The sequence below is a fragment of the Pseudophryne corroboree genome, chromosome 7 (assembly GCF_028390025.1).
Source record: "Pseudophryne corroboree isolate aPseCor3 chromosome 7, aPseCor3.hap2, whole genome shotgun sequence".
In the NCBI taxonomy this organism is placed as follows: domain Eukaryota; kingdom Metazoa; phylum Chordata; class Amphibia; order Anura; family Myobatrachidae; genus Pseudophryne; species Pseudophryne corroboree.
Window position 1 is genome coordinate 439,468,535 of NC_086450.1, and position 72,089 is coordinate 439,540,623.

A 72,089-nucleotide genomic window follows, 5' to 3' on the forward strand; every position below is an offset into this window, starting at 1 on the left:
TCATATTGTCTGTATGTATGATCCAGCACATGCAGGGACAGGGACTCCGAAAAAAAGCCTGTCCCTGCGATGTGCTGTTGTGGCTGCCAGGGGGGTCTGCACATGCGTGGTCAGCTAAGAACGCACAAGCACAGAGGCCACTTCCAGGGAGGGTTCCAGGGGACCCTCTGCTGACTACAAGTGTGTTGTGTAGCCCATAGGTTACCGGAATCTTTATATGGTGGTAGCTGTGGGGGCCACTATAGGTAAATCGGACAGCATTACATCCTCTATAGAAACCTATAGAGGATGTGTCTGCTACGGAAATTAAGGAATCGCAGCAGGTATCAGAGATATCTGCTGCTGTCCCTCCTTTTTACATTTGGAGGATGCCATATATTTGCAGCTAATCACCAAAAGCAGGTGTTTTGGGGGATATAGTCACAAATATTAGAGATGTGCACCGGACCATTTTTGCTGGATTAGGATTTGGATTTGGCTCTGATTCGTCGTTCATCTTTGTTTTTTTTTTTAATTGACAAAAAAAGCTAAAATTTGGGTCTTTTTTTGTTCCTAGAGTATTATTAACCTCAATAACATTAATTTTCTGTGATTTCCAGTCAATTTGACCACCTCACAATATTGTTTTCTCCAATATTGTGCAAAGGCTGCAGCGAGCTGCAGTGGCACAAACACACAACAGTTTATAGCACATCTATGAAACATTGCCCCAGCATACTGGGGTACAGTGCACAGAACAGTACAATCAATAGATCTATATATTTTTGTCTGTTTTTAAACTCACAGCTCGGTTCATACTTCATGGATCACAGGACTCATACTGTAGATGCACGTGAACAAAGCGCACTAGCGTAAAGCACACTAAATAGTACAATTTACAGCAGTGTAAAGTGCAGCATACAGCAATGTGCAGTGTGCCCCCTATACACAGTCACTTTATACAGCACAGTCAATTGTGAGTCCAAAGTCTCAGCACAGCCAATACAGCAAAGTACAGCACAGCCAATACAGCAGAGTGCAGTGTTCCCCCTATACAAAGTATCTTTATACAGCACAGCTTCATGTGAGTCCAGAGTCTCACCACAGCCAATACAACAGAATACAGTGCAGCATACAGCAGCATGCCCCCTATACACAGTCACTTTATACAGCACAGCCACTTGAGAGTCTGGAGTCTCAGCACAGCCAATACAGCAGAGTACAGCACAGCCAATACAATAGTGTGCAGTGTGCCCCCTATACACAGTCACTTTATACAGCACAGCCCCTTGAGAGTCTGGAGTCTCAACACAGTCAATACAGCAAAGTACAGCACAGCCAATACAGCAATGTGCCCCCTATACACAGTCACTTTATACAACATAGCCACTTGTGAGTCCAGAGTCTCAGCACAGCCAATACAGCAGAGTACAGCACAGCATACAGCAGTGTGCCCCCTATACACAGTCACTTTATACAGCACAGCCATTTGTGAGTCCAGAGTCTCAGCACAGCCAATACAGCAGAGTACAGTGCAGCATACAGCAATGTGCAGCGTGCCCCCTATACACATTGTCTTTATTCAGCACAGCCACTTGTGAGTCCAGAGACTCAGCACAGCCACTACAACAGAGTACAGCACAACCAATACAGCAGTGTGCAGCGTGCCTCCTATACACAGTCACTTTATACAGCACAGCCACTACAACAGAGTATAGCACAGCATTCAGCAGCATGTGTTAGTGTTAAATGGTTCAGAGTTCTGGCCATGCAGTCTTATATAGAATCCATGTCCAGCAAGAATCCAATGCTGGTAGAAGGATGTTTGACCTCGATTTGAGATCTGAGTTTGGCGGGAACACCAAAGCCGCGGCTCAGGAGGGCTCGGATCGCCAATGTTCGGAGCGGTCCAGATACCAAAGAATCCGGACCACTCATCATTAGCAAATATACAATGATAAATTCACCCCTGTGTCTTTTACCCAGGTATCAGCTGAGTTTGATCTCCCTCCAAAGATATTTTTTCAGATTCCTTCAACTCCATCATCTCAGTTCTCTCAGGGCTCTCATAATATTATACACTCCCCACTAAAAACCTTTATTTTACATTTAGGTTGTAGACGGGCTGTATCCTGTTTATACTCCTTCCTTGTATCATTTAAAAAAAAAATATTTTTATTGAAGCAATATGTTATATAATCCACATTGTACAAAACTGAGAGAAAATCGTGTACAAAATTGTCGTAAAACATTAAGGGCCAAATGTAATAGAATGAGTTTCAAAAAGTGAGAGATTTGGTAAGGTTTTGCAGTTTTTTTTAAAGTTGCAATCATTTACACTGCAAGATCAACCTAGTTTTGCAGAGTAAATGATTGCCACTTTCAAAAAAACTGAAAAACCTTACCAAATCTCTCACTTTCTGAAACTCTCACTCTATTACATTTACATAGTTACTGAGGTTGAAAAGAGGCAAAATGCCCATTGGGTTCAACCTGTAATCTGTCTTAAGCCAAGTTCATTATAATGTCCCAATTGAAATAATGTTCTATGTTTAGTTATCAACTGTAAATCATGTTCCTCCCAGATTAACAATGTCAGTATTTTAAATGCTATAACCTTGCATATCTTTTTCAGTCAGAAATTTATCCAATCCGTTTTTAAATGAATATATAGGGTCCTCCATTACCACCTTCTCTGGCAGGGAATTCCAGATCCTTATTGCTCTAACAGTGAAAAACCCTTTCCCACGTTGCTTATGGAATTTTCTCTACTCTTGCCTCAGCGAGTGACCTCGCGTCTTATAAAGAGTTCTTTTAATAACAATTCCTCTGATAACTCTTTGTAATTTCCCTTTATATATTTGAAGATATTGATAATGTCTCCTCTTAGACGCCTCTTTTCTAGTGTATACAGTTTCAACCTAGTGAGCCTTTCCTCACACTCCAGTGCCTCTAGCCCTTTAATCAATTTAGTAGCACGCCTTTGAACCCTTTCGAGTTCAAAGATATCTTTTTTATAATATGGTGCCCAAAATTGAACACAATATTCCAGGTGCGGACGTACCAATGATTTGTACAGAGGCAGGATTACACTCTCGTCCCTTGCCTCAATTCCCCGTTTTATGCACGCTAGCACCTTACTTGCCTTCTTTGCTGCACTTTGACATTGTATACTGTTGTTTAGCTTATTATCAATAAGTAGCCCCAAATCTTTTTCCAATACTGTTACCCCTAGATTTTCCCCATTTAATATGTAGGTTGCAAGTGTATTTTTAGTCCAGAAGTGCATAACTTTGCATTTTTCTATATTGAATCCCATTTTCCATTTAGACGCCCTGATCAAGATTAGCTAAGTCATTCTGTAGAGACTCCACATCTATTTCTGAATAAATTACCTTACACAATTTAGTATCATCTGCAAAGATTGACACTGTGCTTTCCAGGCCTATTTCCAGGTCATTGGTAAATATGTTGAACTGTAGTGACCAGAGTACGGACCCTTGTGGTATTCCACTGACTACTGGTGCCCAGCTGGAGGACATCCCATTGACCACTACTTGCTGTACCCTGTTATCTAGCCAATTACTTATCCATGTACAAATAGTTTTTCCTAGGCCAAGCTCCTTTAATTTGATGATCAGTCTCCTGTGAGGCACTATATCGAAGGCTTTTGCAAAATCTAATTATACCGCATTCACTGATTTTCCTTGGTCAAGATTGTCGCTCACTTCCTCATAGAAGCTAACTAAGTTAGTTTGACATGATCTGTCCCTTACAAACCCATGCTGGGGCTTGCTAATAAACTTAGCGGCATGCAGATACTCCTGTATGCTATCCCTTAAAATTCCCTCCAATAATTTCCCCACTATAGATGTCAAACTAACTGGTCTGTAATTTCCAGGATGATTTTTAGATCCCTTTTAAAATAATGGCACTACCTCAGCTATACACCAGTCCATTGGTACCATGCCTGAACTAACTGAACTATTTAAAATCTAGTATATGGGTCTTGCTAGTTGTGACCTAAGCTCCATAAGAACCCTCGGGTGAAGTCCATTTGGGCCAGGTGATTTAACAATCATAATTTTGCTTACTCTCTCCTGGACTATTTCCTCACTTAAACAAGTATCTAGCCAGGAATCATTGCTTTCACTATCGTTATGCACTACTCCCACCATCACTTCTTCTTTGGTGAACACCGATGAAAAAAATTTGTTCAGTATTTCAGCTTTTGTTTCGCTGTCAGCTGCCTCCTGGAACGATAGCGGTCGCTGATTCCTAAAATCAATTAAGATGCCTATGTTAACAATTCCACCTGCTCTCCATATGTTAAACGGGTGGCAAGCCCATCCGTCTTGAAACTCAGGGTTATTTAGAGAGGTAAGAAATATGGATTTGTGAGTGTTAACATTGCGTTTATGTCTCATTCGCACCCACAATTTTTTAAACATGCCATAAGAGTGGATTTTCCTTAATATGTAAGGGGACCTCTTGATCATGCAAATGCTTACTAAATCACCACCCTGCAAAAATATTCGTTCTAAATCAGTTTTAGCATATATTTCCTGATTATAAATCCAATCTTGGAGGTACCTCAGTTGGGCTGCTTGAGATTACCATTATACATTAGGGAGGTTCAGCCCCCCATTGGTAGTTGTTTGTTGCAATTTGATCAAGCTTATATGTGGCTTTTTCCCTTGCCATATGAACTTACAAAAAAAAAATTAAGATGTTGGGAGTCTTTCTGCGTAATAATATTAGGAAGGGTTTGAATAATGTACATAAGAAGCAGAAATTAAATAATTTGTATTAAACTGACCCTCCCCAGATAAGATAATTGTAATGATTTCAATCTCTTCAGCTCAGCCGCAATTTTGATGATCACAGACATAAAAGTTAAGTTGTAGAGACTCTGTGGATTCCTAGGGATTAGTATACCTAAATAACTCATATAGTCAGATTTCCAGGTTAAAGGTAGATTATCCAATCCTACATTCGGGAAATGATTAGGACCCAAACAAAGCACTACTGATTTTGACCAATTAATACAATAACCGGAAACAGACCCATATGATTGTAAAAGATTAAAGACGTGGGTCAATGAGGTAGATGAGTCTGCAGTATATAGTAAGATATCATCGGCGAATACTGTTAACTTTATCTCTAAAATAGTAATCCCTTTGAATTGGGTATCGTTTTGTAATACATTTCGTGAGTTTGGCATCTGAGCCAAAAACACAGTAGGTGCAACAGCTGCTCGGAACCCTTTGACAGAGTGCTTGTCCTTCACAAAACCTAGTTGGTGGGAAGTTAGGGCATGATGAAGAATCAATTGTAGCCTTTCTGAGAGAATATTAGCTAATCATTTGATGTCAGTATTCAATAGAGTTATGGGTCTATAGGATCCAACCATCTGAGGGTCCTGATTAAGTTTGGGGATCAGAATAGTGTGTGCAGTATTAAAGTGTGGAAAAGGAGTGTGATGTCGTAGTATATCGTTAAATAATTCAAGTAGTGCAGGGGTAATATGTGGGTGTAAGATTTTGTAGAATTCATTCGATAGACCATCAGGTCCCAGAGACTTGTGCAGATGAAGTTTAGAGATTGCATCATCAACCTCTAGTGCAGTGATTGGTTCTATCAATGAGTCTGCCTGAGTAGTAGACAGGGAAGGTAATTTGCCTTTCTCATCAATAGCTCATGTGCCTCTCTGTCAATGGGGAGATCAGAATACAGGTTAGTGAAATACGATTCAAAATGATGCACAATTACGCACATATCAGTGATTAGCTGGCCAGTCAGTCTATGCTTCAGAGCCATTATAAAGCATTTAGATTGCATTGCCTCACCATAGTCGCTAAAATGCATCCTGTCTTGTTTCCCCACTGATAATACTTGTAGCGACAAAACGTCACATATTTTTTAGTTTGAGACAGTAGAAAACCATTTAGTAACTGTTTAGCCTCAGTATATTTATTCAAGGAAGCTTCATTAGAGATCATGAGGTGTTCCGGGAGATCTGTATTCTTAGAGTCACGCAGAGAGCGATAAGTGGCCGTCAATATTTTTTTTATCTGGTGACATACTCAATTATCTGACCCCTTAAAACCGATTTTGCTGCGCCCAAAAAATAGTGGGTCTGTCCCAATATTCCAAGTTATCGTCTAGATAATTTAACCAGTTATTCATCAAAAATAGTCAGAAGTCGTCAGATTGGTATAGATAACTGGGAAATCTCCATAACCAGGTGCCACCCGATCGTATCATTTGTTCTAGAAATTGAATCAATGAGATAGGAGCATGATCAGAAATCAGCACACTGTGAATATCAGTGTGCTTCACCTGTGAAACTAGCAAATCAGCAATTAAGAAGGAATCTATACGAGACCATGAGTGGTGAACAATAGAATAAAAAGTAAATGACCTATCTGTCGGGTTCAACAGTCGCTAAATATCAGTGAGCTGGAGAGATGACTTCATGGATTGTATTAGTTTCCACAAATGTGAGTTTAGGTTATTCGGAGGAGGTTTTTTATCTATACTAGGATCATCCACAGAATTAAAATCCCCTCCCAACACTAACGCAAAGTTCTCACGCTGCACAAGAATATTGGAGAGAGCCTGCAAAAATTCAGACGTCCCTATGTTTGGAGTATATACATTTACCAATGTATATTTAGCTCCCCACACTTCTACATCTAAAATTAGATACCTGCCGTTCTGGTCACTGATGGAATTTAGAATGGTGTAATACAAGTTTTTCTGAAACAGTATCACATAACCTTTTGCTTTCCTTCGATAGTCAGCTGATATAAAGTCATCTATTCAAGGTGCCTTCAAAGCAGATCCGGAACCCTTTAGACAATGAGTTTCTTGTAAAATATAATTTGGGGGTTAAATCATTTTAAATGTGTAACAACTCTTTTGCACTTTACAGGAGAGTTGATACTGCCAACGTTCCAGGAGACTACCTTAAGCTGCGCATCAACAGTTGTAGAGGATGAAGGTAAGGAATCTAAGCTCCGATTAGCCAATACCTAATTGAGGGAGAGTGTAAAAGCTGATAATTTTAAATAGAAAAGCCCACTCCCTGTCCCAGCGAGCAAGGAGCGTGGGGCTGGATTTAAAGAATGGTGGAATAAGTCTGATGCTTGGGGGGTCGAGACGGGACACAGACAACAAAAAGTATGCAAAAAGAGTACAACACATCACTTCAAACAACATTTTCTAACATTTTCCTCAAACATTTCAAACCTTACAAGCGTCATTACTAAGAATAACGCTTGACACGAACTTAAAACAGAAGATGGAGTAATGGACAAAATATGCAAGTAGCTCCAGCATGGACTTATAACCTTATACATTGCAAAGAGTAAAACATGGAAAGGCAAATGTAGTATTGTGTACTAGTGATCAGCTGGGCTTCTAGAACCTAACATATTGTGACATGGGTTTTGGCTGTACTGGGATCTGCGAAAAAGATGGTTCTGCCATTATCTTGAATGCATAATTTTGCTGAGTACATAAGGGCAAAGCGGGCATTATTGTCATAAAGTAGTTTGCAGATATTGGAGAACTCCCTAAGTTTTTGTACCATGGAGGCTGAAAAATCCTGAAAGATGATGATCTTATGGTCCCCCACCTTCAGTTGGGAGCGTCTGCACTATGAACGCAGAATCTGCTCCTTCATGCGGAAGTCCATGAACCTTGCAATCACCTGCCGAGGCCTAGAATCAATATCAGGCCTTGTTGGACCTATCCTATGGGCCCTTTCAATGTGTGGCAGAAAAGTTTCTTCAGGGATCTCCAGTGCTGCAAAGTCTTCAGCGGAGAGTAATTCTGGCAATAGTGAATCTCTAATGGTCTCTGGAATACCCACAAATCTGAGATTACACCTCTGTTACACATGCATTCAGACACTTGCACAGCAGAAATACACTCCCCCTGTAGGCGACGACTATCCATTTGCAGTGCTGCAAAAATCGTTGCCCTATGTTGAAACCCATGTACATGATCTTCTGTGTCAATCACCATCTGTTCTACCTCAGTAAGCCTAGTAGAATGTGCTTCCAACTTGGTCAATGTCGTGTCTAGGGTCGTCTGACTCTGCTCAAGCTTTTTATCAATAAATTTAATATTCTCAAGTTTTTTTTAATCTGACTGAGGCATCAAAAGTTTAGATAATTCTTGAGCCATTTGGGATAGGGAGGAGTGACCTGAGGGAACTTCAGTGTCAGACATCCTATCTGGGGAATCAGTTATGTGAGGGGGTGAAGGCAGATTCGATTTGCCAGTAATTTGTCTATTCTTGTTCAACCTAGTATTAATAGTAGACTGGTTAGACTTGCCTGAAGTATGTTTAGGGATGTACCTGTCCATAACCCACCTCCCAAAAACCTGTCAGCAATAGGGTACCAATCTGTCAGCAATAGGGTACCAATAATACCAAGTATCCAAATTCACACTGTAGCACAATACTGCAAAGGTTATATGACTATTATATCAGGAAAAATTACAGAAATGTGGTGGAGCTATGCAAATAGCAGCAAACACTTACCTCATTACAAAAACATTATCCATAGGGATGCCACTCCTCAACTGTATCATAAATATTGAAGGACATAATGTAAAATCAACAACACAAATAACGAATATTGGGGATAATTCAGACCTGATCACTTCTATGCATTTTCACACAGTGGGCGATCAGGTCTGAACTGTGCATGCATATGCACCGCAAAGTGCAGGGGCAATGGTCCACAGTGATGTTGACCACCGGTCAGCGATGGGATGGTGTAAAAAATCTGATTGCACCGGTGAATGCACAGAGATTGACAGGAAGCGGGTGTTTGTGGGTGGCAACTGACCTTTTCTAGGGAGTGTCCGGAAAAACGCAGGAGGGACCCGGCATTTTGTGGGAGGATTGCTGATGTCAGCTCTGGCCTCAATCATCGCAGCGGGTGAGTAAATCCTGGGCTGTGCAGAGACTGCACAAACTACTGTTTGTGCAGCTCTCCAGCACAAGTGAATGCACACCTGTACACACACAATACCCTCCTCCTGTAGGCGGCGCCTACCTGATCGCAGGGATGCAATAAACGCACCCTAGTGATCAGGTCTGAATTATCCCCATTATCACTAATAATTTGAATTACAGCGAAAAAATTTAACGAATAAACTCAACTCAATCGCCAAGGGTCAAAGTGCACCGATAAGAACACTGTCGGCTAGCAGACAGAACTCACTTAAAACAATTTTTTTCAGCACAGCGATCAATAATATTCACTCCAATGAAAGAGTAAGAATACTGCTGGATTGACCAGCTATCTACTGATTCAACAATAATTAAATATTACTTTGCTTATATTAACAGAAATATATAGGATCATATTAAAACAATGAAATACTGTGGTACCACCAAAAGTTTGCAAGATGGCAATCACAGCTAAGTTATACCCCTTTCACACCGCAGCTGTACCCGGTAATTTGCCGTTTTTACTGGCTTCCTAAACGGTTCGAGCTGCGATGTGAAAGGGTCACCTTCAATTTACCGTTTACAAAATACCGGTATTTTGAAACGGTAAAAAAGCAGGGTCCTACCCGTTTCAGACCCGTTTAATTGTGCAGTGTCAGAAGGATAGGTAAGGTGGACTGTTGCGCACTGAGAGAAAAGAAGCTGCACTTAGAATACCAAATGACATACAAACACCATATGTCGAATAATAAATTTGAAGAAAGATTAATGATATCTATGGTGTGCGCTAATTTTCCCAGGGAGGTAGCAATAATCATAAACCAAAATCTAATTTATGACAAAAAAGACAAATATTTAATTCTTAGACAACCATAGTTATAAAGTGACACAGTGCACATAACATGGCTCAGACAAACAATGACATATATTTAAAAAATGATTTAAAAGATATATTGCACAGACCCTTAGTTTGTAAACATTAACGATGTAAACATTAAAGGACAGTCTTTGTGCAGAATATTTTACGAAGGTGAGACTTCTGACTCATACCGTTTAGGGTATGTGGTGTGTGCCTTGATGTAAAGGGATGGGTTCCAGCCGGGCAGCCCAGCACCACACCACACGCTTAGCCCAAATCGCAGATGGAGACAGCGGAAACGGCAGTAGAAGTCCAAGGAGGCTTAAGAGTCCCACTCCAGGCACAACGCGTTTCGGATATGTTATCCTTTTTCAAGTGCTTTAATTGAAGTGGAGATCAATGCCCTATTTAAAGGGCTTGTCCAGAAATGACTATTTTCGAATTTCCCGCCGTTTTGCGTTCCAGCGTCTATCCGGAACCGGAAGTATGCGTTCCACCGGCATAACCTCTACGGCTTGCGTTCCAACGCTCGCCGTGACCGGAGGTGTGTTCTATATATCTTGCGTTCCACAGCTTATCGCGACCGGAAGTAAGGGTTCCATTCGCTGTGGAGTATCTATCTATGTTCCACGGTCGGAGACGTATATTCCACATATCATAGATGTAATGCGGGACAATATTATTATATTTCCAGACCTTTAATGAACTTTCACCGTTTATCTTCATAAAGAGACATCTAGCTTGCCAACATATATCTACATGGTACTTAGTATTCCCATGAAGTCCATCCCTATTGGCAGTGCTAAATTCTCTTGTAGATAATGATATATGAAAGAGAAAGAAATAAAAACAGTTTAAAACATGTTGAACCATATTTAAAATATCACATCATAAACCATTTCAATTCAAAATCTGCATTAAGGCCGTTTGGGACCAAAGTGTTTAAGACATATATCCATTCCATTTCTTTCTTTGCTAGACGGATATCTATGTCTCTATTTCTATTTGATTCTAATACTTGTTCTATACCAATAAACCTTTTTATTTTAAATTCACAATTTTCATGACACGTTTTAAAATGCAGTGACAAAGGATGATTTAGGTGTCCTTTTCTTATATTATAGACATGTTCTGCCATACGAATTTTTAAATTACGGGAGGTTTTCCCAATGTAAAGGAGTCCACACATGCATTCTATTAAATAAATAACATTCCTAGAATGACAAGTGATAAAATTCTTCAAATTATAAGTTTTGCCATTGGCCTCAAACATGGTGATCTTCCTAGCATTAAATGGATTATTAGTGGAGCGGCACATTAAACGTGAGCCGCATCTATGAAAACCCCTTGTTCTTTCACTAACAGTCTTAGAGTCATATAAAGTGCTCTTTACAAGTTTATCTTTTAGAGACGGTGCTCGTCTATAGATAAATTTGGGTCTTTCGGGTAAATGTTCTTTGAGGATGGGATCCTCTTGTAGGACCCTCCAATTTTTTCGTATACTCTTTTCAACTGCTTTGAAATTAGATCCATATTGACAAATAAAGGCCCATTGTAGTGATGGGTCTTTATTATCAACTTTCTTATTTGGTTTTAAGAGTTCATCCCTATTGATTTTATCGAGAGCAGTTTTTGCTTTTACAATATTATTCTCTGAATATCCTTTATTTTTGAAACGTTCACCGACCAGTTCTATCTCTGTTCTACAGACTGTTTTGTCTGTGCAGTTCCTCTTTATTCTTTTGAACTGACCAAGAGGTATCCCTTCTAACCATGTCTGATGATGTTGACTAGAGGCATCAATGTAAGAATTAGAATTGGTTTCCTTTCTAAATATACTTGTAAGTATAGCATTGTCTTTGATGTAAATATTTAAATCTAAAAAGGAAACTATCTGATCACTGGTGTCAAAAGTTAATATGATATTAAAATCATTGACATTAAGGTCAGTGCAGAATGATGATAAACTGTCACTATCTCCTCTCCAAATAAAAAATACATCATCGATAAAACGGTACCAGCATACCAGGTTTGCCCCTTCTGTTTTTAAATGATTGACAGTATGATTTTCCCAATACGCCATGTATAAATTAGCGTAGCTAGGGGCAAACCTGGTGCCCATAGCTGTACCCTGTATTTGTAAATAAAAGGAGCCATTAAAATAAAAATTGTTGTTATGTAGGATAAAAGAAATTTATTCAATGATAAATGCCTGTAAATCTACAGTGTACTCACTATTCTCTAAAAAGAATCGTATTGCTTCACAATCCTTTTCCCAATTGATAATGGTATAGAGACTACTTACATCACCTGTACCAAGAATGAAATTAGACTCCCACTTAATTTTATCAATATTCAGAACCCAACTATACCCACTATGTATGTATTACCAAAAATACACAAACACTTAACTAAACCCCCGGGAAGACCGATTATTTCTGGGTCAAACAGTATCACTTTGAATCTTTCCGCTATGGTCGATCATTATCTTCAACCATTAGTAATAAAAAATGACTCTTACTTAAGAGACACTACAGACACCCTCAATAAACTTAAAGATATCAAGTGGGAGTCTAATTTCATTCTTGGTACAGGTGATGTAAGTAGTCTCTATACCATTATCAATTGGGAAAAGGGTTGTGAAGCAATACGATTCTTTTTAGAGAAAAGTGAGTACACTGTAGATTTACAGGCATTTATCATTGAATCAATTTCTTTTATCCTACATAACAACTATTTTTATTTTAATGGCTTCTTTTATTTACAAATACAGGGTACAGCTATGGGCACCAGGTTTGCCCCTAGCTACGCTAATTTATACATGGTGTATTGGGAAAATCATACTGTCAATCATTTAAAAACAGAAGGGGCAAACCTGGTATGCTGGTATCGTTTTATCGATGATGTATTTTTTATTTGGAGAGGAGATAGTGACAGTTTATCATCATTCTGCACTGACCTTAATGTCAATGATTTTAATATCATATTAACTTTTGACACCAGTGATCAGATAGTTTCCTTTTTAGATTTAAATATTTACATCAAAGACAATGCTATACTTACAAGTATATTTAGAAAGGAAACCGATTCTAATTCTTACATTGATGCCTCTAGTCAACATCATCAGACATGGTTAGAAGGGATACCTCTTGGTCAGTTCAAAAGAATAAAGAGGAACTGCACAGACGAAACAGTCTGTAGAACAGAGATAGAACTGGTCGGTGAACGTTTCAAAAATAAAGGATATTCAGAGAATATTATTGTAAAAGCAAAAACTGCTCTCGATAAAATCAATAGGGATGAACTCTTAAAACCAAATAAGAAAGTTGATAATAAAGACCCATCACTACAATGGGCCTTTATTTGTCAATATGGATCTCATTTCAAAGCAGTTGAAAAGAGTATACGAAAAAATTGGAGGGTCCTACAAGAGGATCCCATCCTCAAAGAACATTTACCCGAAAGACCCAAATTTATCTATAGACGAGCACCGTCTCTAAAAGATAAACTTGTAAAGAGCACTTTATATGACTCTAAGACTGTTAGTGAAAGAACAAGGGGTTTTCATAGATGCGGCTCATGTTTAATGTGCCGCTCCACTAATAATCCATTTAATGCTAGGAAGATCACCATGTTTGAGGCCAATGGCAAAACTTATAATTTGAAGAATTTTATCACTTGTCATTCTAGGAATGTTATATATTTAATAGAATGCATGTGTGGACTCCTTTACATTGGGAAAACCTCCCGTAATTTAAAAATTCGTATGGCAGAACATGTCTATAATATAAGAAAAGGACACCTAAATCATCCTTTGTCACTGCATTTTAAAACGTGTCATGAAAATTGTGAATTTAAAAAAAAAAGGTTTATTGGTATAGAACAAGTATTAGAATCAAATAGAAATAGAGACATAGATATCCGTCTAGCAAAGAAAGAAATGGAATGGATATATGTCTTAAACACTTTGGTCCCAAACGGCCTTAATGCAGATTTTGAATTGAAATGGTTTATGATGTGATATTTTAAATATGGTTCAACATGTTTTAAACTGTTTTTATTTCTTTCTCTTTCATATATCTACAAGAGAATTTAGCACTGCCAATAGGGATGGACTTCATGGGAATACTAAGTACCATGTAGATATATGTTGGCAAGCTAGATGTCTCTTTATGAAGATAAACGGTGAAAGTTCATTAAAGGTCTGGAAATATAATAATATTGTCCCGCATTACATCTATGATATGTGGAATATACGTCTCCGACCGTGGAACATAGATAGATACTCCACAGCGAATGGAACCCTTACTTCCGGTCGCGATAAGCTGTGGAACGCAAGATATATAGAACACACTTCCGGTCACGGCGAGCGTTGGAACGCAAGCCGTAGAGGTTATGCCGGTGGAACGCATACTTCCGGTTCCGGATAGACGCTGGAACGCAAAACGGCGGGAAATTCGAAAATAGTCATTTCCGGACAAGCCCTTTAAATAGGGCATTGATCTCCACTTCAATTAAAGCACTTGAAAAAGGATAACATATCCGAAACGCGTTGTGCCTGGAGTGGGACTCTTAAGCCTCCTTGGACTTCCTTGGACTTCTACTGCCGTTTCCGCTGTCTCCATCTGTGATTTGGGCTAAGCGTGTGGTGTGGTGCTGGGCTGCCCGGCTGGAACCCATCCCTTTACATCAAGGCACACAACACATACCCTAAACGGTATGAGTCAGAAGTCTCACCTTCGTAAAATATTCTGCACAAAGACTGTCCTTTAATGTTTACATCGTTAATGTTTACAAACTAAGGGTCTGTGCAATATATCTTTTAAATCATTTTTTAAATATATGTCATTGTTTGTCTGAGCCATGTTATGTGCACTGTGTCACTTTATAACTATGGATGTCTAAGAATTAAATATTTGTCTTTTTTGTCATAAATTAGATTTTGGTTTATGATTATTGCTACCTCCCTGGGAAAATTAGCGCACACCATAGATATCATTAATCTTTCTTCAAATTTATTATTCGACATATGGTGTTTGTATTAGAGATGAGCGGATTCGGTTTTACTCGGTTTTACTCGGTTCTCAAAACGACATCTTATTGGCTCACGGATGTCACGTGTTTTGGATAGCCAATAAGATTCGGTTTTGAGAACCGAGTAAAACCGAGTAAAACCGAATCCGCTCATCTCTAGTTTGTATGTCATTTGGTATTCTAAGTGTGCAGCTTCTTTTCTCTCAGTGCGCAACAGTCCACCTTACCTATCCTTCTGAGATTTACTTTCAAACATCTATAGGTGGTCTATGCAGCAGGGATGTTCGCTTACAGAGAAACACGCAATAACCAAATGAGAGACATTTTCATTGATAATATAAATGATGATTCTAGTGTGGGTGATGAGGATTTAACCACGTTATTGAATAAATTAGAGAGGAGCATGTTAAAGGAAAATAGAATTTGGTGGGAAATTGCAACCCTGGAACAGTACCAGTTAAAAAACATAGTACCCAAGGGATTGCAATTAACCAAAACACCTTCATTCCAATCAGCTAGATCTGAGTTCAAGCATGATTGGGACCTAATTCTTAAAACATGCTCCCATTCATTAATTGACCTCATCATAAAAGAAAGGCAACTAGAATTAAGATCTCTCAATAAGGAGATTGACTCCATTAATACACTTTTAAAACCAGTCTTAGAATTAGAAGACGTGAAGTCAAAAGAAAAACAGATTCTACTTAAACTAGAAAAAAACACTAGGGAATTAAAGACAAAAAAGCAAAAGAAACTTCAGAGGGATTTGAAAAGTGTCAATGAAAGTTCAGAAACATTGCCACAACCCTCATCCAATAAACCTTTAAGAACCAATACCTATAATAAGAAGAACTTCGCTAAGGATAAACCATTTCAATCGTATAGAACACCTAGATCATCCAATATACAGAATTATAGGGGATATAATAGATATCAGACAACACATGCCAATTCCAATGAAATGAGTGGAAATTGGAGAAAAACAGAGTATAACCGTCCATATAGGAATCGGTATCATCAAAATGATTTCAAATTGCCAGTAAGAAATCGTTTTGAGACATTAAGGGAACCTTCAAGACATGATCCATCTTTTTTAGAGTGGGGACACAGAACCCCGAGGAGGTTTCCCTAAAAAATACAAAGAAGTAAAAAACAACTAGGGAAAAACGGGGAGGTAAAAAGAAAAAATTCAATAAACCCCCCCAAAAAAAACCTCTAAAAAGCCCTGAGAAGGGCAAAGTGTTCAATTTAAGCTCTCATGTTTTGGAACAGGAAGAACTAGCTGTTCTCCAGAAGGATCTCAAATTTGCCCCAACTTCATCGGCAAATCCATTCGAGGTATATGTAGACCTTCAAAAGTACATACGTAAACTATGCATAAAAAAATTATTTCTAACGAAAGAGGATGAAAGCAATACTAATCAGAATGAGACTCCAAAATCTCAGTTTAAACCTAAGTCCACTTTTTTTCCAAAACAAATGAAAGGAAATTGTATTAACTGTTTTAGCATCTTAGTAGAAAAAGACATTAGGAATATACAACAGAATAAAAATAATAGAATATATAACATTACTAAAAAAGAACATCTGGCCATAAAATCCCTAAGAGACAATAAAGATATAATAATCAAGCCCACCGATAAAGGCGGTGCGGTGGTAGTTCTAGACAAAGATGACTATGTCAATGAGGTGAATCGCCAATTAGGAGATATCAATACTTATAAAAAACTTAGAAGTGACCCCACAAATGGGATTATAAAGAAATTGAAAGTGCTGACTGATGAAGCACATCAGAAAGGTGTTATAACCCAAGAAGAAATTAATTTTATCAATATTCAGAACCCAACTATACCCACTATGTATGTATTACCAAAAATACACAAACACTTAACTAAACCCCTGGGAAGACCGATTATTTCTGGGTCAAACAGTATCACTTCGAATCTTTCCGCTATGGTTGATCATTATCTTCAACCATTAGTAATAAAAAATGACTCTTACTTAAGAGACACTACAGACACCCTCAATAAACTTAAAGATATCAAGTGGGAGTCTAATTTCATTCTTGGTACAGGTGATGTAAGTAGTCTCTATACCATTATCAATTGGGAAAAGGGTTGTGAAGCAATACGATTCTTTTTAGAGAAAAGTGAGTACACTGTAGATTTACAGGCATTTATCATTGAATCAATTTCTTTTATCCTACATAACAACTATTTTTATTTTAATGGCTCCTTTTATTTACAAATACAGGGTACAGCTATGGGCACCAGGTTTGCCCCTAGCTACGCTAATTTATACATGGCGTATTGGGAAAATCATACTGTCAATCATTTAAAAACAGAAGGGGCAAACCTGGTATGCTGGTACCGTTTTATTGATGATGTATTTTTTATTTGGAGAGGAGATAGTGACAGTTTATCATCATTCTGCACTGACCTTAATGTCAATGATTTTAATATCATATTAACTTTTGACACCAGTGATCAGATAGTTTCCTTTTTAGATTTAAATATTTACATCAAAGACAATGCTATACTTACAAGTATATTTAGAAAGGAAACCAATTCTAATTCTTACATTGATGCCTCTAGTCAACATCATCAGACATGGTTAGAAGGGATACCTCTTGGTCAGTTCAAAAGAATAAAGAGGAACTGCACAGACGAAATAGTCTGTAGAACAGAAATAGAACTGGTCGGTGACCGTTTAAAAAATAAAGGATATTCAGAGAATAATATTGTAAAAGCAAAAACTGCTCTCGATAAAATCAATAGGGATGAACTCTTAAAACCAAATAAGAAAGTTGATAATAAAGACCCATCACTACAATGGGCCTTTATTTGTCAATATGGATCTCATTTCAAAGCAGTTGAAAAGAGTATACGAAAAAATTGGAGGGTCCTACAAGAGGATCCCATCCTCAAAGAACATTTACCCGAAAGACCCAAATTTATCTATAGACGAGCACCGTCTCTAAAAGATAAACTTGTAAAGAGCACTTTATATGACTCTAAGACTGTTAGTGAAAGAACAAGGGGTTTTCATAGATGCGGCTCATGTTTAATGTGCCGCTCCACTAATAATCCATTTAATGCTAGGAAGATCACCATGTTTGAGGCCAATGGCAAAACTTATAATTTGAAGAATTTTATCACTTGTCATTCTAGGAATGTTATTTATTTAATAGAATGCATGTGTGGACTCCTTTACATTGGGAAAACCTCCCGTAATTTAAAAATTCGTATGGCAGAACATGTCTATAATATAAGAAAAGGACACCTAAATCATCCTTTGTCACTGCATTTTAAAACGTGTCATGAAAATTGTGAATTTAAAATAAAAAGGTTTATTGGTATAGAACAAGTATTAGAATCAAATAGAAATAGAGACATAGATATCCGTCTAGCAAAGAAAGAAATGGAATGGATATATGTCTTAAACACTTTGGTCCCAAACGGCCTTAATGCAGATTTTGAATTGAAATGGTTTATGATGTGATATTTTAAATATGGTTCAACATGTTTTAAACTGTTTTTATTTCTTTCTCTTTCATATATCTACAAGAGAATTTAGCACTGCCAATAGGGATGGACTTCATGGGAATACTAAGTACCATGTAGATATATGTTGGCAAGCTAGATGTCTCTTTATGAAGATAAACGGTGAAAGTTCATTAAAGGTCTGGAAATATAATAATATTGTCCCGCATTACATCTATGATATGTGGAATATACGTCTCCGACCGTGGAACATAGATAGATACTCCACAGCGAATGGAACCCTTACTTCCGGTCGCGATAAGCTGTGGAACGCAAGATATATAGAACACACTTCCGGTCACGGCGAGCGTTGGAACGCAAGCCGTAGAGGTTATGCCGGTGGAACGCATACTTCCGGTTCCGGATAGACGCTGGAACGCAAAACGGCGGGAAATTCAAAAATAGTCATTTCCGGACAAGCCCTTTAAATAGGGCATTGATCTCCACTTCAATTAAAGTACTTGAAAAAGGATAACATATCCGAAACGCGTTGTGCCTGGAGTGGGACTCTTAAGCCTCCTTGGACTTCCTTGGACTTCTACTGCCGTTTCCGCTGTCTCCATCTGCGATTTGGGCTAAGCGTGTGGTGTGGTGCTGGGCTGCCCGGCTGGAACCCATCCCTTTACATCAAGGCACACACCACATACCCTAAACGGTATGAGTCAGAAGTCTCACCTTCGTAAAATATTCTGCACAAAGACTGTCCTTTAATGTTTACATCATTAATGTTTACAAACTAAGGGTCTGTGCAATATATCTTTTAAATCATTTTTTAAATATAAGTCATTGTTTGTCTGAGCCATGTTATGTGCACTGTGTCACTTTATAACTATGGATGTCTAAGAATTAAATATTTGTCTTTTTTGTCATAAATTAGATTTTGGTTTATGATTATTGCTACCTCCCTGGGAAAATTAGCGCACACCATAGATATCATTAATCTTTCTTCTAATTGTGCAGTGTGAAAGGGTCTGAAACGGTATTTGCAAGCCCCAGAAGGTGATAGGCTGTCTCCATGTGTGATCTCACCAGGCAGAAGCAGGAAATAAACATTTAAAATGACAACCACTGTTTTGTATGGGTGAAACGGGTTCAGTGTGAAAGGTACCAAAACGGTAATGAAATGGTAATATACTGGTTACAACATGCGATGTGAAGGGGGTTTAACTGCTCAGACCCGTTTTAAGAACCGTTTAAAGAACCGTTTCAAAAGCAGGTTTTGCGATGTGAAAGCAGCACAGATCATTAGAAGGTAACTAGTGCCAGGAGAAAGCACTGCAACAAACCACGAGTCTCAAGTTGAGCTAGAAATGAGTCATTCTAACACCTCAGCAGTTATACCCCTTTTCCACTAGCTTTTTTAAACACGGGTAAATGCGCGGGGGGGCGCATTTACCCGTGTTTATCCCTAGTGGGAAAGGGTTCCCCGGCAAATTCCCGGATCAAGTGATCCGGGAATCCTACCCGGGTAGCTAGCCGGGTTGAACACGTGTTCAACCCGGCTAGCTGTCTAGTGTGAATGGGTGCCGTGTTGAGGCGACACGGCTCCTGTTCACAGTGTATAGGGAGGGCGGCGCTGGGAGATCATGTGATCTCCCAGCGCCGCCCCTGCCGCGTCACTAGCATGTCACCAACCCGGCGACACGGCTGCGACCCGTGCTACACTAGTGGAAAAGGGGTATTAGTGAGTTACTGTATTATAGCAATACGTCAGAACTTCAGCAAAGTTAGTCACTGTAGCCAAAAGGAGTCCACAAACAGCCTCTTTTTCCTCCATCTCCAGTCAGCACTGAAGCAGCTCCTATGCTTTGGGGTTTCTGTATTATCCTGCTATTTGCAGGCTTGAGGAGTGTAGTAGGGTATGCCGGTGGCCGGGCTCCCGGCGACCAGCATACTGGTGCCGTAAGCCCGACCGCCGGCATGCCGACAGCGTGGCAAGCGCAAATGAGCCCCTTGCGGGCTCGCTGCGCTCACCACGCTGCGGGCACAGTGGCACGCTACGTACGCCACGCTATTTATTTTCCCTCCAGGGGGGTCGTGGACCCCCATGAGGGAGATAAACTGTCGGTATGCTGGCTGTCGGGATGCCGGCACCGGTATACTGTGCGCCGGGATCCCGACAGTCGGCAACCTGAAGACCACCCAGCTTGAGAGCCACAGTCAGTTTGACTAAGATAAAACAGCAGGGTAGTAAGTTAAGGGGAAGGTTATGGAATAGGGTGGGAGAAGCTGCTATGCGGGGAGGGATAACACAATGGTTGTCATTCCGAGTTGATCGCTAGCTGGCGTTGCTTGCAGCATAGCGATCAGGCTAAAAATCGGCATTTCTGCGCATGCGTACGGGCCGCAGTCGCACGCGTGACGTACTTTCACGAAAAACTATGCAGTTTTACACAAGGGCGAGCGACTTTTCCGTCGCTCTGTTGATCGGTGAGTGATTGACAGGAATGGGGCGTTTCTAGGAGGTACATGACCGTTTTCCGGGAGTGTGCTAAAAAACGCTGGCGTGTCAGGTAAAAACGCAGGCATGCCTGTGGAAATGGGGGAGTGGATGGCCGAACGCAGGGCGTGTTTATGACGTCAAAACAGGAACTAAACAGACTGAAGTGATCGCAAGGAAGGAGTAGGTCTGCAGCTACTCTGAAACTGCTTGAAAAAAAAATAACCCCGTTCTGCGATCCTTTCGTTCGCACTTCTGCTAAGCTAAGATACACTCCCAGAGGGCGGCGGCTTAGCGTTTGTACTGCTGCTAAAAGCAGCTAGTGAACGATCAACTCGGAATGAGGGCCAATGGGTGGGAAAGTGCAAAAGAGTAGGGAAAATAAAGATAAATAAGATTATGTTAGTAGAAGAGAAAGGGGTCAACAAACAGTGTTAGTACCTGGGGAAGACGATTCCTTCACTGCCGACTGCGGCAGTGGCCCTCAATAGGCGAACTGTCCGACTCGCTAGCTCTCCTGTACAGTGGTGACAGCCGTTCACCATAGCATCAAGGATAGCTCTTGGGAGTCAGCAATCATCATGAGCTGGAAGCAGGCATGTTTGTCAGGGGCTATTCGTTTCAAACTCAAATGGATGGCAACAGGTAACTCCAGCAGTTAGCCCGAGAGGAATCCCCACAATCTGTGGAGGGGCTCCGACCGCAGGTCTGCACCAGAGGATTTCCACCCTGCAGTCCATCTAGACCCCGCTATCAACAAGGCAGCATTCACCGGAGTTCATAGCACAGCAATCTACTGGGCACTGATGAGGAGTCTGAGCTCCGCCTGTTCGGGAATCACTAGGACTGTCTTCACCGTGGGTGCCCCCTCACCACTAGCAGCCTGCCTCTCGCCACACTCCTCACTCTGCAGTTATCACCACTCCCAGGGTAAGCAAGTCTGGAGACCACCTACTTCACACCTTAGTCCGGATCAGTAGTGCCACAACAGAAAAGGCAGTTTCACTGTCAGGGACCCCCAGTCATTTCCGAGAACCAGCTGCACCGATAAGGTTCATATGACACTACAACAAAGACAGGGTGACACCCAGGCAGTACCCAGAGAGGTTTCTGGCCGCCAGGGGAGAAAACCATGTATTCACCTTCCAGCACTGTAGCAGTCTTCTCCTTTCCACCTCGGGGCGTAACTCCGAGCAGCAGCTCACCCACTTCAGTTGGTAGGGAACCCGGGGGGTCATAAAATTAGCTACAGTACACTATACAGGGTTTCCCAGCATATACTCAGCAGAGATGAATCGCTTCTCCGCTGAAAAACTGTTTGTGCCACTCCCCACGATAGCATTCATGCAGGCCATCTATATTGATGGCCAGAATCCAGGGAAATCTTCGTGTATCCTCCTCGAGACGGATATCTACAAGCTCACTGGACCCTGGGGAACACAGGTAGTCAGTTTTAATATGGAATAAATCCCCTAAAGTAGTGGATGGAAGGAGATTCACCCCACCAAGCAGAGGAGCAGTATTAAAAAGCAGCCATGCTGGTTGGCCCGCTCTTCAGAAGTCCCATGTATTCTCTCCTTATGTCATGTCATCATGCCTCTGATATGTTTAATTTGCAGCAAAAGCGGGAATTAGAGTTGGGCAGGGTGAGGATGAAAGGAGCAGGGTCTTGCATGTCCGCGTGTGACTACTGCATCTGTTAGTTTTCATCAGATTCAACTGATTCTTACATATAACCTACCTTACTCTGATCACCAGGGCTGGATTAAGGCTAGTGGGGGCGCCAGAGCAACAAATGTGTGGGCCCCAACCAATAAAATTGTCTCTGCACCCCACCACTGTCACTATTTTGCCCCTTAGGAGAGCATGGCAGTGAGACAAAGAGAGAGAGACAAAGAGGCAGGAGAGAGAGAAAAAGGGGGCAAGGGAGGGAGGGGGAAGGAGAGAGAGCAGAACGAGAGAAAATTACTGTATCAGAGAGAAAGAGAGAAGAGAGAGAAAGGGTGAAAGAAAGAGAGGAGCAAGAAAGAGGCAGAAAAAGAGAGAGAGGGTTCCAGGGAGAGAGAAAGGGAGGGTCAGTGAAAGAGAGAGAGAAAGAGGGAGAGAGATAGGGGGGGTGTTTGTGTGAAAGAGAGAGTGTGTCAGGGAAAGAGAGGGGGAAAGAGACAGTGTCAGGAAAAGAGAGGGGAGAAAGAGAGGGTGTCAGGGTGAGAGAGAGTGGGATTGAAAGAGAGGCATTAGGCTCCACCCCCTTCACACTTGCTAATCGTGGCACTGCAGTGCCCTGCTGCCGGGTGTTTCCAGGATGAGGTTGAGTGGGATGGCCAGGATGGGCCAATATTTCCAACAATGTGGGGGCACCTGGATGACTGCCCCGTCCACCCTACATAAAATCTGGCACTGCAGATCAGGTTAGTGAGATTTGGGGGATGGAGGTTGAATACATGTCCTAAATGTGAGCCATCTTCTGGCATCTAAACTGGGAATGTTCTGGGGTGCAATCCTTTTGGAGTCAAGTGATCCGGGTGCTCTCTACTTCAGGTATCCCCCATCTGTTCTCTCACCAAAATTCTAATGCCTAGGGGCTATTGAGGAGAATGTCATTGATAAATATATTATGTAATACGCTATTAATTTATGTACTTTGGCCAAGGATTGCCTGGCCAGGTTATGGATTGCTCCCATGGGTCATGACTTTCAAGCCTTGTTGGTCCAGGTGGTTGTCCTCGATACGCTTCTCCCCGGCACTCTGATTGAGGTAATCCCCTCTGTATGTGCTATTATCACCCCACATCATTATTATCCATACTACGTTGGTATTGGACAATGCTCCTGCATACCTCTGTTTTAACTCTGTTAGATCGGGACCGTCGCCTCAGATGGAACTGGGCATGGCCTCTGCTATCTGGGCGTGGCCTCATTGCACAACATTGCTTTTAACATTTTGGGGCATGCCCAGCACTACCAGAGCACCTGGGCAGCCCCTGGCTCACCTCCCTGCGTTGAATAGATACCGTGTGAATGCCCACGGCATCTATTCAGGGATCACTTGCTGGCTTTGCAGATCAAAGCAGTGGGTGATCACAGGCACCCCCAACTTCCCTCTCACACACACACCTGTTGGACATTGTGGGACACTGCAGTCTGCACGTGGGACAGCAGGATAGTGTCCGAATAGTGGGATTGTTCCCCTGGAATCTGGACAGTTGGAAGGTATGCTCCTGCATTCCATACTGCCTATAGTATTTAATTTTATTGTGTGAGGTGTCTGTTACCTCTCTCCCTTTGGATTATTACATTTATTTATGGCTAGAGATCTGTGATTTTATTTATTTTCTGTATGTGTTTTGTCTCTTTTTATTTTGTGTTACATCATTACATTTGTGGCTCTGACTTCTGCATATTTGAGATTATGTCTATGTATCGGTTGGTGGATTATTTCTCTACAAGTGTTGGATATCTGATCCATTTTACAATATGTCCTGTGATATTGCTCCTTTCTGATGTAACATGGGGGATAATTCATACATGATCGCTGCTGTGAATTTTCGTACAGTGGGTGATCACGTCTGAACTGCGCATGCGCCGCATTGGCATCTCAGCCCAGCGATCGCCTCTGCCTGATTGACAGGCAGAGGCGTACGCTGGGCGGGAGGGGGCAAACTGGCAGCCGCCATTTTGGGTGCACAGTCCGCGCAACGCAGGTGTACTCAGACTGTGTGGGGGGCGGGCCGCGGCAGCTGCGTGATGTCACAAGCAGCCGCTGTGACCCGGGAAATGCAGCTCCCTGACAGAGTGCAGGAGTTGCGCAGGTAGGCAAATACTTGTCAAGTACAAATGCATTGCCTCTGTGCAATGCTTTTGTACTTGTGCAGGGCCTAACATGCGGGGTGGACTAGCCCCGTGCTTGGGGGCCCCCCCTCATGTCAGAGTAAATGAAGGCAGATGTGCTAATCTACGATCAACTCTGATATTGTTGGGTTTTCTTCTCTTGTACGTTTGTTTATGAAAACCAATAAAAAATACTCAAATAAAAATAAAAAGAATAAACATTTACAGAATATTGATTTTGAAGTGGGACAAGTGGTTTTTCTCATGTATCACATGAATCCCTTAGCAGCACGAGTTAGTAGTTGGATAACGACATTCACATAAGTACAGTATACAGAAGGAAGTCTCTATTTGAGGAAGCAGCTGTGAACCAGGATGTAAATTAGCATAATGTATACAAAGAAAGTTTGCAGAAGAGTCTCAAACAAATAACAGGTGATCATTCATATACTATAAAGTACATGAATACTCAGCCTGCATTTAATTTTAAATACAATTATTTTATTCTATCTCATTAATGCCCCCAGAATGAGGGACTAGAGGCTCCCAGGTGCAGAGATTCTCAGACAGCATGTAAGGGGTACCATCATATTATCACCAATTAGGGCAGAGTAATAAGGTAATAAAAGACAATCTGTAGGTGGCACTGAGAACATCTAATCCTACTACTAGGCAGTAGGGGGAGCCCTGGTAACATTGTATGTATGGAGAGAGGGCAGGCTCTGTTCCTGTACTTGAATTTGTACAGCAAGGGAGAAGGATCAGAACACGGAGCTACATCCTATGTGCCGGGAATCAACGTCAGCCCCACATATCCAGTTAGCAAACACTTATTTCTGTCTCTTGTAAATCTTGCGTGCCAGGCCCAGGAAGATCTCCTTTGGCAGCCCATTTGCATGCTGGGAGATGAGAATCTGCAGTCTCTGGTAACTCTCCTCCTCATATTGTCTGTACAAAGCAGGCAGACCTAGATCCTCATACAGCTGCTTTACCTTCTGCACCTTGTCCACATCATCATGGCCATAGTTCTCCTGTGTGTCAAAACAATGCGAGGGTTAATAACGGAGATAGCGTTCACCCCAGCTGAGGCATACCACTAGGATATGTAAAAACCAATGGCGCAGACAGAGCAGGTACCTCTAGGATATGTATAACCAGTGATTCATAAAGAACATGGAACTGCAGGAGGATGTAGAACTTTCAGGGAAGGTGTAACCACAGGTGGACTAGGAGCTGCCAGGGAAGGTTCAAATGTAGGAGGAAGAGCTATCAGGAAAGATGTAACCACAGAAGGAGGAGCAGTTGGGGAAGGTGTAACCACATAAAGAGGAGGAGCCGTCGGGGGAAGGTGTAAACGCAGGAGGAGGAGTTGTCAGGGAAGGTGTATCAGCAGGAGAATGAGCTGTCAGGGAAGGTGTAAGTGTAGGAGAAGGAGCTGTAAGAAAAGGTGTAACCACAGAAAGAGGAGCTGTCAAGGAAGGAATAACATCAAGAGGAGGAGTTGTCGAGGAAAGTGTAAGGAGCTGTTAGGAGGAGGAGTAACTGCAGGGAGGAGCAATTGGGTAAGGTGCAAGTGCAGGAGAAGCTAATGGGGAAAGTTCAACCACAGGAGGAGGAGCTGTCAGGGAAGGTGTAACTGGAGGAGAAGCTGTCAGGAAAAGTGAATGTGCAGGAGGTGAAGAAAATGGGGATGGTGTAAATGCAGGTGGAAAATAAGCTATAGGGGAAGGTGTTAATGCAGGAGGAGTAGCTAATGGGGAAGTTGTTACCACAGGAGGAGAGGCTGTTGGGGGAAGGTGTACGCACAGGATGAGAAGCTAATGGGAAAGATATAACCACAGGAGGAGGAGCTGTCAGGGACGATGTAAGCAGAGGATGAGGAGCTAATGGGGAAGGTATAACTGCAGAAGGAGGAGGAGCCATCAGGGAAGGTGTAACCTCAGGAGGAAGAGGAGCTGGCAGGGAAGGTGAAGCCAAAGAAGAAGAAGGAGCTAATGAGGAAGGTGTAACTGCAGGAGGAGGAACTGTCAAGGAAGGTGAAAGCTCAGTAGCATAGATCTGTTGGAAAAGGTGTAACTGCAGGGGAAGCAACTGTTGGTAATGTGTAAGTGCAAGAGGAGGAGCTAAAAGGAAAGGTGTGACTGTAGGAGGGGGAGATGTCAGGGAAGGTGTAAAAGTAAGAGCTGTTGGGAAGGTGTAAGTACAGAAGGAGGATATGTCAGGGAAGATGTAAGGGGAGCTGTCATGGAAAGTGCATGCAACGGAGGAGTAGCAGTTGGGACAGGTGTAAGCACAGGAGGAGGAACTGTTAGTAAATGTATAAGTGCAGGAAGAGAAGCTGTCAGGGAAGCTGTAAGTGCATGAGGAGGAGGTCCTGTTGGGGAAATGTAAGTATCAGGGGGGAGGAGCTGTCAGGGAAGGTGTATGCAGAGGAGAAAGAGGCCCTGTCAGGAAAAGAGTGAGCACAGGAGCTGTCTGGGACAGTGTAACTACAGGAGGAGCTGTTGAGGAAGGTGTAAGTACAGGAGGAGTAGCATTCAGGGAAGGTGTAAGCGCAGAAGATGGAGGTGTCAGGGAAGGTGTAAATGCAGGAGATGGAGCTGTCAGAGACGGTGTAATTGCAGGAGATGGAGCTGTCGAGGAAGGTGTAAGTACAGTAGGAGGAGGCCCTATCAGGGAATGTGTAGGTGCAGGAGGATAAGGTCTCTGGGAAGGTATAACTGGAGGGTAAACTGTCCCACTATTACACTTACCTCTAGGATTTTCCTTTGCTCAGGGGTCACCCTCTTTAGTGCCTCTAACACCAGCCACGTACACTTCTTTTCCTGGATGTCAGTTCCGATCTTCCCTGTTATGCTGGGGTCTCCGTAACAGTCCAGGTAGTCATTCTAGCAGTAAATTGGGATATGGGGGCACAAAACATAACTTACACTGTATGATAAACTCGGACTTTCCCAATATCCCTTACCTGTATTATCCCCTTTCTCACCTGCACCTGGTATACCTCCCCCATTTCCAGCAGGATTGTTTTGGCATTTCTGTGATCTTCCTCCTGGTCTATTCCAGCCTATGAAGTGGGTACATGGACGAGTTACTCAGGTGGCATGAGAAGGGGTTATTTCGCTTGTTGTGTAGGTTACTGTAACATGCAGTTCCTGTCTCCAGGATTTTAATATGGTGGGGTATACACAGCTGCCAGCTCTACATTCTCTTACAAGGTTGCAAAGAAAATAACTAGATTATCAGCTCTGCTGCACAGAACTCACCATAAACATGGCAGCAGCGATGGGCAGGTGGAAGCAAAAGAAAGTTGTCTTGTATTTTGCAATGGATTTATACCTGCAGACAGAGGGCCAGGCATTAGTTCATACGAAACATACATTATTGTTGAATTCATAGGCAAACGCAGGGGGGGTGTCCAGTTGCCCAAAAACCTCCCTTCTCCACAGCCTGGCCAGAGGCCACTACATGCAGTATAAAGGGTGGAATGGAGCTGCTGCACATGCTCGGTGGCAGCAATTTTCCTACCAGTGTGTGTGTGTCTCTGGATCTGAGTTTTTCTCTTTTTCTTTTTCTCTACTCTGCTCATCCATCGCACCAAAGAGAGAATGGGATCCGGTCTGAAGATCGACAGTACCTAGGTCGACAATGTTTAGGTCGACCACTATAGGTCGACAGTCACTAGGTCGACATGGATGGAAGGTCGACAGGGTTTCTAGGTCGACATGTGCTAGGTCGACAGGTCTAAAGGTCGACATGAGTTTTTCACATTTTTTTTCTTTTTTTTTCTTTTTTCATACTTAACGATCCACGTGGACTACGATTGGAACGGTAAAGTGTGCCGAGCGAAGGCACCATGGCCGAAGCATGGCGAGCGAAGCGAGCCATGCGAGGGGACGCGGTGCACTAATTTGGGATCCCGGTCACTCTACGAAGAAAACGACACAAAAAACCCCCAAAAAACCTCATGTCGACCTTTAGACCTGTCGACCTAGCACATGTCGACCTAGAAACCCTGTCGACCTTCCATCCATGTCGACCTAGTGACTGTCGACCTATAGTGGTCGACCTAAACATTGTCGACCTAGATACTGTCGATTTGATGAACCACACCCAGAGAGAATCTGTTAAGGGGACTGCATATGTCTGAAGTTCTGTATTATATAAACTGCTCTTTGTTTGTGGCAGACTATAGCTTGTTACATGCAACTTATGCAGTTTTCATGGTCTGGCGACAATCTTTCTAAAATCGAACATTTGAAAAACCCCCTCTAGATATCCTGTATTTGCCCCTCAAATTATTATTCTCTAACATGCTCCTTAGTAGCTGGAACTACAGCACATATTATTCGAGGTACCACTCCTTAATACAAAACTAAGGGATCAATGCAATTGTGAGAGATGGTCTCCTCCCACGAGACGTGGCAGCTTGGACTCGCACAAAACTGTTCCATCCCCACATGGCTGAGATAAAATGGCTAGTTTCTCCCTTTGCAAGGAATAGTATTCCTCCCTAAGAGTCAGTAATGAGCAAATGACACCTACGCACACTGTCATGCAGCAGTGATGGCTGGAGAGAAGGACATCTAATGCAAGAATGGACAATGCACCCAAGGTTAATGAGAAAATGTATCTCTTACATAGCCCTTGGGGTAACAAACAGACCCTGGGAGTTGTGGGTACGATAATATGCAAATGCTTCTTTCAGCCCCCCCCCCCACACACACACACACACACACACTTACACACTTGTGTACTACTTATTTATTTATTATTTATTTCCAGTTACTTATATAGTGCACACATATTCTGCAGCGCTTTTACAGACACTAGTCTTCTTTATAGTGTACTAGTCTGCGCCTGAATGTTGAAGCCCTGAGATGCCCATTTTCTGTGTCCTTGCACGCAGTAGCACTGACAGTACTCCACTATCGGTGCACCATCGCTTCCACCATCGACACTTCCACCAACCTATGGCAGATGCAGTGTCTCCATCTGAACATGGGTGGTCATTCCGAGTTGATCGCACGTAGCAACTTTTTGCTGCTCATGCGATCAACTAGACGCCGCCTATGGGGGAGTGTATTTTAGCATAGCATTGCTGCGATCACTTGTGCAGCCCTGCTATGCTAAAAAAGATTCCTGCAAAACAAGACCAGGGTCAGACCTACTTACACTGTGCAACGGATCCAGAGACGAAGGTACCGGGATTGACGTCAGACATCCGCCCTGCAAACGCCTGGATCCGCCTGCATTCGCCTCACCATGCCTGGAAAATGGTCAGTTGATGCCCCGGAACACCTCCCGCCTGTCAGTCTTCCTGCATTCGCCGCTGCGATCAATTTCTGCGCTGGCGGCATCTCTGCTTGCCGGGCAATGATGCTCGTGCGCATTGCGGGCGCCACGCAGCCGCAGTCCCGACTCGTTTGCACCGCAGTGAAGAACCGCTGCGTGCAAATGGGTCGGACTGACCCCCCTGGCCTCTGTGAAAGCATGTATGTGTCTGATAACAAAGCCCACTTGCAGTGACACGCCCACAACACTCCTATAACATGCCATTGAAGACAGATGTTTTGCTCTCCCTTGTGGCCACCTCCGAGGAATGCCCATTGCTTTGCCTAATGAGTTCCGTTACCAGCTCTCCTATTTGTACACTTAGGATAACGCATGTGCCGTAGGGGTTTCCAGAATATTTTGCGCATGTGCCATAGGAAATAATCACTCAGCTGTGTAACATCGGCATTGCATGTGTTTTGTGTGCACCTGTGTATCAGCCCTGCAGTCCCATATTGCTCCAGTACTCACACATAGACACTACAGGCGAAATGTGCCACTGGCCAGAAACGCAGGGAACTCACCTGGTCTCCATGTACAGGGCTGGATCCACTTTCCCTGGCTGAGCGGTGATTAGATCTAGTGCCTGAGATGTAAGGGACTCACCTGGTCTCCATGTACTGGGCTAGATTCATCTTCCCTGGCTGAGCAGTGCTTATATCTAGTGCCTGAGATGCAGGGAACTCACCTGGTCTCTGTGTACTGGGCTAGATCCACCTTCCCTAGCTGAGAGAAGATTAGATCTAGTGTCTGCCCCAGCTCAGTCTGGTAGGAGATCTGTAACACAGAAGAGATGGGTATAAGGAATAACACTATGTATCTGGGTGTACAGGATACCAGTACAGTTCTCACCTCCAGAAACAGTTCCAGCAGGTTCAGGTAATAGGGCTGTCCTCGGCAGTGTTTCCTCAGGAGCCGATATACACATGATTCAAGCAGGAACGAGTCATTGATAGCGTCAAGTCCAATGCCCTCCTATGTCAGGGACAGTCCTCACTTAGCACCTTCACCAACCAGCTCTGACCTGTACCTCCTAATGCTCTACCCCATACCACTCGGTGATCCCAGATAACTGCTGCCTAGGGCCAGGTAGGTGAAATATTACCTTCTTGTACCAGCAAGTCTTCCCACGACGGGTCTCAGACTTATCCATAATGTCATCATACACTAGGAAGAAGAGCGACAGCTAGGGAAGGGAGGAACCAGTTATATGATTGTTATGATACATCTGAATATATGCATAAAACCCCTAGAACCACACTACAGAGGTCACCCACCTATATAAGCCGCCCTTTTCCCATAGAGACACTCTCACCAGAACTGAGATGCTGCCATATCTTAAATTCAAGAAAGTAAGGGCATACAAACATTAGGTGATTGCAAGAGAATTGACTAGAGTAGATGAAGTACAAACACAGAAACATAAACCTAAACTGGAACTGGTACAATCTAGAGATGAGAATTCCAAGGAATTGACATCTGATTTGCAAGAGACCTAATTCAGACCTGATTGCAACAACAACATTTTTCTCTAATGGGCAGTGAAGGTGGGGCAAATATAATATATGCAGAGAGTGTTAGATTTGGGTTGGGTGTGTTCAAACTAAAATCTAAATTGCAGCATAAAAATAAAGCAGCCAGTATTTATCCTGCACAGAAACAAAATAACCCACCTAAAGCTAACTCTCCAGCCCAACTTGCTCTCCATTGAGGGAGTTCGGCTGCCAAATAGTAGCGTTTGAAGTCATGAATACCCAAGACCCCGCCCTGAGAAGGTCTCTGAAGAATCAACATTTGGAATCTAGGGCGCTTCCCAGACCAAATAGTTGGGTACGATGCTTCAAAAACTTAAACTGGTGCACATTTTAGTATAAGCAGGAGTGCAGACAATACAAAGACAGAGATAAAGCACAGGGGTGGAGCTGCATGTGTGAGAGTGGTGTAGCGTGCCCCAGCTGATCGGAACCAACTGACAGTGTCTCTGTTCTCCATATGCTAGCATCCCTGGTCTCCTAGCGACAGCCGGGACCAGCATGCATTGCGGTACTAACACCGCACTCTGGCGGCCCGCGTTCCTAGCAATGGCCAGGACCCGGAAAACAGGTTGTGAGCTGCAGTGACTCATAATAATGATGTGACATAGACAGTCAGATATCACAGGCAAACTTGGGACCTCACCAGCTCCACACACCAGCCCACCACCAGGGCCCTCTCTATGGTCTCCTCATCCTGCAGGGTCAGTGGCAACAGCTCCCGGACAGAGGCCAATACAGTGATACCTCGAATATACTTTCCTCCAGGGGCATTGTACTCCAGGACCTATGAAGCAAACACGCACATTGGTACAGTTTTGGGAAAGGAGTGGAAGATAGCTAAGCAGAGCCTCACAGGTCTCACTTACCTCTCGCAAGCGTGAGATGGCAACCCCAATCTCTGGGTGTCCACATTCCTCCGCTGTCAGGTCCAGCACTACCTTCTCAAAGAAGCTGGAAAACTCCTGGAAATTATCGGAGGCTGTTGATGCCTTCACAGAGGCCATTGTCAGGGGCTAGGAGAAAGCCAACATGACATCTGTCAACTGAGAGCTACTGTATATATATGCACTAGAAATATGCATGCATACACACATTATATATTCAATGACAAACAAGGTAGTCTCTTATGAGTCTCTTATGACTCATGTTTAAGATAAGGTTAATTACTCACAAGTCCCTGCATACACAACTCAGCTTCACAGGTGGACCACGTGGGTATCATTATTAGATCATAAGTGCCTGGGTGGAGGTATAAGTAGATTTTCTTGTGTTGGTGCTGGGCAACTGATGTCAGTTAGTGGTTGATGACTAGCCAGGAGACCACTGTGTCTAGTCAGTGACAGGGTTGCGGGAATACTTTGCTGATATAACACTGGAACCAATGCAGACCCTGTATATCCTATTCTGACATTACTGTAAATAAACTACTGATGATGTAAAAAGAAACCAAAACAAGCCTGAACCAGGTACACTGTTGTGGAAAGTGGTGCCACAAGATGGAACTGAGGACTGTTTCCCAATTCCGAGACTTGTTTCGTTACATGCATGTGCTAGTCATCAACATAATGATGTTACCCTAGATTATACATTTAAACTGTTGAATTAAATGGTGTAGGGAAACCTGCCAGGCTGGCAGAGGGTGACCCATGTATAGAAAAAATATATATATTTAAAATAGAAATATATTGTATAGAGCGGAAGTTGTCGATGGGAAAAGATGTAACTAGGGATGACAGCGCCCTGTCAATGGGCAGAGGTGTAACTAGGAATGACGGCGCCTGGTCAATGGGTAAAGGTGTTACTAGGGATGACAGCGTCCTTTCACTGGGCAATGGTATAACTAGGTGTGAAGGTGCCCTCTCACTGAGCAGAAGTGTAACTAAGGATGTCGGCGCCCTGTCACTGGCCAGAAGTGTAACTAGGGATGATGGCGCCCTGGCACTGGGCAGAGGAGTAACTAGGGATGATGGCACCCTGTCACTGGGCAGAGGTGAAACTAGGGATGACTGCGCCATGCCTATGGGCAGAGGTGTAACTAGGGATGACGGCGCCCGGTCACTGGGCCGAGGTGTAACTAGTGATGATGGCACCCTGTCACTGGGCAGAGGTATAACTAGAAATATGGCGCTATGTCACTGGACAGAGGTGTATCTAGGGATGATGGCACCTTGTCGCTGGGCAGAGATATAACAAGGGATATAGTTCCCTGTCACTGAGCAGAGGTGTAAATAAGGATATAACGACGTATGACTTGGCAGATGAACAACTAGTGATGACGGTGCCCTGTCACTGGGCAGAGGTGTAACTAGGGATGATGGTGCCTTATCACTGGGGAGTGGGGTAACAAGGGATGATGGCACCCTGTCACTGGGCAGAGATATAACAAGGGATATAGTTCCCTGTCACTGAGCAGAGGTGTAAATAAGGATATAACGACGTATGACTTGGCAGATGAACAACTAGTGATGACGGTGCCCTGTCACTGGGCAGAGGTGTAACTAGGGATGATGGTGCCTTATCACTGGGGAGTGGGGTAACTAGGGATGATGGCACCCTGTCACTGGGCAGAGGTGTAATTAGGGATGATGATGCCCTGTCACTGGGAAAAAGGTATAACTAGGAATATGGCGTCCTGTCACTGGGCAGAGGTGTAACTAGGGATGATGGCACCCTGTTACTAGGCATAGGTGTAACTAGAGATGATGGCGCCCTGTCACTGGGCAACAGGTGTAACTATGGATGATGGAGCCTTGCCATTGGGCAGAGGTATAAGTAGCGTTGATGGTGCCCTGTCACCAGGCAGTGGTGGAACTAGAGCTAATTGCACCCTGTCACTGAGCAGAGGTCTAACTAAGGATACTTGCGCCGTGTCACTGGACAGAAGTGTAACTAGGGTTTTGGTGCTCTGTAACTGGGAAGAGGTGTGACTAGGGATATGGCACCCTCTCACTAGAGATATTGATGCATTATTACTGGGGAGAGGTGTAACTAGGGATGATGATGCCCTTTCAATGGGCAGAGGTGTAACTAGGGATGATGGTACCCTGTCACTGGGTAGAGGAGTAACTATGGATGAAGGCGCCCTGTCACTGGGCAGAGGTGTAACTATGGATGAAGGCGACCTGTCACTGGGCAGAGGTATAGCTATGGATTTGGCGCCCTGTCACTGGGCAGAGGTGTAATTAGGGATGATGGTGCCCTCTCTGTAGGCATAGGTGTAACTAGGGATGATGGCGCCCTGTCACTGGGCAGAGGTGTAACTAGGGATATGGCACCCTATCACTAAGCATAGGTAGAGATATTGGTTCCCTATTACTGGGGAGAGGTATAACTAGAGATAATGTTGCCATATTACTGGTGAGAGGTGTAACTAGGTATGACGGCACCCTGTCACTGGGCAGAAATGTGTAGCTAGGCAGAGGTCTAACGAGGGATAATGGTGCCATGTCACTGGGCAGAAATCTAGCTAGGGTCTTGGCGCTCTGTAAACGGTCAGATGGTGCCCTGTCACTGGGAAGAGGTGTAACTAGGGATATGCACCCTCTCACTAGGCAGAGGTGTAACTAGAGATATTGATGCATTATTACTGGGGAGAGGTGTTACTAGGGATGATGGCGCCCTGTCACTGGGCAGAGGTGTAACTAGGGATGATGGCACCCTATCACTGGGCAGAGGTGTAACTGGGGATGATGGCACCATGTCAGTAAGTAGAGGTGTAACTAGGGATGATGGCATCCTATCACTGGGCATAGGTATAACTTGGGTTGATGGCACCCTATTACTGGGCAGTGGTCTATCTAGGAATATAGCGCCCTATAGGGCAAAAGTATAACTAGTGTTTTGGTGCTCTGTAACTGGTCAGAGATGTAAATAGATATGATGGCACCATATCATTGGGCAGAGGTGTAACTAGGGGTTATGGCACCGTGTCAATGGCCAGAATTGTAGCTAGGGTTTTCCACACTCTGTAACTGCTTAGAGGTGTAACTAGGGATGATGGCGCCCTGTCACTGGGCAGAGGTGAAACTAATGATGATGGTGCCCTGTCACTGGGCAGAATATTATTTAGGGATATGGGGGGTCATTCCAAGTTGTTCACTCGTTGCCGATTTTCACAACGGAGCGATTAATGCGAAAATGTGCATGCGCATGGTACGCAGTGCGCATGCGCTAAGTATTTGAGCTCAAAACTTAGTAGATTTACTCACGGCAGAACAAAGAATTTTCATTGTTGAAGTGATCGGAGTGTGATTGACAGGTAGTGGGTGTTTCTGGGCGGAAACTGGCCGTTTTCTGGGAGTGTGCGGAAAAACGCAGGCGTGCCAGGATAAAACGCGGGAGTGTCTGGAGAAACGGGGGAGTGGCTATCCGAACGCAGGGCGTGTTTGTGACGTCAAACCAGGAACGGAACGGGCTGAGCTGATCGCAGTGTAGGAGTAAGTCTCAAGCTACTCAGAAACTGCTAAGAATTTTCTATTCGCAATTCTGCTAATCTTTAGTTCGCAATTCTGCTAAGCGAAGATACAGTCTTAGAGGGCGGCGGCCTAGCGTGTGCAATGCTGCTAAAATCTGCTAGCGAGCGAACAACTCAGAATCACCCCCATGGTGTCCTGTCACTTGGCAGAGGTGTAACTAGGGATGATGGTGCCCTGTCACTGGGCAGAGGTGTTTTTAGGGTTAATGATGCCCTGTCACTAGGCAGAGTTGTGACAAGGGATGTGGTGCACTGTCACTGGACAGAGGTGTAACTTGGATTGATGGTGCCCTATCATTGGGCAGAGGTGTAACTAGGAATGATGGTGCCCTGTCTCTGGGAAGAAGATTATCTAAGGATATGGTGCCCTGTCACTGGGCAGTGGTGTAACTACGGATGATGGCACCCTGTCACTGGGCAGAGGTGTAACTAGGGATGATGGTGCCCTATCATTGGGCAGAGGTGTAACTAGGGATGATGGTGCCCTGTCTCTGGGCAGAGGTGTAACTAGAGATAATAGTGACCTATCACTGGGCAGAAGTGTAACTAGAGATGATGGTACCCTGTGACTGGGACGAGGTGTAACTAGGGATAGGGTGCCCTGTCCAGTCACTGGGCAGAGGTGTAACTAGGAATGATGGCTCCCTGTCACTGGGCAGAGGTGTAACTAGGGATAGTGCCCTTTCACTGGGCAGAGGTGTAACTATGGATGCTGGTGCCCTGTCACAGGGCAGTGGTGGAACTAAAGCTGATGGTACCCTGTCACTGGGCAGAGGTATAAGTAGAGATGATGGCACCCTGTCTGTGGGCAGAGGTATAACTATGGATATGGCACCCTGTCACTGGGCAGAGGTGTAACTAGGAATGATGGTGCTTTGTCACTGGGCAGAGGTGTAACTCGTGATGATGGTGCACTATCACTGGGCAGAGGTGTAACTAGGGATGATGGTACCTTGTCCCTGGGCAGAGGTGTGACTAGGGATATGGCAACCTGTCCTGTCACTGGGCAGAGGTGTAACTAAGGATGATGGCGCCCTGTCACTGGGCAGAGGATTATCTACATGTATGGAACCCTGTCACTGGGCAGAGGTGTAACAATGGATGATGGTGCCCGGTCACTATGCAGAGGTGTAACTAGGGCACCCTGTCACTGGGCAGAGGTGTAACTCGTGATGATGGCACCCTATCACTGGGCAGAGGTGTAACTAGGGATGATGCCACCTTGTCACTGGGCAGAGGGGTGACTAGGGATATGGCACCCTGTCCTGTCACTGGGCAGAGGTGTAACTAAGGATGATGGCACCCTGTCACTGAGCAGAGATGTAACTAGGGATGATGGCGCCCAGTCACTGAGCAGTGATGTAACTAGTGATGTGGTGCCATGTCACTGGGCAGAGGTGTAACTAGGGATAATGGTGCCCTGTCACTGGGCAGTGGTGTAGCTAGGCAGAGGTCTAACTAGGGATGCTGGTGCCGCGTCACTGGGCAGAAGTGTAAGTAAGGATCACAGTGCCCTGTCACTGGGCAGAGGTGTAATTAGGGATGAAGGTACCTTATCAATAGGCAGAAGTATTAGTAGGGACGATGGTGCCCTGTCACTAGGCAGTGGTGTAACTGGAGATGATGGTACCCTGTCACTGGGCAGAGGTGTAATTAGGGATGATGATGCCCTGTCACTGGGAAAAAGGTATAACTAGGAATATGGCGTCCTGTCACTGGGCAGAGGTGTAACTAGGGATGATGGCACCTTGTCACTGGGCAGAGGGGTGACTAGGGATATGGCATCCTGTCCTGTCACTGGGCAGAGGTGTAACTAAGGATGATGGCACCCTGTCACTGAGCAGAAGTGTAACTAGGGATGATGGCACCTGTCACTGGGCAGAGGGGTAGCTAGGGATGAATATGCCCTATCACTGGGGAGAGGTGTAACGAGGGATGACGGCACCCTGTCACTGGGCAAACGGTTAGCTAAGCAGAGGTCTAACTAAGGATGATGGTGCCCTGTCACTGGGCAGAAGTCTAACTAGGGATAATGGTGCCCTGTCACTGGGCAGTGGTGTAGCTAGGCAGAGGTCTAACTAGGGATGCTGGTGCCGCGTCACTGGGCAGAAGTGTAAGTAAGGATCACAGTGCCCTGTCACTGGGCAGAGGTATAATTATGGATGAAGATGCCTTATCAGTGGGAAGAGGTATTGGTAGGGATGATGATGCCCTCTCACTGGGCAGAGGTGTAATTAGGGATGAAGGTGCCTTATCAGTGGGCAGAAGAATAAGTAGGGACGATGGTGCCCTGTCACTTGGCAGTGGTGTAACTGGAGATGATGGTACCCTGTCACTGGGCAGAGGTGTAATTAGGGATGATGATGCCCTGTCACTGGGAAAAAAGGTATAACTAGGAATATGGCGTCCTGTCACTGGGCAGAGGTGTAACTAGGGATGATGGCACCCTGTTACTAGGCATAGGTGTAACTAGAGATGATTTCGCCCTGTCACTGGGCAACAGGTGTAACTATGGATGATGGAGCCTTGCCATTGGGCAGAGGTATAAGTAGGGTTGATGGTGCCCTGTCACCAGGCAGTGGTGGAACTAGAGCTGAGGGCACCCTGTCACTGAGCAGAGGTCTAAATAAGGATAATTGCGCCGTGTCACTGGGCAGAAGTGTAACTAGGGTTTTGGTTCTCTGTAACTCGTCAGAGGTGTAAATAGGGATGATGGCGTCCCATAACTGGGCAATGGTGCAACTAGGAATGATGGAGCCATGTCACTGGGCAGAGGTGTAACTAGGGATGATGGCGCTCTGTCACTGGGAAGAGGTGTGACTAGGGATATGGCACCCTCTCACTAGGCAGAGATGTAACTAGAGATATTGATGCATTATTACTGGGGAGAGTTGTAACTAGGGATGATGGCACCCTGTCACTGGGCAGAGGTGTAACTAGGGATGATGGTGCCCGGTCACTGGGTAGAGGCGTAACTATGGATTTGGCGCCCTGTCACTGGGCAGAGGTGTAATTAGGGATGATGGTGCCCTGTCTCTAGGCATAGGTGTAACTAGAGATGATGGTGCCCTGTCACTGGGCAGAGGTGTAACTAGGGCAACCTGTCACTGGTCAAAGGTGTAGCTATGGGTGAAGGCGCCCTGTCACTGGGCAGAGGTGTTACTATGGATTTGGCGCCCTGTCACTAGGCAGAGGTGTAATTAGGGATGATGGTGCCCTGTCTCTAGGCATAGGTGTAACTAGGGATGATGGGGCCCTGTCACTGGGCAGAGGTGTAACTAGGGATATGGCACCCTATCACTAAGTATAGGTAGAGATAATGTTTTCATATTACTGGGGAGAGGTATAACTAGAGATAATATTGCCATATTACTGGTGAGAGGTGTAACTAGGTATGACGGCACCCTGTCACTGGGCAGAAATGTGTAGCTAGGCAGAGGTCTAACAAGGTATGATGGCGCCCTGTCACTGGTCAGAGGTGTAACTAGGAATAATGGTGCCCTATCACTGGGCAGAGGCGTAACTGGGTATGATGGCGCCATGGCAGTTAGCAGAGGTGTAACTAGGGATGATGGCACCCTGTTACTGGGCAGAGGTCTACCTAGGGATATAGTGCCCTGTCACTGGGCAGAGGTGTAACTAGGGATGATGGTGCCCTATCATTGGGCAAAAGTGTAACCAGGGTTTTGGTGCTCTGTAACTGGTTAGAGGTGTAAATAGATATGATGGTACCGTATCACTGGGCAGAGGTGTAACTAGGGGTTATGGCACTGTGTCACTGGGCAGAATAGTAACTAGGGTTTTTGGCACACTTTAACTTGTTAAAGGTGTAACTAGAGATGATGATGCCCTATCACTGGGCAGAGTTGTAACTAGAGATAATATTGCCCTGTTACTGGGCAGAGGTATAACTAGGGATGATGGCGCCTTGTCACTGGGCAGAGGTGTAACTAGGGATGATGGTGCCCTGTTACTGTGTAGAGGTGTAACTATAGATAATAGTACCCTGTCCTGTCACTGGGCAGAGGTGAAACTAAGGATGATGGCACCCTGTCACTTGGCAGAGGTGTAACTAGGGATATTGGTGCCCTGTCACTGGGCAGAGGTGTAACTAGGGTTAATGATGCCCTGTCACTGGACAGAGGTGTAACTAGGAATGATGGTGCCCTATCATTGGGCAGAGGTGTATCTAGGGATGATGGTGCCCTGTCTATGGGAAGAAGATTATCTAAGGATATGGTGCCCTGTCACTGGGCAGAGGTGTAAGCAGGGATGATGGTGCCCTGTCACTAGGCAGAGGAGTTTCTAGGGATGATGGTGCCCTATCATTGGACAGAGATGTAACTAGGGATGATGGTGCCCTGTCTCCGGGCAGAGGTGTAACTAGAGATAATAGTGACCTATCACTGGGCAGAAGTGTAACTAGGGATGATGGCACCCTGTCACTGGGACGAGGTGTAACTAGGAATATGGTGCCTGTCCAGTCACTGGGCAGAGGTGTAACTAGGAATGATGGCACCCTGTCACTGGGCAGAGGTGTAACTAGGGATGCTGGTACCCTGTCACTGGGCAGAGGTATAAGTACAGATGATGGCACCCTCTCTGTGGGCAGAGGTATAACTATGGATATGGCACCCTGTCACTGGGCAGAGGTGTAACTAGTAATGATGGTGCTTTGTCACTGGGCAGAGGTGTAACTCGTGATGATGGTACCTTGTCACTGGGCAGAGGTGTAACTAGTAATGATGGTGCCCTATCACTGGGCAGAGGTGTAACTAGGGATGATGGTACCTTGTCACTGGGCAGAGGTGTTGCTAGGGATATGGCACCCTGTCCTGTCACTGGGCAGAGGTGTATCTAAGGATGATGGCGCCCTGTCAATGGGCAGAGGATTATCTAGGGGTATGGCGCCCTGTAACTGGGCAGAGTTGTAACTAGGGATGATGGTGCCTTGTCACTGGGCAAAGGTGTGTCAATGGATGATGTTGCCCTGTCACTGGACATAGGTATAACTAGGGTTGTGGTGCCCTTTCACTATACAGAGTTGTAAATAGGGATGTTGGCACATTGTCACTGGGCAGAGGTGTAACTAGGGATGATGGTGCTCTTTCATTGAGCAGAGGTGTAACTAGGGATGATGGTGCCCTGTCACAGGGCATTGGTAGAACTAGAGCTGACGGTACCCTGTCACTGGGCAGAGGTGTAAGTAGAAATGATGGCACCCTGTCACTGCGCAGAGGTGTAACTAGGGTTAATGGTGCCCTGTCAGGAGAGGAGAGGTGTAACTAGGGATGATGGTGCCCTATCATTGGGCAGAGGTGTAACTAGGGATGATGGTGCCCTGTCTCTGGGCAGAGGTGTAACTAGAGATAATAGTGACCTATCACTGGGCAGAGGTGTAACTAGGGATGATGGCACCCTGTCACTGGGACGAGGTGTAACTAGGGATATGGCGCTCTGTCCTGTCACTGGGCATAGGTATAACTAGGGATGATGGCACCCTATCACTGGGCAGATGTGTAACTAGGAATGATGGTGCCCTGTCACTGGGCAGAGGTCTAACTAGGGATGCTGATGCCCTTTCATTGGGCAGAGGTGTAACTAGGGATGATGGTGCCCTGTCACAGGGCATTGGTGGAACTAGAGCTGATGGTACCCTGTCACTGGGCAGAGGTGTAAGTATAGATGATGGCACCCTGTCTCTGGGCAGAGGTATAACTATGGATATAGCACCCTGTCACTGGGCAGAGGTGTACCTAGGAATGATGGTGCCTTGTCACTGGGCAGAGGTGTAACTCGTGATGATGGTACCCTATCACTGGGCAGAGGTGAAACTAAAGATGATGGTGCCCGGTCACTGGTCAGAGGTGTAACTAGGAATGATGGCACCCTATCACTTGGCAGAGGTGTAACTAGGGAAGATGGTGCCCTGTCACTGGGCAGAGGTATAACTAGGGTAAATGATGCCCTGTCACTATGCAGAGGTGTAACTAGAGATGTGGTGTACTGTCACTGGACAGAGGTGTAACTAGGGATGTGGTGTACTGTCACTGGACAGAGGTGTAACTAGGAATGATGGTGCCCTATCACTGGGCAGAGGTGTAACTAGGGAAGATGGTGCCCTGTCACTGGGCAGAGGTGTAACTAGGGATGTGGTGTATTGTCACTGGACAGAGGTGTAACTAGGAATGATGGTGCCCTGTCACTGGGCAGAAATGTGTAGCTAGGCAGAGGTTTAACAAGGGATGATGGCGCCCTGTCACTGGGAAGAGGTGTAACTAGGGATATGCACCATCTCACTAGGCAGAGGTGTAACTAGAGATATTGATGCATTATTACTGGGGAGAGGTGTAACTAGGTATGATGGTGCCCTGTCACTGGTCAGATGTGTAACTAGGGATAATGGTGCCCTATCACTGGGCAGAGGTGTAACTGGGGATGATGGCGCTATGGCAGTTAGCAGAGGTGTAACTAGGGATGATGGCACCCTGTTACTGGGCAGTGGTCTACCTAGGGATATAGTGCCCTGTCACTCGGCAGAGGTGTAACTAGGGATGATGGTGCCCTATCATTGAGCAAAAGTGTAACTAGGGTTTTGGTGCTCTGTAACTGGTTAGAGGTGTAAATAGATATGATGGCACCGTATCACTGGGCAGAGGTGTAACTAGGGGTTATGGCACTGTGTCACTGGGCAGAATAGTAACTAGGGTTTTTGGCACACTTTAACTTGTTAGAGGTGTAACTAGAGATGATGATGCCCTATCACTGGGCAGAGTTGTAACTAGAGATAATATTGCCCTGTTACTGGGCAGAGGTATAACTATGGATGATGGTGCCTTGTCACTGGGCAGAGGTGTAACTAGGGATGATGGTGCCCTGTTACTGTGTAGAGGTGTAACTATAGATAATAGTACCCTGTCCTGTCACTGGGCAGAGGTAAAACTAACGATGATGGTGCCCTGTCACTGGGCAGAAGAGTATTTAGGGATATGGTGTCCTGTCACTGGGCAGAGGTGTAACTAGGGAAGATGGCACCCTATCACTGGGCAGAGGTGTAACTATGGATGATGGCACCCTGTCACTTGGCAGAGGTGTAACAAGGGATATTGGTGCCCTGTCACTGGGCGGAGGTGTAACTAGGGTTAATGATGCCCTGTCACTGGACAGAGGTGTAACTAGGAATGATGGTGCCCTATCATTGGGCAGAGGTGTAACTAGGGATGATGGTGCCCTGTCTCTGGGAAGAAGATTATCTAAGGATATGGTGCCCTGTCACTGGGCAGAGGTGTATCTAGGGTTAATGGTGCCCTGTCACTAGGCAGAGGAGTAACTAGGGATATGGCACCCGGTCCTGTCACTGGTCAGAGGTGAAACTAAGGCTGATGGTGCCTTGTCACTGGGCAGAGGTGTAACTCGTGATGATGGTACCCTATCACTGGGCAGAAGTGTAACTAGGGATGATGGCACCCTGTACTGGGACGAGGTGTAACTAGGGATGATGGTGCCCTGTCACTGGGCAGAGGTTTAACTAGAGATGCTGGTGCCCTGTAACGGGGCAGTGGGGGAACTAGAGCTGATAGTACCCTGTCACTAGGCAGAGGTATAAGTAGAGATGATGGCACCCTCTCTGTGGGCAGAGGTATAACTATGGTTATGGCACCCTGTCACTGGGCAGAGGTGTAACTAGGAATGATGGTGCTTTGTCACTGGGCAGAGGTGTAACTAGGGATGATGGTACCTTGTCACTGGGCAGAGGTGTTGCTAGGGATATGGCATCCTGTCCTGTCACTGGGCAGAGGTGTAACTAAGCATGATGGCGCCCTGTCACTGGGCAGAGGATTATCTAGGGGTATGGCGCCCTGTAACTGGCAAAGGTGTAACTAGGGATGATGGTGCCCTGTCTCTGGGAAGAAGATTATCTAAGGATATGGTGCCCTGTCACTGGGCAGAGGTGTAAGTAGGGATGATGGCGCCCTGTCACTGGGCAGAGGTGTATCTAGGGTTAATGGTGCCCTGTCACTAGGCAGAGGAGTAACTTGGGATATGGCACCCCGTCCTGTCACTGGTCAGAGGTGAAACTAAGGATGATGGTGCCTTGTCACTGGGCAGAGGTGTAACTCGTGATGATGGTACCCTATCACTGGGCAGAAGTGTAACTAGGGATGATGGCACCCTGTACTGGGACGAGGTGTAACTAGGGATATGGTGCCCTTGCTGCCTAGGACCTGGTGAAGGTACAGCTCTATAGGGGGGAGCTCAACAAATACCCTTATTTGCTTTTTACTGTGCCTTCCTGGAAGGTCTTTTCTGGTACGCATTTTAACTGTAAAATATTGTGTCTTTGAATAAATTTGTAAGAAGTCTGCACCATGATTCCCTATTATTTGTTTTGCATGCACCTACATTGAGGAGCCAGACAAAGAATCATATATGGTGGGAACGACTTACTACAATAAGGAGGATACCAGATAAGCAACAGACTGTTTTTCGGACTTTGATTGGATTTTATATATATATTTTTTATGAACTTATTACGAGACTTTCCTCTATTGTTTTGTTTCTTTTGCGAGAAATAAGACGTACGGTATATATTCTTTTGTGAGAAAATAACACGTTTGGTATATATACTAATGTGAAGATTTTTTGTGGATAAAGAAAGAATCTCACATATTATCATCAAAAAATTGTTTTATGGTGTTTTCAACACCCTAAAAAAAAGTGTGTTATATACCCTTTCTAGTGCGCAGGAATTCTTTCACCCTCTTTTTTGATTGTTACTTTGTGATTAGTGGAGTCACTTAAAAATTCCAGCAGCCAGTTTATTAGCAAGGATCGCAGGTGGTACCGCTGTCTTTTTTAGGGATATGGTGCCTGTCCAGTCACTGGGCAGAGTTGTAACTAGGAATGATGGCACCCTGTCACTGGGCAGAGGTGTAACTAAGGATGATGGTGCCCTTTCACTGGGCAGAGGTTTAACTAGAGATGCTGGTGCCCTGTCACAGGGCAGTGGTGGAACTAGAGCTGATGGTACCCTGTCACTAGGCAGAGGTATAAGTAGAGATGATGGCACCCTCTCTGTGGGCAGAGGTATAACTATGGTTATGGCACCCTGTCACTGGGCAGAGGTGTAACTAGGAATGATGGTGCTTTGTCACTGGGCAGAGGTGTAACTCGTGATGATGGTGCCCTATCACTGGGCAGAGGTGTAACTAGGGATGATGGTACCTTGTCACTGGGCAGAGGTGTTGCTAGGGATATGGCACCCGGTCCTGTCACTGATCAGAGGTGTAACTAAGGATGATGGCGCCCTGTCACTGGGCAGAGGATTATCTAGGGGTATGGCGCCCTGTAACTGGGCAGAGGTGTAACTAGGGGTGATGGTGCCTTGTCACTGGGCAAAGGTGTAACAATGGATGATGTTGCCCTGTCTCTGGACATAGGTATAACTAGGGATGTGGTGCCCTTTCACTATGAAGAGTTGTAAATAGGGATGTTGGCACATTGTCACTGGGCAGAGGTGTAACTAGGGATGATGGTGCCCTTTCATTGGGCAGAGGTGTAACTAGGGATGATGGTGCCCTGTCACAGGGCATTGGTGGAACTAGATCTGATGGTACCCTGTCACTGGGCAGAGGTGTAAGTAGAGATGATGGCACCCTGTCACTGGGCAGAGGTGTAACTAGGGTTAATGGTGCCCTGTCAGGAGAGCAGAGGTGTAACTAGGGATGATGGTGCCCTATCATTGGGCAGAGGTGTAACTAGGGATGATGGTGCCCTGTCTCTGGGCAGAGGTGTAACTAGAGATAATAGTGACCTATCACTGGGCAGAGGTGTAACTAGGGATGATGGCACCGTGTCACTGGGACGAGGTGTAACTAGGGATATGGCGCCCTGTCCTGTCACTGGGCATAGGTGTAACTAGGGATGATGGCACCCTATCACTGGGCAGAGGTGTAACAAGGAATGATGGCGCCCTGTCACTTGGCAGAGGTCTAACTAGGGACGATGGTGCCCTTTAACTGGGCAGAGGTGTAACTAGGGATGATGGTGCCCTGTCACAGGGCATTGGTGGAACTAGAGCTGATGGTACCCTGTCACTGGGCAGAGGTATAACTATGGATATAGCACCCTATCACTGGGCAGAAGTGTACCTAGGAATGATGGTGCCTTGTCACTGGGCAGAGGTGTAACTCGTGATGATGGTACCCTATCACTGGGCAGAGGTGTAACTAGGGATGATGGTACCTTGTCACTGGGCAGAGGAGTGACTAGGGATATGGCACCCGGTCCTGTCACTGGTCAGAGGTGAAACTAAGGATGATGGCACTCTATCACTGGGCAGAGGTGTAACTAGGGATGATGGCGACCTGTCACTTGGCAGAGGTGTAACTAGGGATGATGACGCCCTGTCACTTGGCAGAGGTGTAACTAGGGATGATGGTGCCCTGTCACTGGGCAGAGGTGTAACTAGGCTTAATGGTGCCCTGTCACTATGCAGAGGTGTAACTAGGGATGTGGTGCACTGTCACTGGACAGAGGTGTAACTAGGAATGATGGTGCCCTATCATTGGGCAGAGGTGTAACTAGCGATGATGGTGCCCTGTCTCTGGGCAGAAGATTATCTAAGGATATGGTGCATTGTCACTGGGCAGAGGTGTAAGTAGGGATGATGGCACCCTGTCACTGGGCAGAGGTATATCTATGGATATGGCACCCTGTCACTGGGCAGAGGTGTAACTAGGGATGATGGCGCCCTGTCACTGGGCAGAGGTGTAACTAGGGTTAATGGTGTCCTGTCAGGAGAGCAGAGGTGTAACTAGGGTTAATGGTGCCCTGTCAGGAGAGCAGAGGTGTAACTAGGGATGATGGTGCCCTGTCTCTGGGCAGAGGTGTAACTAGAGATAATAGTGACCTATCACTGGTCAGAGGTGTAACTAGGGATGATGGCACCCTGTCACTGGGACGAGGTGTAACTAGGAATACGGCACCCTGTTCTGTCACTGGGCATAGGTGTAACTAGGAATGATGGTGCCCTGTCACAGGGCATTGGTGGAACTAGAGCTGATGGTACCCTGTCACTGGGCAGAGGTGTAAGTAGAGATGATGGCACCCTGTCACTGGGCAGAGGTGTGACTAGGGTTAATGGTGCCCTGTCAGGAGAGCAGAGGTGTAACTAGGGATGATGGTGCCCTATCATTGGGCAGAGGTGTAACTAGGGATGATGGTGCCCTGTCTCTGGGCAGAGGTGTAACTAGAGATAATAGTGACCTATCACTGGGCAGAGGTGTAACTAGGGATGATGGCACCCTGTCACTGGGATGAGGTGTAACTAGGGATATGGCGCCCTGTCCTGTCACTGGGCATAGGTGCAACTAGGGATGATGGCACCCTATCACTGGGCAGAGGTGTAACAAGGAATGATGGCGCCCTGTCACTGGGCAGAGGTCTAACTAGGGATGACGGTGCCCTTTAACTGGGCAGAGGTGTAACTAGGGATGATGGCGCCCTGTCACTTGGCAGAGGTGTAACTAGGGATGATGGCGCCCTGTCACTTGGCAGAGGTGTAACTAGGGATGATGGTGCCCTGTCACTGGGCAGAGGTGTAACTAGGGTTAATGATGCCCTGTCACTATGCAGAGGTGTAACTAGGGATGTGGTGCACTGTCACTGGACAGAGGTGTAATTAGGAATGATGGTGCCCTATCATTGGGCAGAGGTGTAACTAGCGATGATGGTGCCCTGTCTCTGGGCAGAAGATTATCTAAGGATATGGTGCATTGTCACTGGGCAGAGGTGTAAGTAGGGATGATGGCACCCTGTCACTGGGCAGAGGTATATCTATGGATATGGCACCCTGTCACTGGGCAGAGGTGTAACTAGGGATGATGGCGCCCTGTCACTGGGCAGAGGTGTAACTAGGGTTAATGGTGTCCTGTCAGGAGAGCAGAGGTGTAACTAGGGTTAATGGTGCCCTGTCAGGAGAGCAGAGGTGTAACTAGGGATGATGGTGCCCTGTCTCTGGGCAGAGTTGTAACTAGAGATAATAGTGACCTATCACTGGTCAGGGGTGTAACTAGGGATGATGGCACCCTGTCACTGGGACGAGGTGTAACTAGGAATACGGCACCCTGTTCTGTCACTGGGCATAGGTGTAACTAGGAATGATGGTGCCCTGTCACAGGGCATTGGTGGAACTAGAGCTGATGGTACCCTGTCACTGGGCAGAGGTGTAAGTAGAGATGATGGCACCCTGTCACTGGGCAGAGGTGTGACTAGGGTTAATGGTGCCCTGTCAGGAGAGCAGAGGTGTAACTAGGGATGATGGTGCCCTATCATTGGGCAGAGGTGTAACTAGGGATGATGGTGCCCTGTCTCTGGGCAGAGGTGTAACTAGAGATAATAGTGACCTATCACTGGGCAGAGGTGTAACTAGGGATGATGGCACCCTGTCACTGGGACGAGGTGTAACTAGGGATATGGCGCCCTGTCCTGTCACTGGGCATAGGTGCAACTAGGGATGATGGCACCCTATCACTGGGCAGAGGTGTAACAAGGAATGATGGCGCCCTGTCACTGGGCAGAGGTCTAACTAGGGATGATGGTGCCCTTTAACTGGGCAGAGGTGTAACTAGGGATGATGGCGCCCTGTCACTTGGCAGAGGTGTAACTAGGGATGATGGCGCCCTGTCACTTGGCAGAGGTGTAACTAGGGATGATGGTGCCCTGTCACTGGGCAGAGGTGTAACTAGGGTTAATGATGCCCTGTCACTATGCAGAGGTGTAACTAGGGATGTGGTGCACTGTCACTGGACAGAGGTGTAATTAGGAATGATGGTGCCCTATCATTGGGCAGAGGTGTAACTAGCGATGATGGTGCCCTATCTCTGGGCAGAAGATTATCTAAGGATATGGTGCATTGTCACTGGGCAGAGGTGTAAGTAGGGATGATGGCACCCTGTCACTGGGCAGAGGTATATCTATGGATATGGCACCCTGTCACTGGGCAGAGGTGTAACTAGGGATGATGGCGCCCTGTCACTGGGCAGAGGTGTAACTAGGGTTAATGGTGTCCTGTCAGGAGAGCAGAGGTGTAACTAGGGTTAATGGTGCCCTGTCAGGAGAGCAGAGGTGTAACTAGGGATGATGGTGCCCTGTCACTGGGACGAGGTGTAACTAGGAATACGGAACCCTGTTCTGTCACTGGGCATAGGTGTAACTAGGAATGATGGTGCCCTGTCACAGGGCATTGGTGGAACTAGAGCTGATGGTACCCTGTCACTGGGCAGAGGTGTAAGTAGAGATGATGGCACCCTGTCACTGGGCAGAGGTGTGACTAGGGTTAATGGTGCCCTGTCAGGAGAGCAGAGGTGTAACTAGGGATGATGGTGCCCTATCATTGGGCAGAGGTGTAACTAGGGATGATGGTGCCCTGTCTCTGGGCAGAGGTGTAACTAGGGTTAATGGTGTCCTGTCAGGAGAGCAGAGGTGTAACTAGGGTTAATGGTGCCCTGTCAGGAGAGCAGAGGTGTAACTAGGGATGATGGTGCCCTGTCTCTGGGCAGAGGTGTAACTAGAGATAATAGTGACCTATCACTGGTCAGAGGTGTAACTAGGGATGATGGCACCCTGTCACTGGGACGAGGTGTAACTAGGAATACGGCACCCTGTTCTGTGACTGGGCATAGGTGTAACTAGGAATGGTGGTGCCATGTCAATGGGCAGAGGTGTAACTAGGGATGATGGTGCCCTTTCACTGGGCAGAGGTGTAACTAGGGATGATGGTGCCCTGTCAGAGGGCAGGGGTGGAACTAGAGCTGATGGTACACTGTCACTGGGCAGAGGTGTAAGTAGAGATGATGGCACCCTGTCTGTGGGCAGGGGTATAACTATGGATATGGCACCCTGTCACTGGGCAGAGGTGTAACTAGGAATGATGGTGTCTTGTCACTGTGCAGAGGTATAACTAGGGTTAATGATGCCCTGTCACTATGCAGAGGTGTAACTAGGGATGTGGTGCACTGTCACTGGACAGAGGTGTAACTAGGAATGATGGTGCCCTATCATTAGGCAGAGGTGTAACTAGGGATAATGGTGCCCTGTCTCTGGGCAGAAGATTATCTAAGGATATGGTGCATTGTCACTGGGCAGAGGTGTAAGTAGGGATGATGGCACCCTGTCACTGGGCAGAGGTATATCTATGGATATGGCACCCTGTCACTGGGCAGAGGTGTAACTAGGGATGATGGCGCCCTGTCACTGGGCAGAGGTGTAACTAGGGTTAATGGTGCCCTGTCAGGAGAGCAGAGGTGTAACTAGGGTTAATGGTGCCCTGTCAGGAGAACAGAGGTGTAACTAGGGATGATGGTGCCCTGTCTCTGGGCAGAGGTGTAACTAGAGATAATAGTGACCTATCACTGGTCAGAGGTGTAACTAGGGATGATGGCACCCTGTCACTGGGACGAGGTGTAACTAGGAATACGGCACCCTGTTCTGTCACTGGGCATAGGTGTAACTAGGAATTATGGTGTCTTGTCACTGGGCAGAGGTGTAACTCGTGATGATGATGCCCTATCACTGGCCAGAGATGTAACAAGGGATGATGGTACCTTGTCACTGGGCAGAGGTGTGACTAGGGATATGGAAACCTCTCCTGTCACTGTGCAGAGGTGTAACTAAGGATGATGGCACCCTGTCACTGGGCAGAGGATTATCTAGGGGTATGGTGCCCTGTCACTGGGAAGAGGTGTAACTAGAGATGATGGCGTCACTTGGCAGAGGTGTAACTAGGGATGATGGTGCCCTGTCACTGGGCTGAGGTATAACTAGGGATTTGGTGCCCTTTCACTATGCAGAGGTGTAACTAGGGATGATGCACCCTGTCACTGGGCAGAGGTGTAACTTGTGATGGTGTTTCCCTATCACTGGGCAGAGGTGTAACTAGGGATGATGGCACCTTGTCACTGGGCAGTGGTGTAACTAGGGATGATGGCACCCAGTCACTGAGCAGTGGTGTAACTAGGGATGATGGCACCCAGTCACTGGGCATAAGTGTAACTAGGGATCACGGCACCCTGTCACTGGGCAAAAGTGTAACTAGGGATATGACACCCTATCACTAGGCAGAGGTGCAACTAGTGATGACAGTGCCTTTCACAGGGGAGAGATGTAACTATGGATGTCAGTGTCCTGAGATGTAGCTAGGCAGGGATCTATCTAGGGATGATGGCACCATGTCACTTGGCAGAAGTGTTACTAGGGATATGGCACCCTGTCCTGTCACTGGGCAGAGGTGTAACTAAGGATGATGGTACCCAGTCACTGAGCAGTGGTGTAACTAGTGATATGGTGCCATGTCACTATGCAGAAGTGTAACTAGGGATGATGCGCCCTGTCACTGGGCATAAGTGTAACTAGGGATCACGGCACCCTGTCACTGGGCATAAGTGTAACTAGGGATCACGGCACCCTGTCACTGGGCATAAGTGTAACTAGGGATATGACACCCTATCACTAGGCAGAGGAGCAACTAGTGATGATAGTGCCTTTCACAGGGGAGAGATGTAACTATGGATGTCAGTGTCCTGAGGTGTAGCTAGGCAGGGATCTATCTAGGGATGATGGCACCATGTCACTTGGCAGAAGTGTTACTAGGGATATGCCACCCTGTCACTGTGCAAAGGTGTAACTAGGGATGATGGCGCCCTATTATTGGGCAGAGGTGTAACTATTGATATGGCAGAGGTGTAACCAGGGATGATTGCACTCTATCATTGTGCTGAGGTGTAACTAGGGATGATGGTGCCCTGTCACTGGGCAGAGGTGTAACTAGGGATGATGGTGCCCTGTCACTGGGCAGAGGTGTAACTAGAGATGATGGTGCCCTGTCACTGGGCAGAGGTGTAACTAGGGATGACGGTGCTCGAGGTTAAATAAAGAATATGGCGCCTGAAAACAGTTGTTAAAAATTCTGGCTTCTATTGCTAATCAGACATAAGGAAAGTGTAAGAATGCGGCAAGACATCGCTATAACCTGCACACACATGATGTGGATAGCTTTAGTGACTCTGGTAGTGTGATATCATTTTATATATATTACGATCAGGTATGGTGGGGGAAACCTTGGATTGCACACCCTAATTCCAAACATAATAAAAAGTGCTATCATGCTGAGACTTGTAGTTCCATACAGACAAAAATAAATGCAAATGCACACTCTATAGTACTAAGTATTGCTAATTAGAATAATTATAATAAACTCTATTATCTACCACAACCAAGTGACCTCATCTGGTGGGTCCCTAACCAGGGCCGGTGCTAAGGTGTTCGGCGCCCTCCTGCAAACTATAAATTTGGCGCCCTCCTACAAATACAGATGTGGCCACACTTATCTTACCTGCAAGCAGCCGCATCGTAAGCTGTGTCCTGTTTGAGGGAGCGTACACACCATGCGATCCTATGGATTACAGATGCATGCTCGCCCACGGGCAGCACACACTAATATACCACCTCCCCCGCACACAATAATATACCACCCCTCCTCCCCAGCACACACTATTATACCCCCCCAGCACACACAAATATACCCCCCCAGCACACAATATTATACCACCCGTCCTCCTCAGCACACAATAATATACCCCCCCAGCACACACTATTATACCACCCCTCGTCCTCAGCACACACTAATATACCACCCCCCCTCCCCAGCACACACTATTATACCACCCCCCCACCCCAGCACACACTTATATACCACTTCCCCTCCCCAGCACACACCAATATACCCCCCAGCACACAATAATATACCACCCCCCCTCCCCAGCACACACATATAACACCCCCCCCCCCCCCCACCACCACACACACACTGCAGAATGTACCTGAGTTTCTGCTTCTCTGTATGGCATGGCAGGCTGCTAGATGGGCTGGGCTGCTCCTCTCACGTCTGAAGGCTCCTCCAGTCGTGCAGTCACATGACTTCCTGTTCCTGCCTAATGTCAGGAAGCAGGAGCCAGCATATTAAAAGTGCCCGTGACACAAAAATAAAGTGCCCGGGACACAAACATTACATTGATGGGAGGCGAGAGAAGGGGGATAAGGGAGGGGGCGGGCACTGCTGTGTCTATACTGACAAGGGGAGGGAAGGGGGTGGGGGCTACACTGCTGCCTGCCTGTTACTCAGCTTTGCAGAAGGTGCGGGGAGGAGCCTGACGAGAGGAAGAGGGGAGGTCCATGATAAGACAGAACAATAAAGAGCTTCTGTATATGCCGGCGCCGCTGCTGCCTGTCAGTATGACAGGTGCAGGCAAGGGGTAGTAGCAGAGCAGGGAGAGCGCCTCATGAGTGCAGCGCCTCCCTGCTTTGCAGGCTTTGCTGAGCGGCTAGCGCCGGCACTGTCCCTGACACTAAGGTTCAAATCCAGGGCATGGAACCCCCCAGGTTGGCACAACCGATCTAAGGCATCACACCAGTGAGAGGTTAAGGTGTCAATAATACCCCTTTTCCACTTACGAGCACGGGTCGCAGCCGGGAGCCTGACACGGGAGCTGCCCCCTGCTGCGACCCGTGCTTGGCCCCTTTCCCATCAGCAGTCACAACCCGGCATATGCCGGGTTGGTGACGCTTCTAGTGACGCGGCAGGGGCGGCGCAGGGAGATCACATGATCTCCCAGCGCCGCCCTTCCATACAGTGTAAACGGGAGCCGTGTCGCATCGACACGGCTCCCGTTTACACTACATCCCTACTCGGATCATTCCCGTGTCCTACCCAGGTAAATAGCCGGGTAGGATTCACGGGTCACTTGATCCGGGTTTACCCTTTTCCACTTGCAGAAAACACGGGTAAATGCGCGCCCCCGTGCATTTACCCGTGTTTTTTGAGCTAGTGGAAAAGGGGTATAAGTGTTACATAAGTAAGAAGCTGTGTGTTAATAAGTGTTACATAGTTATAAAAATAATTCACTGCTGAAAAAAGTGTTAGATTAAGTATTATAATGTGATGCCCCAAAGCACCCAGACCACACCAATCCAGAGAGCTCCGTGCCCTGAACTATCCCCAGTGGTGCAAGTATGCGGGTACGCTCGAGTACAGAGTACCCTTAAGAGTTTGGCAGTGGGTATGCAGTACCACCTGCCACACACTTTGCATTATCACAATTATAAGTGCCACAAAGCAACAATGGTGCTTGGCAGCATGACAGCTCCTCCCACTTTGTCAGGGTTACTGGGAGTGTGACAGCTGCTGTATTTTCCTGTTATAATGGAGGCATTACTATATATTGTCATTAAATTGGGGGCATTACTATGTATTTCTATTATACTCAATGTATCACTATATATTTCTATTATACTGGAGGCATTACTATATATGTTTAGCCTTGCCTCCAGAATCTCCCTAAAAAGGGCTGTGTCATGTGGCCACGCCGCTAGTGTCATGTAGCCACTCGCACTAGCAGCATGTGGCCACGCCCCATCACAACACATGACCACGCCCATTTTTTCGTCACTCAGTACCCATAAGAAAATATTTTTACTTGCACCACTGACTATCACTAAAACTGACATATTGTTTAATTGTTTTACTATAACTCCTGCCACCAGTTGAGACTGGAATAACCAGAGCAGCGTGTTCTGTGCCATCGGTGTCCCTATACTGGAATAAGGGGGTCCCTGGGAGTAAGTACCCAGGGCACCCCTTTTAAAAAGGGACACCTGCCGCAGCGTTGCTGCGCTCCAAACTGCACTGCTAAATACTGGTGCTGCACGAAGTGCAACTGAGTGTTGGCTGTCCCAAATCCCGGCTGCCTGAACCGGCTCCTGGCATCCCACTCCCAAACACCGGCGATACATGCAATTCAGCTGAGCGATGGTTGTACCAGCTACCAGTTGCCTGACCTGGCTTTTCACTGCCAAACATCGGCACTGCACACAATGCAGCTGATCAACGGCTGTCCAGGCTCCCAGCTGCCTGTTCCAGCTTCCCACTGCCAAACGCCGGCGCCACACGCAGGGCAGCTGAGCGACAGATGTCCAATAATAGTAGGAGTACAAGCAGGACAGTCATTTGCTGGGCATGCAGGTAGCAAGGAAGAGGGAGGGATCCCTTATGGCTTGCAGAGCCAGTGCCCAGCGGAGTTAAGAGACAGAGAAAGTAAGTAAGGTTGGCTGTATTTGAAGTTTAGTTTCTGGGTTTTTATTATATATTGGGTTAATTATATATATACAGTGGGGATTGAAAGTTTGGGCACCCCAGGCAAAAATTCATTTTAATGTACAAAGAGAAGCCAAGGAAAGATGGAAAATTCTCCAAAAGGCATCAAATTACAGATTAGACATTCTTATGCTGTAACATGTCAAAAAAAGTTTGATTTTTATTCCATCATTTACACTTTCATAAGAACAGAAAACAAAAAAATGGAGTCTGCAAAAGTTTGGGCACCCTGCAGAGTTAATACCTTGTACTGCCCCCTTTGGACAGTTGAGACCTGGCAGTGTCATGGATTGTTCTCAATCATCGTCTGGAAAGACCAGGTGATGTCAATCTCAAAGGTTTTAAAAGCCCAGACTCATCTGACCTTGCTCCAACAATCAGCACCATGGGTTCCTCTAAGCCAGAGGTTCTCAAACTTGGTCCTCGTGGGCCCACACAGTGCATGTTTTGCAGGTAACCCAGCAGGTGCACAGGTGTATTAATTACTCACCGACACATTTTAAAAGGTCCACAGGTGGAGCTAATTATTTCACTTGTGATTCCTGCAAAACAGGCACTGTGTGGGCCCACGAGGATCAAGTTTGAGAACCTCTGCTCTAAGCAATACAACAAAGAAAAAGAATGTAACTCAGCGCTCAGTCCTGTTCCAACATAAATGTCCAATGTGAAGCGGTATCTTCTGTATGTCGCAAGACCACTGATGGATGGTGTGTTAATGTTCAATCGTCAGTCCATATTCTTCTCCGTGATGATAAATGAACCTCAGAATAAACTAAATTGAAACAACAATGTGTAGTATGTCCACATAAAATGAATAACACCCGTGTGAAAGTGTAAACGAGATGAGAGGGTCTGCGTACCAAAACTTACACTTTATAAAGGTGAATAACTCCCATAAAGGTATCTTTAGCCACCAGTAACCAGAGACGTGGATGTATATACCGTACACACCTTTACACAGAACTCCCGATGATAGGACGTACCGTACTCACATAACACACAGTGGATGTACTCTCATAAAGGTATCTTTTAGCCACCAGTATTCAAACGTGTAGATAAAGCCGACCCAACCACACCTTCAAATGTTGTTCCCCTAAAGCGGGACGTACCGTACTCACATAGCACAGAATAATTGTCCTCATATAACGGTTTCTTTATCCGTGTCCTCCAAATTTCTAGTAGGGACAGTGTGGGGTACACTGGATCCCTCAATACGCATACAGTGACCCAAAAGAAACCAAAAGGGCACTCTTAAAATCCATAAAATTTATTCCAAAATATATAAAAACAAGGGAATAACAGATGGTAGATGGAAAAAATTAGGTGTACCTGAAAGGCAATACCGGCCACGAATTGCCCAACAGGAAATGCCCAAACTGTCTGTTCCCACTGCAAAGGTGATCAGTAGCACTTTTTTTGGACGCACTAAACCACTGTTCATTTTTTTTTTTTTTTTTATCTTTAATCGGTATGCATTAAAATTGTAATCTCAAGGAATTGGTGAAATATTAAAATATAGTGTGAGTAAGAAAAACAGAATGTGATAATAAAAACTACTAATATCCGAATGGTGATCCCTCAAAGTATCTATTGAAATAAAGGCTATATTGCCTATAATAAAGTATCAGTGTCTTCTCTTAGTATTGTCCTATAATTTCCTATTATACATATAACAAGCCAGCAGTGTCGTTGTATACCCTTTTGCTACAATTGAATGCAAGCTTTTAAATTGTAGCTATTTGTCTGTTCTTAGAGAATGTAGCAAGTTGTATATTCTCAGCTTAATTCCAGGGATGTGTCACTGTTAGCCCTTTATACATGGGAAATAATACCTCCACTGGTTATCTTGGGCTAATATCACATTTGCACAAATGCTCTTATATAATATAACTGCTTGGTATTAGCTCTCTTCTTACAATGTGTTGCCCAATTATTGACACATCATCTTTTGAGTGTTAATTCACAAAATAAATTTTATTCCACCTTATTTAGTGTATTCTGTTTGGAACTTTAAGCAATCTGACAGTTTGTATATAGTCTCATCATAATTCCATCCCATCAATAATATTTCAGGCAATCATATTTAATACTGCTATTTCATTATTTTCTCCCAGTATCAGTAATGTTTTATTATTTGATCATATTGCTTATTATCAACTTGTGTCTTAATAGTATAGTATTCAAACGTGTAGAAAAAGCCGACCCAACCACACCTTTAAATGTTGTTCCCCTAAAGCGGGACGTACCGTACTCACATAGCACAGAATAATTGTCCTCATATAACGGTTTCTTTATCCGTGTCCTCCAAATTTCTAGTAGGGACAGTGTGGGGTACACTGGATCCCTCAATACGCATATAGTGACCCAAAAGAAACCAAAAGGGCACTCTTAAAATCCATAAAATTTATTCCAAAATATATAAAAACAAGGGAATAACAGATGAGCAGATAAAGACAACCTTTCTGTCAAACTTGACAGGTTGTGACACCCCTTGCTCCTAGGCGCCACCCCCTTTAATATTAAATGATAGTGTTTTATATCTCTTTAATATAAAATTTTATATAAATTTATAGTGTTCGATATTAAACCGTATTAAAAGTTAATGGCTTTGAAAAGAATGTCACATATGACACACACTTTAAAATACATCTTTTTTTTTTTTTTTTTGTAACACAAAATGTTCTTACATTCCAGCAGCTGAAACTTCATGCTTGGCACATATGGTACTATTTAAAAATCATACTATGTCACACATGTTACAGTTTTAAAAAGGATAATCACTAATGACCGTGTCCATTTTCTTAGATGCACGGAAGCATCACACCTGGTACTGATTTAAAAAGCGTATTGATTTTAATGGCCATTTATGATTAATGATGAGAGCACAAATTTCAAAATGACATTCTCACACATTATTTTTTGCAAACATATGTAGAAACAGTGTATTTGGTTTTAAATTGAAAAATATTTAAAAAGCTTAACTGTATATTACAACCTATGTTGCATACCTGACATATGTTACTGTGTGTTAAATAGCACTAAAAAGTTTAAACATTATTTTTTGCAAACATATGTAGAAACAGTGTATTTGGTTTTAAATTGAAAAATATTTAAAAAGCTTAACTGTATATTACAACCTATGTTGCATACCTGACATATGTTACTGTGTGTTAAATAGCACTAAAAAGTTTAAACATTATTTTTTGCAAACATATGTAGAAACAGTGTATTTGGTTTTAAATTGAAAAATATTTAAAAAGCTTAACTGTATATTACAACCTATGTTGCATACATGACATATGTTACTGTGTGTTAAATAGCACTAAAAAGTTTATCTTTATTGTGGCCGATCGCTGAACTTTGATTGCAAGCAGACATGACCAGACTTGTCAGTATTACAGCGTGACATGTCCAGACCTGTATATTAGCGATAAAAGATTTACACCAAATACTGTGTATTAAACCGTTTATATCGATGCATACAGACCAAATATTACAGTGTATTACAGAGTATATAGCACTGTATACAGACCACATATTACAGTGTATTACAACGTGTATAACGCTGCAAGCATACCACATATTACTGTGTATTAAACCGTTTATATCGCAGCATACAAGCCGTATGTTACTGTGTATTAAACAGTGTGTATATTGCTGCATACATGCCATTTATTACTGTGTATTACAGAGTGTATAGCACTGTATACAGACCACATATTACAGTGTATTATACGTGTATAACGCGGCAAGCATACCATATATTACAGTGTATTATACGTGTATAGCACTGTATACAGACCACATATTACTGGGTATTACAACGTGTATAACGCTGCAAGCATACCACATATTACTGGGTATTAAACCGTTTATATAGCTGAGCACCATAATTTACTGTATAAGTTACTGTGTGTTAAATAGCACTAAAAAGTTTAAACATTATTTTTTGCAAACATATGTAGAAACAGTGTATTTGGTTTTAAATTGAAAAATATTTAAAAAGCTTAACTGTATATTACAACCTATGTTGCATACATGACATATGTTACTGTGTGTTAAATAGCACTAAAAAGTTTATCTTTATTGTGGCCGATCGCTGAACTTTGATTGCAAGCAGACATGACCAGACTTGTCAGTATTACAGCGTGACATGTCCAGACCTGTATATTAGCGATAAAAGATTTACACCAAATACTGTGTATTAAACCGTTTATATCGATGCATACAGACCAAATATTACAGTGTATTACAGAGTATATAGCACTGTATACAGACCACATATTACAGTGTATTACAACGTGTATAACGCTGCAAGCATACCACATATTACTGTGTATTAAACCGTTTATATCGCAGCATACAAGCCGTATGTTACTGTGTATTAAACAGTGTGTATATTGCTGCATACATGCCATTTATTACTGTGTATTACAGAGTGTATAGCACTGTATACAGACCACATATTACAGTGTATTATACGTGTATAACGCGGCAAGCATACCATATATTACTGTGTATTACAGAGTGTATAGCACTGTATACAGACCACATATTACTGGGTATTACGTGTATAACGCTGCAAGCATACCACATATTACAGTGTATTACAGAGTGTATAGCACTGTATACAGACCACATATTACAGTGTATTATACGTGTATAACGCGGCAAGCATACCACATATTACTGGGTATTAAACCGTTTATATAGCTGAGCACCATATATTACTGTATATTACATCGTGACATGTCCAGACCTCATACAAAATTGATGGGCGAAATCATTTATTTTTGGTCGACGCGGGCTGCGTTTGTTCGGGTTGATACAGCCGTGATGTATACACATAACCAACAGACTAGCATTCTTCTTTAGGCTGTTATGTCCGATCGAGGTCGTGGCAAATTGTTCGTTCGCCGTTGCAGCGACGGTTGTGCGAATTGTTGTTTTGCCCAATTATGCTAGGACAGTGCATTAGTGCATCTGTAACATTTCAATTTGGTAAACTAATGGGATTGATATATATGAATGGTATTGAATGTTAATTAAAAAAACAAAACAAAAAACAAATCAATTCTAGGGAACAGGCTATATAATAGGTAGCATGTATCACCATCCCAAGTTTGTGATAGGTTCAGCGGCCTCTTTGACAATCCATGTTATGGATATGAAGTAAACCCACCATTAATAAGCATTAAAAAGGATACCATCCTATAATTTTGGAATAATTTTTAAACAAATAATACTATGTGATCATGTGCAATCTGACTATCTGCGCCAGTATTATGTGTTCCAGAATCATAATATATATGATAAATATATAGCGTTTAAATAAGATACCGTATTCTCACACTGACATACATATAAAAAACGATAATAAGCAGTTCCGGCTACTGTAATCCTTAACATGATGATTTTGGTATATACACATATACTACAGGGCACTACAAAGATATGAAATGTAACACTAAATATTGCAAATAGAATATCAACATAACAGATGATACAACTGAATTTATCATGATGAATCTTATATAGTCCTATATTTTGCTAATGTAATACCCTTATGGGTGTATGAATTTTAAACAAATAATACTATGTGATCATGTGCAATCTGACTATCTGCACCAGTATTATGTGTTCCAGAATCATAATATATATAATAAATGTATATCGTTTAAATAAGACACAGATGCATTAAATTGAATAGTAACAATACTCTTATGTTATGTTGGTAATAATGTAACGGGCTATTTTAACATAACAGATCCTATTTAGGAAAATGATTACATGATATGCCTAGTGACCCAAGTTATTAAAACTTTTTACTGTAAATATAATGTTTGTGCATGCATACGCCATGAGATATGTACTTCTATTAAGCACAAACAAGCATATTGGCATTCTACTCTAACATTTAGGGTAAAAGATTAGAATGGATCAAGGTAGCATAGCGTAAGGACAGACATAGGTTCAGCGGCCTCTTTGACAATCCATGTTATGGATATGAAGTAAACCCACCATAAATAAGCATTAAAAAGGAAACCATCCTAACATTTTGGTATAATTTTTAAACAAATAATACTATGTGATCATGTGCAATCTGACTATCTGCGCCAGTATTATGTGTTCCAGAATCATAATATATATGATAAATATATAGCGTTTAAATAAGATACCGCATTCTCACACTGACATACATATGAAAACCGATAATAAGCAGTTCCGGCTACTGTAATCCTTTACATGATGATTTTGGTATATACACATATACTACAGGTCACTACAAAGATATAAATCATGATATATAAGATCGCTAAACAAAACAAGAGATCTGTAATGATTTCTGACTAACTAGTTAACTCAGTATACAGTAATCATATAGGTCCCTGTGTCGTATAGATATGCGCTTGGCATAAATATTTTCACACGTTCCTAAATCTAAGATGTTTCATGCATGTTGTAACACTAAATATTGCAAATAGAATATCAACATGACAGATGATACAACTGAATTTATCATGATGAATCTTATATAGTCCTATATTTTGCTAATGTAATACCATTATGGGGGTATGAATTTTAAACAAATAATACTATGTGATCATGTGCAATCTGACTATCTGCACCAGTATTATGTGTTCCAGAATCATAATATATATAATAAATGTATATCGTTTAAATAAGACACAGATGCATTAAATTGAATAGTAACAATACTATTATGTTATGTTGGTAATAATTTAACGGGCTATTTTAACATAACAGATCCTATTTAGGAAAATTATGACATGATATGCCTAGTGACCCAAGTTATTAAAACTTTTTACTGTAAATATAATGTTTGTGCATGCATACACCATGAGATATGTACTTCTATTAAGCACAAACAAGCATATTGGCATTCTACTCTAACATTTAGGGTAAAAGATTAGAATGGATCAAGGTAGCATAGCGTAAGGACAGACATAGGTTCAGCGGCCTCTTTGACAATCCATGTTATGGATATGAAGTAAACCCACCATTAATAAGCATTAAAAAGGATACCATCCTATAATTTTGGAATAATTTTTAAACAAATAATACTATGTGATCATGTGCAATCTGACTATCTGCGCCAGTATTATGTGTTCCAGAATCATAATATATATGATAAATATATAGCGTTTAAATAAGATACCGTATTCTCACACTTACATACATATAAAAACCGATAATAAGCAGTTCCGGCTACTGTAATCCTTAACATGATGATTTTGGTATATACACATATACTACAGGGCACTACAACAGTATTATGTGTTCCAGAATCATAATATATATGATAAATATATAGCGTTTAAATAAGATACCGTATTCTCACACTAACATACATATAAAAACCGATAATAAGCAGTTCCGGCTACTGTAATCCTTAACATGATGATTTTGGTATATACACATATACTACAGGTCACTACAAAGATATGAAATGTAACACTAAATATTGCAAATAGAATATCAACATGACAGATGATACAACTGAATTTATCATGATGAATCTTATATATTCCTATATTTTGCTAATGTAATACCCTTATGGGGGTATGAATTTTAAACAAATAATACTATGTGATCATGTGCAATCTGACTATGTGCACCAGTATTATGTGTTCCAGAATCATAATATATTTGATAAATATATATTGTTTAAATAAGACACAGATGCATTAAATTGAATAGTAACAATACTCTTATGTTATGTTGGTAATAATGTAACGGGCTATTTTAACATAACAGATCCTATTTAGGAAAATGATGACATGATATGCCTAGTGACCCAATAGTTATTAAAACTTTTTACTGTAAATATAATGTTTGTGCATGCATACGCCATGAGATATGTACTTCTATTAAGCACAAACAAGCATATTGGCATTCTACTCTAACATTTAGGGTAAACGATTAGAATGGATCAAGGTAGCATAGCGTAAGGACAGACATAGGTTCAGCGGCCTCTTTGACAATCCATGTTATGGATATGAAGTAAACCCACCATAAATAAGCATTAAAAAGGATACCAAGAATATGATTTTGACATATGGCCCCAGATTTTCAAATAAAGGATGTGCAGCGTATCTCCTTATTTAATCCTAATGAAGTCATAGTATTCAACAGGCATATGTATCTAGATTTTTCTTTAGTGACATACATAGTGATGTTACAACCACTTATATCTAGCTCAAACTGTTCTAGATCATACATTTTCACCTTTTTGTGATTACTAGCGTGGAATCGTAGAAAGTGTCATGCCAAAACTTGTAATTTTCTTCATGTTGCTTAAATCTCTTTGTGTATTTTTAATGATATACACATGATCCAATATCGTTTTAAAAAGCATCTTAGTCATGCTGATATATTTATAAATGAATGGGCCTATTAAGCAGTAAATTACACCAAATGTGTGGAGCAGTTAATGAATCTTTTTTATTTCTGTTTTATTGTTATTTCTGTCAGAGAAATCCTGAGTGATATGAATATATTGGCATGCTTGACATGGTCCACAGGGATAACAGACAGATAATGATGGATTTTTCCTCTGATGCTTGGAAAAGTGACTTCTAAACAAATTATCCCGTAAATTTGTTGATATCTTCCAGATGATCTGACTATGACTTCATTAGGATTAAATAAGGAGATACGCTGCACATCCTTTATTTGAAAATCTGGGGCCATATGTCAAAATCATATTCTTGGTATCCTTTTTAATGCTTATTTATGGTGGGTTTACTTCATATCCATAACATGGATTGTCAAAGAGGCCGCTGAACCTATGTCTGTCCTTACGCTATGCTACCTTGATCCATTCTAATCTTTTACCCTAAATGTTAGAGTAGAATGCCAATATGCTTGTTTGTGCTTAATAGAAGTACATATCTCATGGCGTATGCATGCACAAACATTATATTTACAGTAAAAAGTTTTAATAACTATTGGGTCACTAGGCATATCATGTCATCATTTTCCTAAATAGGATCTGTTATGTTAAAATAGCCCGTTACATTATTACCAACATAACATAAGAGTATTGTTACTATTCAATTTAATGCATCTGTGTCTTATTTAAACAATATATATTTATCAAATATATTATGATTCTGGAACACATAATACTGGTGCACATAGTCAGATTGCACATGATCACATAGTATTATTTGTTTAAAATTCATACACCCATAAGGGTATTACATTAGCAAAATATAGGACTATATAAGATTCATCATGATAAATTCAGTTGTATCATCTGTTATGTTGATATTCTATTTGCAATATTTAGTGTTACATTTCATATCTTTGTAGTGCCCTGTAGTATATGTGTATATACCAAAATCATCATGTTAAGGATTACAGTAGCCGGAACTGCTTATTATCGGTTTTTATATGTATGTCAGTGTGAGAATACGGTATCTTATTTAAACGCTATATATTTATCATATATATTATGATTCTGGAACACATAATACTGGCGCAGATAGTCAGATTGCACATGATCACATAGTATTATTTGTTTAAAAATTATTCCAAAATTATAGGATGGTATCCTTTTTAATGCTTATTAATGGTGGGTTTACTTCATATCCATAACATGGATTGTCAAAGAGGCCGCTGAACCTATCACAAACTTGGGATGGTGATACATGCTACCTATTATATAGCCTGTTCCCTAGAATTGATTTGTTTTTTGTTTTGTTTTTTTAATTAACATTCAATACCATTCATATATATCAATCCCATTAGTTTACCAAATTGAAATGTTACAGATGCACTAATGCACTGTCCTAGCATAATTGGGCAAAACAACAATTCGCACAACCGTCGCTGCAACGGCGAACGAACAATTTGCCACGACCTCGATCGGACATAACAGCCTAAAGAAGAATGCTAGTCTGTTGGTTATGTGTATACATCACGGCTGTATCAACCCGAACAAACGCAGCCCGCGTCGACCAAAAATAAATGATTTCGCCCATCAATTTTGTATGAGGTCTGGACATGTCACGATGTAATATACAGTAATATATGGTGCTCAGCTATATAAACGGTTTAATACCCAGTAATATGTGGTATGCTTGCCGCGTTATACACGTATAATACACTGTAATATGTGGTCTGTATACAGTGCTATACACTCTGTAATACACTGTAATATGTGGTATGCTTGCAGCGTTATACACGTAATACCCAGTAATATGTGGTCTGTATACAGTGCTATACACTCTGTAATACACAGTAATATATGGTATGCTTGCCGCGTTATACACGTATAATACACTGTAATATGTGGTCTGTATACAGTGCTATATACTCTGTAATACACTGTAATATGTGGTTTGTATGCATCGATATAAACGGTTTAATACACAGTATTTGGTGTAAATCTTTTATCGCTAATATACAGGTCTGGACATGTCACGCTGTAATACTGACAAGTCTGATCATGTCTGCTTGCAATCAAAGTTCAGCGATCGGCCACAATAAAGATAAACTTTTTAGTGCTATTTAACACACAGTAACATATGTCATGTATGCAACATAGGTTGTAATATACAGTTAAGCTTTTTAAATATTTTTCAATTTAAAACCAAATACACTGTTTCTACATATGTTTGCAAAAAATAATGTTTAAACTTTTTAGTGCTATTTAACACACAGTAACTTATAGAGTAAATTATGGTGCTCAGCTATATAAACGGTTTAATACCCAGTAATATGTGGTATGCTTGCAGCGTTATACACGTTGTAATACCCAGTAATATGTGGTCTGTATACAGTGCTATACACGTATAATACACTGTAATATATGGTATGCTTGCCGCGTTATACACGTATAATACACTGTAATATGTGGTCTGTATACAGTGCTATACACTCTGTAATACACAGTAATAAATGGCATGTATGCAGCAATATACACACTGTTTAATACACAGTAACATACGGCTTGTATGCTGCGATATAAACGGTTTAATACACAGTAATATGTGGTATGCTTGCAGCGTTATACACGTTGTAATACACTGTAATATGTGGTCTGTATACAGTGCTATATACTCTGTAATACACTGTAATATTTGGTCTGTATGCATCGATATAAACGGTTTAATACACAGTATTTGGTGTAAATCTTTTATCGCTAATATACAGGTCTGGACATGTCACGCTGTAATACTGACAAGTCTGGTCATGTCTGCTTGCAATCAAAGTTCAGCGATCGGCCACAATAAAGATAAACTTTTTAGTGCTATTTAACACACAGTAACATATGTCATGTATGCAACATAGGTTGTAATATACAGTTAAGCTTTTTAAATATTTTTCAATTTAAAACCAAATACACTGTTTCTACATATGTTTGCAAAAAATAATGTTTAAACTTTTTAGTGCTATTTAACACACAGTAACATATGTCAGGTATGCAACATAGGTTGTAATATACAGTTAAGCTTTTTAAATATTTTTCAATTTAAAACCAAATACACTGTTTCTACATATGTTTGCAAAAAATAATGTTTAAACTTTTTAGTGCTATTTAACACACAGTAACATATGTCAGGTATGCAACATAGGTTGTAATATACAGTTAAGCTTTTTAAATATTTTTCAATTTAAAACCAAATACACTGTTTCTACATATGTTTGCAAAAAATAATGTTTAAACTTTTTAGTGCTATTTAACACACAGTAACATATGTCAGGTATGCAACATAGGTTGTAATATACAGTTAAGCTTTTTAAATATTTTTCAATTTAAAACCAAATACACTGTTTCTACATATGTTTGCAAAAAATAATGTTTAAACTTTTTAGTGCTATTTAACACACAGTAACATATGTCAGGTATGCAACATAGGTTGTAATATACAGTTAAGCTTTTTAAATATTTTTCAATTTAAAACCAAATACACTGTTTCTACATATGTTTGCAAAAAATAATGTGTGAGAATGTCATTTTGAAATTTGTGCTCTCATCATTAATCATAAATGGCCATTAAAATCAATACGCTTTTTAAATCAGTACCAGGTGTGATGCTTCCGTGCATCTAAGAAAATGGACACGGTCATTAGTGATTATCCTTTTTAAAACTGTAACATGTGTGACATAGTATGATTTTTAAATAGTACCATATGTGCCAAGCATGAAGTTTCAGCTGCTGGAATGTAAGAACATTTTGTGTTACAAAAAAAAAAAAAAAAAAGATGTATTTTAAAGTGTGTGTCATATGTGACATTCTTTTCAAAGCCATTAACTTTTAATACGGTTTAATATCGAACACTATAAATTTATATAAAATTTTATATTAAAGAGATATAAAACACTATCATTTAATATTAAAGGGGGTGGCGCCTAGGAGCAAGGGGTGTCACAACCTGTCAAGTTTGACAGAAAGGTTGTCTTTATCTACTCATCTGTTATTCCCTTGTTTTTATATATTTTGGAATAAATTTTATGGATTTTAAGAGTGCCCTTTTGGTTTCTTTTGGGTCACTATATGCATATTGAGGGATCCAGTGTACCCCACACTGTCCCTACTAGAAATTTGGAGGACACGGATAAAGAAACCGTTATATGAGGACAATTATTCTGTGCTATGTGAGTACGGTACGTCCCGCTTTAGGGGAACAACATTTAAAGGTGTGGTTGGGTCGGCTTTTTCTACACGTTTGAATACTGGTGGCTAAAAGATACCTTTATGAGAGTACATCCACTGTGTGTTATGTGAGTACGGTACGTCCTATCATCGGGAGTTCTGTGTAAAGGTGTGTACGGTATATACATCCACGTCTCTGGTTACTGGTGGCTAAAGATACCTTTATGGGAGTTATTCACCTTTATAAAGTGTAAGTTTTGGTACGCAGACCCTCTCATCTTGTTTACACTTTCACACGGGTGTTATTCATTTTATGTGGACATACTACACATTGTTGTTTCAATTTGGTTTATTCTGAGGTTCATTTATCATCACGGAGAACAATATGGACTGACGATTGAACATTGACACACCATCCATCAGTGGTCTTGCGACATACAGAAGATACCGCTTCACATTGGACATTTATGTTGGAACAGGACTGAGCGCTGAGTTACATTCTTTTTCTTTGTTGTATTGCTTCCATATAGGGAATTGGTGGTTCCTTTGTTTGTAGCCTGCTGCACAAGTTTTGTTTGCGCCTTGGGACAGTTAAATTTTCCATTTTCTCTGCTCTAAGCAGTTGTGTAGAACACTGAAACTGAGAATAGTTGATGCTCACAAAGCAGGAGAAGGCTATAAGAAGATAGCAAAGCGTTATCAGATGCCCATATCCTCTATTCGGAATGTAATTAAGAAATGGCAGTCATCAGGAACAGTGGAAGTTAAAGCAAGATCCTGAAGACCAAGAAAAATAAGCATTTTGTTTCCCCCAGCACCCTGAATGACAACAGTAACTGGATGTAAATCCCACATAATAATATAATTCAGAGATCTCTGAATTCTATTATTATTTGGGATTTACATCTAGTTACTGTTGTCATTCAGGGTGCTAGGGGAAACAAAATGCCTTTTTTTCTTGCTCAGAAATACCCCTCCCTTTTGAGCACCTGAATGACATCACTAAGCTAATTGAGCATCTACCAATGTATATGTCTATTGTGAGAGGCAGAGAGGTTCCTGCATTAGGAGGAGGTGCAGGCCCTGACATGCTACATGGAACATTATGGGGTTGCTCCAAGGTAGGTAGCTTTTAGCTTAGACATATTGTAGTAAGGAGCCATTATCATGTGGCTCCTTGCTGGTTAATATTAGACCCAGATAGGGGTATTGGAGGTGTGAGGTGTGGTGCCTCTGGACTAGCTGAGCTGGATGGCTTTAGTGTGGCATACCTTTACATTCTTTTAACACTTTTCACTTATTCATTTTTTAACACTATTTTAATTACATTTCATGTTTGTATCACCCTCTCTATAGCTTTGGCTTCCTAAACACTAATTTATTAACACTATAGTGTTTTCACTGGTATGCTACGCTGGGCTTTCTGGCTTATGCTGGTGTTTTGGGGTGCCACACTCTGCACCTAGATATATCGCTAGGGACCCCAAATATACAGAGACGCCTTGATGCGGCTTTGGGGCTTAACCACACATTTGCGCAAATATGTGTAATGAAGATCTCTGAATTCTATTATTATGTGGGATTTACATCTAGTTACTGTTGTCATTCATGGTGCTAGGGGAAACAAAATGCCTTTTTTTTTCTTGCTCAGAAATACCCCTCCCTTTCGAGCACCGAATGATATCACTAAGCTAATTGAGCATCTACCAATGTATATGTCTATTGTGAGAGGCAGAGAGGTTCCTGCATTAGGAGGAGGTGCAGGCCCTGACATGCCACATGGAGCATTATGGGGTTGCTCCAAGGTAGGTAGCTCTTAGCTTAGACATATTGCAGTAAGGAGGCATTATCATGTGGATCCTTGCTGGTTAATATTAGGCCCAGATTGGGGTATTGGCGGTGTGAGGTGTGGTGCCTCTGGACTGGCTGAGCTGGATGGCTTTAGTGAGGCATACCTTTACATTCTATTAACACTTTTCACTTAATCATTTTGTAACACTATTTTAATTACATTTCATGTTTGTATCACCCTCTCTATAGCTTCGGCTTCCTAAATACTAATTTATTAACACTATAGTTTTTTCACTGGTATGCTACGCTGGGCTTCCTGGCTTATGCTGGTGTTTTGGGGTGCCACACCCTGCAGCTAGATATAGCGCTAGGGACCCCAAATATACAGAGACGCCTTGATGCGGCTTTGGGGCTTAATCACACATTTGCGCAAATATGTGTAATGAAGATCTCTGAATTCTATTATTATGTGGGATTTACATCTAGTTACTGCAGACTTGCCTACTCTCCCGGAATGGCCGGGAGGCTCCCAAAAATTGGGTGACCCTCCTGGTCCCACGGATGAGCAGCCAAGTCTCCCGATTTTGGGGGTCCCCCCCTGCACGGCCATCCTCTTAGCGAGTAAAGTGGGCGGTCCGGGCAGGCGATGACGCGATTCTTGTTGAATCGCATGATCATAGCCATGCCCCCTGCTGTATAATGCCGGTAATAGCGGCATTACACAGCGGAGGGCGGGGCTTACACGACACGAGTCCCATGGCCACGCCCCCAGCCTGCCTCCGACACCCCCCCGGTCCACCTCCGGCCCACCCCCCTCTGCACGCACATCGCAGCCCGCCCCCCCTGCCGAGCCGCCCTGGCTGCTCTCTCCCGGAGAGAGCACCCAAAAAGTCGGTAAGTATGAGTTTCTGTTGTCATTCAGGGTGCTGTGGGAAACAAAATGCTTTTTTTTTTCTTGCTCAGAAATACCCCTCCCTTTCGAGCACCTGAATGATATCACTAAGCTAATTGAACATCTAACAATGTATATGTCTATTGTGAGAGGCAGAGAGGCTTTTGCAAAACATATGTAACGAAGAGCTCTACATTTTATATTATTACATAGTATATAGTTCTTCTTACTAACAGCCAGCAGAGTGTGTGGGAAAAATCCCTTTTGTTTTTCTTGTCTAGAGTAACCCCCTCCCGCAGCACCTGAGGATTGTTACCAGCTTGATTAGAGCAGTTTGCCACCATTTATCTTAGACATATTGTAGTAAGGAGTCATTATCATGTGGCTCCTTGCTGGTTAAAATTAGACCCAGATTGGGGTATTGGCGGTTTGAGGTGTGGTGCCTCTGGACTGGCTGAGTTGGATGGCTTTAGTCTGGCATACCTTTACATTCTATTAACACTTTTCACTTATTAATTCTTTAACACTATTTTAATTACATTTCATGTTTGTATCACCCTCTCTATAGCTTTGGCTTCCTAAATACTAATTTATTAACACTATAGTTTTTTCACTGGTATGCTACGCTGGGCTTTCTGGCTTATGCTGGTGTTTAGGGGTGCCAATCCCTGCACCTAGATATAGCGCTAGGGACCCCAAATATGCAGAGACGCATTGATGCGGCTTTGGGGCTTAACCACACATTTGCGCAAATATGTGTAACGAAGATCTCTGAATTCTATTATTATGTGGGATTTACATCTAGTTACTGTTGTCATTCAGGGTGCTGGGGGGAACAAAATGCTTTTTTTTTTCTTGCTCAGAAATACCCCTCCGTTTCGAGCACCTGAATGATATCACTAAGCTAATTGAGCATCTACCAATGTATATAGATCAAAAAAAATATCAGACAAAACAGCTCGCAGGATTGTGAGAAAAGCAAGTCAAAATCCACATTTGACTGCACGATCCCTTCAGGAAGATCTGGCAGACACTGGAGTTGTGGTACACTATTCTACTATAAAGAGATACTTGTACAAATGTGGTCTTCATGGAAGAGTCATCAGAAGAAAACCTTTTCTACGTCCTCACCACAAAAATCAGCATTTGAAGTTTGCAAATGAACATATAGACAAGCCTGATGCATTTTGGAATAAAGTTCTGTGGACCGATGAGGTTAAAATCAAACTTTTTGGCTAGAATGAGCAAAGGTACATTTAGTGAAGGAAGGGCACAGAATTTAAAGAAAAGAACCTTTGTCCAACTGTTAAGCATGGGGGTGGATCAATCATGCTTTGGGGTTGTATTGCAGCCAGTGGCACAGGGAACATTTCACGAGTAGAAGGAAAAATGGATTCAATAAGATTCCAGCAAATTTTGGATGCTAACTTGATGCCATCTGTGAAAAAGCTGAAGTCAAAGAGAGGCTGGCTTCTACAAATGGATAATGATCCTAAACACACCTCAAAATCCACGGTGGATTACATCGAGGCGTAAACTGAAGGTTTTGCTATGGCCTTCACAAT

At 43.3% G+C, this 72,089-nt stretch overlaps 1 protein-coding gene across 3 annotated transcripts; it reads right to left on the reverse strand.

The window, feature by feature from the left end:
- Positions 1 to 25,079: 25,079 nt before the first annotated feature.
- On the reverse strand, positions 25,080 to 53,583 carry LOC134945551 (farnesyl pyrophosphate synthase-like). 3 transcript variants are annotated; one of them, XM_063934913.1, is made up of 10 exons: positions 52,883 to 53,583; positions 32,395 to 32,541; positions 32,172 to 32,312; positions 31,099 to 31,179; positions 30,846 to 30,968; positions 30,682 to 30,770; positions 27,926 to 27,998; positions 27,649 to 27,726; positions 27,413 to 27,547; positions 25,080 to 25,690 (listed from the first exon to the last, which is right to left on the reverse strand). In XM_063934913.1, the coding sequence occupies exons 1-10, from the start codon at positions 52,907 to 52,909 to the stop codon at positions 25,490 to 25,492; spliced, it is 1,095 nt and encodes a 364-aa protein (XP_063790983.1). In that variant the 5' UTR covers positions 52,910 to 53,583; the 3' UTR covers positions 25,080 to 25,489. The 3 variants fall into 3 exon arrangements, with proteins under 3 accessions (XP_063790983.1, XP_063790984.1, XP_063790985.1); XM_063934914.1 differs by lacking the exon at positions 30,846 to 30,968; XM_063934915.1 differs by lacking the exons at positions 32,395 to 32,541; positions 52,883 to 53,583 and adding an exon at positions 31,271 to 31,330 and having other exon boundaries at positions 32,172 to 32,242.
- Positions 53,584 to 72,089: the final 18,506 nt, after the last annotated feature.

Coding starts and splice junctions, on each gene's coding strand:
- LOC134945551 (XM_063934913.1), bottom strand. CDS start 52,909: ATGCCATACAGAGAAGCAGAAACTCAG. Junction 32,542..52,882: donor ACAGAGAAGCAGAAACTCAG/GTACATTCTGCA, acceptor GCTTTCTCCTAG/CCCCTGACAATGGCCTCTGT. Junction 32,313..32,394: donor CCATCTCACGCTTGCGAGAG/GTAAGTGAGACC, acceptor TTTGCTTCATAG/GTCCTGGAGTACAATGCCCC.